Source organism: Eleutherodactylus coqui, chromosome 1 (assembly GCF_035609145.1).
Source record: "Eleutherodactylus coqui strain aEleCoq1 chromosome 1, aEleCoq1.hap1, whole genome shotgun sequence".
Classification (NCBI taxonomy): Eukaryota; Metazoa; Chordata; class Amphibia; order Anura; family Eleutherodactylidae; genus Eleutherodactylus; species Eleutherodactylus coqui.
Genome location: NC_089837.1, coordinates 104,374,950 through 104,447,038, shown reverse-complemented (window position 1 = coordinate 104,447,038; position 72,089 = coordinate 104,374,950). Strand labels below are relative to the sequence as shown.

General features: G+C 44.1%; 2 protein-coding genes across 2 annotated transcripts in view; one reads left to right on the top strand and one right to left on the bottom strand.

Annotated features, from left to right (window-relative positions):
* The window catches only part of IWS1 (interacts with SUPT6H, CTD assembly factor 1), a 29,812-nt gene extending 7,928 nt beyond the window's left edge, over nt 1-21,884 (top strand). Inside the window, exons 3-14 of the mRNA XM_066598659.1 lie at nt 1-332; nt 2,749-2,941; nt 3,185-3,242; nt 6,124-6,230; nt 8,282-8,432; nt 9,016-9,098; nt 9,285-9,414; nt 15,475-15,592; nt 17,151-17,262; nt 18,908-18,964; nt 19,207-19,318; nt 21,439-21,884. The exon at nt 1-332 is cut by the window's left edge and continues 1,484 nt beyond it. Coding sequence (XP_066454756.1) covers nt 1-332; nt 2,749-2,941; nt 3,185-3,242; nt 6,124-6,230; nt 8,282-8,432; nt 9,016-9,098; nt 9,285-9,414; nt 15,475-15,592; nt 17,151-17,262; nt 18,908-18,964; nt 19,207-19,318; nt 21,439-21,564 — 1,579 coding nt within the window. The 3' untranslated portion in view covers nt 21,565-21,884. The remainder of the gene's footprint in view (nt 333-2,748; nt 2,942-3,184; nt 3,243-6,123; nt 6,231-8,281; nt 8,433-9,015; nt 9,099-9,284; nt 9,415-15,474; nt 15,593-17,150; nt 17,263-18,907; nt 18,965-19,206; nt 19,319-21,438) is intronic.
* A 6,395-nt stretch (nt 21,885-28,279) lies between these two features.
* On the bottom strand, nt 28,280-65,752 carry LOC136610282 (coagulation factor X-like). The gene is made up of 9 exons (XM_066589517.1): nt 65,642-65,752; nt 55,845-55,920; nt 53,896-54,050; nt 52,764-52,788; nt 49,127-49,240; nt 45,448-45,582; nt 42,804-43,189; nt 36,613-36,730; nt 28,280-29,310 (listed from the first exon to the last, which is right to left on the bottom strand). Exons 2-9 carry the CDS (start codon nt 55,903-55,905, stop codon nt 28,733-28,735), a joined length of 1,572 nt encoding a protein of 523 aa, XP_066445614.1. The 5' UTR covers nt 55,906-55,920; nt 65,642-65,752; the 3' UTR covers nt 28,280-28,732.
* Nucleotides 65,753-72,089: the final 6,337 nt, after the last annotated feature.

Sequence of the window (72,089 nt, the reverse complement as noted above, 5' to 3'; positions counted from 1 at the left end):
CTCGGATGATGATCGTCCTCCTAAACCAGTGCATAGTGATTCTGAAGAGGAGACAACTGGAAAACTAGCTGCCGCTAATTCAGAGGATGAATTTCCCAGGATGAAAAGAAAAATCTTGTCATCTGATGATAGTGATGATGAAGTAGAAAGGAAAGTGAGTAAGAGAAAGAAAAAAAGGACAGCGCGCCGAAGTTCAGGGAGTGATGACAGTGCAAGTGAGAGTGCCAAACAGAAAGTCGCTTCAGACAGTGAAGAAGACAGCGACAGGAAAGTTTCAAAGAAGAAAACTATACTTTCTGACAGTGAACATGAAGAGGCAACTGATAAACCAGGTATTTAAGGCATTTTCTGGGCGAGAGGGAAGTTGCTGCTAGTAAGTTGTAGGACCTGCAAACTGGGGGCGGAGCTACAGTGTTGGCCGCTAAACAAGCTCTGCATGCTGGAAGTTGTAGGTAACAGTCTGTTGCTGTGTTTACTGTGGAGGTGCTGCATGTAAACACAGCGGTGGATGGGCAGCTGCACATGACGAGGGTCCAAAGCAGCAAATAAAACGTACCTAGATATCAGCATTTTCAGAATTTCCATTTTTGCTCGGAAAACCCCTTTAACTCTTTAAAAGGTTTGTCTGCCTTTTTTTTTTTCCTCTGATGACCTATCTTCTGGATAGGTCATCAGTAGTCGATGGACAGGAGTTTGCCACTCAAGACCCCCATCTGTTAGCTGATCGTCCGGTCTGCTGTCCAGTGGACAGGGGAGGAAGTGCTGGCTTTTTTTCCCATTGAGATCTGAGACTCGTGCTTCTACAGCACTTCCTGCTTCCCAGCTGGTCATGATGTCATATCCTAGGTCATCAGTGGGGGGAAAAATTTTTTGCTTTTTTTTCCTCCTCCTTTTTCTATTGATGTAGTTGTCTGAGGGCTTGTTTTTTGCAGGATGAGTTCTATTTTTCAATGTTACTATTTAATGCACCATATAATTTACTGAAAAGCTTAAAAATGTCAAAGTGGTGTGAAATAGAAACAGCATTCTACCATCCTTGGGGGTGGGTTTTGTTTTTATGGCATGCACATTGTGACAAAAGTGACATAACTTTATTCTGTTGGACAGTAAATTACGACTATACCAAATTTATATAGTTTTACCTTTGCTGTACTGTTATTATAAATATAAGAAGGGTCTTGTGGGGTTTTTTTTTGTTTGTTTTTTACTTTTTTTTAATTTCCTTTTTTATTTTTTCCAATAATTAAAAAAAAATTAACTTATTTTTTTCTTTGTGTGTGTCCCCACAGAGGACTTTCAACTTGCGATCGTTTGATCACACACAATACAATGTAATACCACAGTGTTATATTATACTGCATTTTAACAATCTGCCTTCGAAGGTGGACCACAGGCACACCTTGATGGGCATTTATGCATGGCAGCCCTGGGGGCCATGGAAACCGAATGGCACCCCACAATCTCATTGCGGGGGTTAGGGGTGCTATTCAGGACCCCCGAACAATCATTGAGCCATTGTCAGAATTGACTTGAGCATTTGTAGCTCCTGTTGCATGCAGGTGTCTGCCATCACAGGCAGCCAGCCCCCACTTAGTCTCTAAGACGTTAAGGACAGAACAATGATATTGGCCTACTGTTTAAATTTTTTTTTCTTGTATGTTATATAAACCCAATGGGATAAAGGTCCCTTTACACAAGACAACTGTCAGGCACATAAGGGGCTAACAACACTGTCTTTAGCTCAGTCTGTCTGCCGTAAGGCGTTCCGGAGAGTGTTTCGGCCTAACCACTTATCTGAACTCTGGAGCATCATGCATGCGTGATTAGTCCCTAAGCGCCAGACAGCCGTCCCAGTGTGCTTTTACACAGGAGTGATAGTCTGTCAAAGAATGGATGGGGAGTGCGCAGGGATTGAACAACTACTGTTTACGATGGCCGAAAGTCACTTTTCTTTTTTTTTTTTTTTAAGCTCAGTTAAAAACTAAGCAACTCCAACAAGTCAGTGACTTATCCTTCAATGTCCTGTTGGCAGCAGCTTGTTCACGTGGCGCCTGTCACCCATTATTCGTGTGATAATTGCCCCCGTGTAAAGGTAACTTTATACATACATACATACATACATGCATACATACATACATACATACGACGGTCATAATAAAAGTAATGCAAAAGTGGTCATAACTTCTTTATTAACTGATGTAGATTGTTCAGATTGCACATGTAGTTGGACTGACTCCTCTATACGGGCATTTCAGAATCTTCTTCTTCCTTGTGGGTGAATTATGGATTCCAAGGGTGGAAGTCTGCTCTAATCTGCTTGAAGCATTCAAAGCCAATCTGGTGACGGGATGAAACGTGAGCATATTTTTGTGATCCTCTTCTCCAAGGCCTAAGAAGTTCAAGAGCCAGCAATCAGCACAAAAACTCATGGTGACTGATTTTTTGGGATGACAAGGGGGTTATTCTCCTTGATTTTCTGCAACAAAGCCGTACCATCGACCCGTGAGTGGTACGTGCCACAAATGCATCGCTTTTAATGGAAACTATATTGCATAGCAAATTTGTATAGAGAGAGAGTCAGTCCAACTACATCTGCAATTTGAATGATCTACATCAGTTAATAAAGAAGTTATGAACACGTTTGCTTTACTTTCAGTATGACCCTCATGCATGCATACATTGTATTGGGATCATTGAGGTTGAAACCTTATTTGCTTAGTCCATAATTACTTTGTATTGTTAATGCAGCCAATAAAAAGAGTCGGATCCTCTCAGATGGAGATGACTCCGACAGTGATGATTCCTCCAAGAAAACGCCTCAAAAAAAGAAGGCAGTGTCATCTGATAGTGAAGCAGAGGATGAGGCAAAATCCAAAGATGAACCAAAGAATTCGGAGAAGAAACTCTTTGGCAGTGACAGTGAATCTGGAAATGATGAGGAGTAAGTAGTATCGAACTTAACGTTTTTGCTGGGGTATTTTGGACGTATTGCAAAATAGATAAATAAATACTACTTCCGAAAACTGCATGCTGTTCAAAGTTGTGTTTAAGCAACACAGTTGGGAGTTACATGTTATTATATCAAGGGCAAGCGTAATACTGATTATTAAAACTGTGCTGATTGGCATGTTTTAATGATATCTTAAGAAAGATCTAATGTTTTATCTAATTTTTTTTAATACAGAAATCTAATTGCAGACATTTTTGGAGAGTCTGGGGATGAAGAGGAGGAGGAGTTTACGGTAAGGAAAGGTTTATAGAATTCTGGAATTTAAAGGAATATTCAATTACCTTTTACTTGCTCTGTGGCTAAATTGTACATACATGGCATTGTCATAGCAGAGCTTTTTTATTTGTCTGCACCTCTCTAATGTACAATAGATTGTTAAATAACATTAAGTTTGGGGTGGCTTTACACACAGTGCTTTTAGGAGAAACTCCAAAGCTTTTGTGGCATTTGTACTCACAATTTTTCACAGCTTTTTCACAGCCAGTCCCCCCCCCCCCCCCCTTCCCCCAATGCTTTAGAAAATACATCTTAAAGATGGGACTTAAAAAGAGACAACCCCCTACCCCACCCCCCAAAAAAAAGAAAAAAGCATCACTCCCTTCCTTGAGCTCCTATAAATGGGAGTCGGAGCCAGAGGTGTGAAAGGAGGTTTCTCTCCTTCATTTAAGTGTGAGTTAAGCTGTCTATTACATTTGCAGCTCTGACCACTGATTCATGATATCCTGCCCTGCCGCACTGACGGCGGGCCGCAGGATCAGGTGATCGTCAGGGATCTCGAGCGGTGGACCCATCCCCTGCTCTCGCTCATAGCGGCATTGCATATGTACCATGTGGCAAATGTATTGTATATGGACAACATTGCATACGCTGCCGATATAAAAGTATAGGGCTGTCCCTGCGTTGTACACGGTGAAATAGAACATGCTTCAATTTTTTCTTGCGCCTATCTACAAGCAGTGTTTACACGCCAGTGTGACTTTATCAATGAAAATCCATGTACTTTTCATTGACTCGATTCACCGCGTATCATGCTGCCGTGCATCGGGTGCATAATACGCTGTGAAATCGCAGTTGTGTGAATAAGATAGGGTAACCTAAAAGTCTGGAATTGCCTTTTTTAAGCAGTAATTTCTTACTGTTTTGTTCTTGGACTTTCGTTTTTCTCCTTCCGACTTTAAAAAAAAAAAAAAATTATTTATCCATCCACGTAGCTGGCTGAAGGCTTGTGTGGTTTTTTTTTTTTTTTTTGTGGGATAAGTAGTAGTTTTCAATAGTACTAACTTCAGTGAAAAGGATGGGGAAAAGAGCACAATTCCGCCATCTTTTGAGGGTGATGGTGGTTCTTGTTTCTACGGTGTACACAGTACAACAAAAATGACGTAACTTTATTCTATGGGCTCGTTCACAGGGGTGTATTTTCACTGTGTTTTACAGGGTGAATGGAATCAAATCCATTCACACTTGTGTATAGTCATTGCATAGGTCACGTGCGTAAGAAAAATCGCAGCAGGCTCTATTTTATCACATATTACACGCATAAGAGCCCTATTCTCGTTGATACGCAGTGCCAACGCAAGTACTAGCGTAGCAGTTGCGTTTTTCACACTTTGCTAGGAAACACATTATTACGATCCCATATTTTATTTGTTTTTGCTGTACTACTCTTCAAATATAAAATATGTTTGGGAAAAAAATAAATTTTCTCACAGCCAGAACTTTTTGTTTTAAATTTTTTTTTTTTTAATCGATATACTTGTGTGAGGGCTCGTGTTTTTTTTTATTTTTCTTGGTTATCCTATAGTTTCTATTGGTACCACTCTGGAGTACATATGACCTTTCTGATAGCTTTTTATTACATTTCTTTCCTGGAGATGGGGTACCAAAAAAATTCTGATGTGTATTTTTTTTTTTTTTTCCCGGACTGTTCACTGTGCGGAGTAAATAATATGTTACTTTAATAGACCGGACTTTTAGGGATGCAGCGATATGAAATATGTGTGGGTTTTTTATTTAGTTTTTTTTTTAATTAATACATTTGCAAAAGGTTTAAAAAAAAAAAAAAGTTTTTAATAATTTGCTAAACGTTGTTTTTTTGTTTTTGTTTTTTTTTAATTCCCTTTTTTTAAGTCCCCACAGGGGACATAAAATTGCGATGGTTTGATCACTCCTGCAGTATGATGCAATACCATAGTATTACATTATACCACGATCTTATCATGCCAAAGACCTGGCTTGATAGGCAATTTGCAGTGAGAGCCCTGGGAGCTTTCAAAAGGCCCTGGCTGCCATGGCAACTGAACAGGACCCTGCAATCTGATCGCGGGGAACAGTTTGAGACCCCCAAACTTCGATCGGGGCATTTAAATGCTGCTGTCAGAATTGGCGACATTTAGGAGGGTCAACAGTCGCAATCAGTGGGAGTGCTGATCACAGTTGTTGCAGGCAGGTGTCAGCTGTAAGAAACTGCCGGCACCTGCATTGTATGGAGCAGGATCGGCTTCATGATGTAACTAAGTCATGGAGTGTTAGGCTGGGTTCACACGGGGCGTATTCCCGCCGGAAATCCCGCGGTTTGGCCGCAGCAAAAAACGCGAGATTTCCGCCGGGAGACCCGCGGCGGCTTTGAAGCGGCCCGGCCACTTGCTTTTCCGTTGCGGACGGCGCTCCCATAGAGGAGAGCGCGGCCGCGACGGAAAGAAAAGATAAACAGACATGCTGCATAATCTGAAACCGAGGCTGTCGCAGCCGCGGTTCCAGCCTGACTTACCGCAGCGGATTGGCCGTCCCGTGTGGACGAGATTTCTCAAAACCGCGGCAAATCCGCCCCGTGTTAACCCAGCCTTAAGGGGTTAAACACAGTATAGGGAGAAAGTTGTCAATTGTCAGGGATGTGGGTTAGCCCTCATGAATAATAACACTGTGTCTGACTGCAGAGCAGTCCTAAACTGAGTTTATGAAAACTATAGTACCTTCACAAGTGACCTAATACTGGAGCCTGAATGTCAGTTTATCCTGCCTTCAGATGGGACAATATGAGCCTGGTAACAGATTCCCTTTTAATGCCTAAAGTGACTTCCTCCTTAAAGAGTTTTTGTCTTGTCCTCTTCACACAGGGTTTTAACCAAGAGGATCTAGATGGTGAAAAGCCAGCAGCTCTCAAGCTCTCAGCAAATGAAGAGGAAGATTCAGACTCTGACATGGATATGAAATCCGGAAAAATGTAAGAATTTTTTTATTATTATTCGAAGATAACTTTGCAAGTTAGTCATTTATCTTCGATGAAGGGTACATATTCTTCAAAATGTTGGGCTGCCTTTAGTGAGCCTACACTTACAGCAGGTGAGTGCCCTATATGGCACAGCAGGTGCAACAAGTTTTTAAAGGGAACCTGTCATGTCCTGTGAGCCCCATATACTAAAGTTATGGGCTGCTAAGTCCGGGGGTATGTATGTTTTTTATATATACTACCTGCCTCGCTGTCTGTCCATAAAGCAGCAGCTTGATGCATTGAGTGGACTACTTCTCTGCACATGCAGTGAGCCAACTCCTTGCACCAAACAATGGTTTATAGACACAGCAAGTAAAGGGGAGCATAAAAATAGCACCCCAGGCTTTGCGGTGCCTCTCCCATGAATCCAAAACTTTAGTTTATGGGGCATGACAGGTTTCCTATAAGGATATTCTGTTTACTGGCTGCTCACAAGAAATATAGGCTTCCTTTCTACTCAATGTTGGCATACTTCCATTTATTAAATAAACTCTCTCATAACAATTTAGAAAGGTAAATGGAACTTATTGTCTGGAGATGTTAGTCAATAGACAAAGGATGGGGTTTGGGTAGGTATTTCTATTTGGCAAAATTTTCACGACAAACTTCCTTTTAAGGCTACTTGCCAACGTGTTTTTTTGTTTTGTTTGTTTTTTACAGCGATGCGAGGCTTTTTCATTCAGAAACTCCTTGCATCCCTTCTGTGGAATTGTGATCCACACGTGTCAAAGGATAACAAGTGTTTCCAATTTATTTTAATGGAAAACCTCACACGGCATATGAGTGCCATGCAATGTCTTTAAGGCCTCCTGCCCACGGTCATGGCGGACTCTGCCAGCGGAATATCGCAGCGGAGGCCGACGCAGTGCCCCACAAAGACCCCATACTCGCCTCTCCGGATCCGCCATGCAAGTCCCGTCTGGCGCAGCGCATGACGTGCCAGCGGTGGGCAGTGACGCATAATCACGTGATACTTTGCTGTGCTCACAGCGGAAGTATCGCATGACGGACGGCTTCCACCGACCACAATGGAAGCCGGACGTGCGTTTTTCTGCAGCAATTAGAACATGCCTCAATTTTTTTTTATTTTTTTTCACGCTGCAGAATTCCGCGGTAGAATTTTGCAGCGTGAACATTGAGCTATTAGGTACCTAATAGCTGCAGGACTACGCCGCATGAAACGCAGCAGAAATCCGCCTGTGGGAATTAAGCCTTAAGGTTCCATTGAAAACAATGGGCGAGGCAATAGGACATGCAGTGTTTTTTTTGTTTTTTTTTTTCAATCTTTAAGCATCACTGCGAGGGGGAAAAAAATCGCTCACGTGAAGAAGTCCATTCAAAAGAATGGAGTTCATATTTGTGCATCTTGCAACATACAAAACTTGCGAGATTCTCGCCTGTGTGAATAAGCCCTAAGAGAGTGGTTCAGATAAGTTTTACTAGGCAATTGCTCTTAACACAAAAGAGTTTGTGGAGCAGTTCCACTGGATTTGTGTTTGCCGCTTCATCATTTTCATCAGGGTTATATCCCCACAGTGTTAGATGTTGTTTCTATTTAACTAATTGTTGAATTGCACCATCATCTTGGATTGTTACCTGGTCTGGGACTTTGAAAACAAAGTTCAGAAAGTTTACTACTTCTAATATTTTATTTCCATTGGGCTATAGAGTGAATCATAAGTACTATTAAGTACTACACACACTTTTCTGACATTACCTCTAATAGTCTTATTCAGGTTTTTATGTTGGCAATACTAAATCATCTTTTCCAGGCATCTTATTTAGATATTACAACAGTGTGTTAAAAAAAAAATGCTTGGTTTGCTGTGATCTGTGCTTATACTGTACACTTTTGGCTTTCGCCAACATTTCTTTTTTGCTTGCCTAGTTTAGCATCCTAACCTATTCAGAGACCAATTACACATTTTTCTTAAAATTTGAAAATTACTAAACGAAATGTAGGTGTTCAAAGACTGCACATTTCTTCTATTTGTTTTTTCCAGGATGGATTTCAAGTCTGACTTTGAGATTATGTTAGAGAGGAAGAAGAGCTTGAGCGGTAAGAGGCGGAGGAATCGGGATGGTGGCACTTTCATAAGTGATGCGGATGATGTAGTGAATGCTATGATAATAAAAATGAATGAAGCGGCAGAGGTAAGTTTTGTTAATGTTTTCTTTATTCTACCTTTAGATTGGTGTGTTGTGCTGTTGCTTGAGTGAGGAGGCATCTGCATATAGTAGCATTGAAATTAAGCAACCATACATGAAAATGTGAAATAGTATGGCTCTGTATATTACCTGATATTCTGTTGCTTATATAGGGCTAATATATTTCACAATGTTGTATACAGATTTTTTTTCACCATTTAATTTCCCTATCACTCTTGCCTTGCAAACACTGGAAAACCTACAAACTCCATCTACTTGTTGCCACTGGGGAGATTTCAAACAACTACTGCAGGACAACAGTAATTGTCCCTGATCCTGCCAAATAATACAGCCTCTGAGCAGCTGGGTGTGAGTAGGAGTGATAGATGAACTGTAAACGTGGCTGCAGCCAAGCTCCTGATGTATTTAAAGTCTATGCACACTTTTGCACTTTTTTTTTTGTTTGGTTTTTTAATCCGTCTATTTTTGTAAATAAAGCTTTTTGTTTTTTTTTATTTTGTTTGGATCATCAGAAAGCCTAAAAGGTGTTACTAAAAAAAAATCTTTTTTTTTTTCTTCTGTTTTGTAGGAAGATAGAAATCTCAACTCTAACAAGAAGCCAGCACTGAAGAAGTTAACACTGCTCCCTACTGTAGTGATGCATCTAAAAAAGTAAGAGCTGTATACATCAAGCAGCCTGTTATACTGCTATAGGGAAAATATTAAATCTGTAATGATTCTGTCCCCTCAACAGCTGAAGCGCTTTTGCTTGTGAACACACAGATGATAAAGCTTTCAAATCTTTCCTGTATAATCCTAAAAGTATGAAAGTTATTAATGTGTACCTCTCTACAACAGACAGGATTTGAAAGAGACCTTTATTGACAGCGGAGTCATGTCTGCCATAAAAGAATGGCTTTCTCCTCTTCCTGACCGCAGCTTGCCTGCACTTAAGATCCGAGAGGAACTGCTTAAGATACTTCAAGAGGTAAGACTTCTCCAGCGTGCTGAACTCTTTCTACGAGGAAATGTCTCCTGCTCCATGTTTAAGTATAACAATTGTATTTTCTCATCTGTTATCATTGGGGGACACAGCAAAGACCTTGGGTATAGCTTCTGCCACTAGGAGGCGACACTAAGCATAAAAAGTGTTAACTCCTCCCACTAGCTATACCCCTCCTGCAGCATCGTGCTAGCTTAGTTTTTTGCTTAGTGTCCAGGAGGCAGGACCATCTCTCCTATTGAGACTATTTTTTTTCATCTTATTTTTCATCTTTTTCTCCGGAAGGCCAGGGCATAACGGGGAGGCAGGACTCTCCCCGTTAACCCACCGAGGGCGGCGAACAGAGGTGATATGCAGCCCTCTGTTGTCTGCCGGGCCCCCTCAGAAGAAAAGGAGGCACACTCAGCCACCAAACTGAGTGTGACCCGCCAGCCATAGAGCCCCCCTTACTTATGGTCCGGCATCCACTGCCCCATCAAAGGCAGGCGATGGTGGGGAGAAGCTCTGCTGGAGCCCGGGAGACCACCCTACCTCAGGAAGGAGGTAAGTATGTGGGATTATTTTGTTAGTCCGCCGCCGTGCGGACCAAAGTGCGCGTTCCAAGGGCTCTGGCGGCCTTTTTTTGCGCAGTCTGCGTCCGCTGAAACTTTGTTTTTTGCACGAACCGCGCCGCACTGGTAGTAGTGTTAGCCGCCCCCCCATAGCTTGTTTGTGCTCGCCCGCGGCTTGGTGTGCCGCCCGCGAATTATTTTGTGCGGCCGTAACCGCCCGTGAATTGTCTTGCGCGGAGGTAGCCTTCTGCGGCTTGTGTGAGCAGCGCTAGCCTGCCGCGGCCCGTGTGTGCCGCCCGGCCTTGGTGCAGCCGCCCGCGGCCTTTGTGTGCCGCCCGCCGCTTGTTTGTGCCGCCTGTGAATTGTCTTGCGTGGCGCCAACCTCCCGCGGCTTGTGTGCGGGGCGCTAGCCTCCTGTGGCCCGTGTGTGCCGCCCGGCCTTGGTGGCCGCCCGCGGCCTTCGGATGCCGCCCGCCGCTTGTTGTGCGGCTGTGGCCGCCCCGCCGCTTGTTTATGCGCGCGGCTACAGCCACTTGTGTTCTCGGCGGCAACCGACCGCGGCCCGTGTCTGCGTTGGCGGCCGGCCGCGCCCAGTGTGCGGTGGCATTGGCTTTTGTTCTCGGCGGTGACCGGCCGCGACCCGTGTGCGCCGCCCGGCCCTGGTGCAGCCGATCGTGGCTCGTGTGTACGTGGCATGGGGGCACAATGGGGCCGGATCATGCTGTGCCACTCGCTGGAGTAGCGCGCGGTCATTTTTACTGCCGCTGGTGACTGGGTTGTGCTCAGCCACCATGCGGCTCAGCCATTATGGCGGCAGCGCAAGGGTTGTTTTCCCGCCGCGCTGCCCCCTCCTCTTTCAGTATAGTGCGCGCTCGATCTTGCGCAGCTTGGGACGTCGCCCCAGCGCCGCTATAATAGCAGCGCCGCAACTTTCAAATCCCCCGCCGGCGGCTTGGACCGCACCACGTGTTGCGCGCGGTCACATGACCTTGAGCCCTCCTCTCCTTGCCAGCTGGTTTGGCGCCCTGCGGACATCGCAGTAGGGAACACGGGTACCAGACGCTGCGGCCGTGCGTCTTGTGACTTTTCTCTCCTGCTGCGCTGCCCTTGAGAGGAATGGCAGTCTTGACTTGCCATTCTGTTTTCTGCCCACCCCAAAAAAAAAAAAACAAAACAGCGCTATCGTATATTGCAATGTTGCATGCCCCCGGCATCAGCGCTTCCAGGTCCTCTAGCACAGCCTCCATATATTGCCGCCATACGGCATCTGCTGCTGAGCGATTTATAGGTGCCTTCGCGCGGTGCGGTCATGGTTTTTAGCGGCTGTGCGGGACTATATTTTGCTGAGCAGATGGCACGATAGGTCGGGAGGAACCGCGTGTTTGACGCCGGTAGGCTGATGCAGGGCCGCCAGCCGGTTCCTAGGTGTAATTCACCGCAATGCAGCTTGCATAGCTAGCCACATACAGCTGTCGTATGACCCCCCCCCCCCCCCCCCATGGGCTGGTGTATCTGGCTACGGGCGGCCTGCTTCGCCGGTAGGCCGCGGTTGCTCATGGCTATGCTGACCTCTCCACAGCTAATGGTCAGCATTACGGCGGGCCTGCCGACTTCCATAGAACTTTCCATTGAAAAGGAGTACCCACTCAGGGAGCCTCGGGATTCATCACTTCTAATGTTTACTCCGGACCGGGTTGAGCCTTGCCTGTTAGTAGCTCCCCTGCTGTTCCCCCGCAGCCAGTGTTCCGCAGTGTCTGTATCCAGGATGACACGCGGACGGGGCCGGCCAGAGTCACATACCAAGTGCGCTCTCGCTACATCATGAGATTCATCCACCCGAGATGATCTCCTTTTACGGACTAAGTGCGCGAACTCTTACCAGCACTACTCTGGCCTTACTGATTGCTCCCCATGTCTACCAAGCATCGGGTTGAATCCTGGCCTGTTGATGATACCCCGCAGTTCCTGCAGCCAGTCATACCACAAGGTCCGCATCTATGAGGAAACGCGGAGAGGTGCAGACCAGAGCCACATACCGAAGTGGGCTCTCGCTATATACGAGAATTCATCCAGCGGAGAATATCTCACCTTACTGACTACAGTAGGTGATCTCTTGTCAGTACTTGCAGGGAGTCCTCCGGACTCATCGCTCCCCATATGTGCCCCGCACCAGGTTGAGCCTTGTCTGTCGGTAGCTCCTCTGCTATCCCACCTGCATTTCCCTGCAGGCAGACGTACCGCAGTTTCCGTGTCCGGGACGACACAATGACAGGGGCGGCCGGAGCCACATACTATGTTCCAGCCGGAGTATAGCCCATATTTCGGATGACAGGCTTTAAGCTGCTTGTTGGCAGTTCTCCAGGCTTGCTGAGATCGGTGGCCCTTCCGTGCCTGAAGGGACAAATACACTGGTCAGGAGCTCCCCTTCGGTAGCTACCTGTTGCCCCCACTGCACCAGGCGGACAGGGGCCGGTCAATCCTGACACAGACCATACACGCTCATCGCTGCAGTACGAGACTACATCCAGCAGTGCATATCTTGTTTTGTTGGGCAATGTTACTCGAACTGATTGTCAGTTGCACTCCGGCCTTTATGGCATGCCGGACGGGGTTGAGCCTGGTCTAACGGCTAGCTACCCTGTTACCCCTCCTGCAGTTACCTGCAGGCTGCTTACTGCAGAGTCCGAGGTCAGTGGACGGGCCAGGTAGAACACGTATGGGGTGGCATCCCGCTATGACACGAGACTTGCACTCACTAGTAGAAGTCGCTCTACGAATGATATTGTCAGACTGCCTGTGGGTCTTTCTCTAGCCTTGCCGAGACCGGTGGTACCTTCCAGAAGGAATGAGTACTATCACAGGAGCTCCGCGAATATGTCGCGCATCAGCTTCACCGCGCAGCGGGTGAGATCATGCATGGACCCTACCCTAGCTCCCCTGGGATGACCACCTGCAGCTCCCGGCACGCAACTTTAGGGCCATCTACGATATTAGTACCATGTGCTCTCCCGCCACAGCAGAGAGTGACGTGCAGCCAGAGAGCATCTCGCTTTACACACATTCCGGACTTGGAGGTACCTAGTGGCTTTGCTGGGTACCAACTCCGACATTCAGCTAAGGCAGTGTTTCTCAACTCCAGTCCTCAGGGACCACCAACAGGTCATGTTTTCAGGATCTCCTATAGTAAGAACACCTGTGGCAATGTGTGAGGCACCGACAATAATTACATCAGCTGTGTAACACTGAGGAAATCCTGAAAACATGACCTGTTGGGGGGGTCCTGAGGACTGGAGTTGAGAAACACTGAGCTAAGGGGCTATGGATATGTCTATGTGCCAGGCTGAACCACCGTAAGCACGCTCCCTCTCGGGCGGTCTCAGAACTACACGAGATATTGCGCGTTCTAGGAATCTGGACTGCTAGTTCTATCAGCCGTGCCCACATGGACATGGGTAGCTCAGGTCGTCTGGATTACAGGCAGGATACCGTTTGTGATTGAGCCTCCGGTGGAACCTGATGGGGAAAAGGCAACGTTTTTCTGTAGATGGGGTAGAGAGAGTGTATCCGTAGAGGTACTCTGTAATTCAGAGCAGTCCCTAATTGCGGATCAGGTGTGGGGCGCTGATACTCAGAAAGAAAAAAAAAAAGTTCATCCGATTGCCTTGCGAGACTAATCGTATAGGGAAGTTAACGGGTGCAACGGAGTTAGGGCGGACGGAGTCAGACGTTCGCTGTGATCCTCCTGCATTGTTCTCTCTGCATAATGATTGCGGGAGACCGACTTATACTGTTGAAAAATTCTTAGGGTTGGTCACTCCCTACCGCTGATGTTTCCTCAAGGGACCAGCGAGAGTCCTGTAACGGCGTACCCTTGCAGCCCTGCTGTGCAGCTAGCCCTTTCGTGCGTAGGGCATTCGGTCGGTTGCAAGAAGTTCCAGTACAGGGCCAGCCCTAGTTGACTATCCAGTCAGTCGCCACTTCAGAGGATAGACTTCTTCGGAAGCCCATGGGGGCATGTAGAAGATGGACGCGGTGGGCATTGCCTCAGGATCGCGGGGCGGAAGGATCTCTTGAGGTCAAACAGCCAACGTCACGGACGGGGGTCGTCTGGATACACTGCATCAGAGTCATGCTGCTCTTCAGCTATGCGGCCGGGGGCCCAGAATGAGTCCGGTAGATCTAGATTCCACCCACATTCTGGGGGTGGTCAGCTGCATATGCGACTTCTCCAAAAGATCGACCGGGGAACTCCCAGCCGCAAGCCTCCCAGCCTTGGGCAACACGAGGAAGAGGTTGTGAATCGCAACAAGTGGTTTCCTCAGTGGTGTCCGAAATCCACCCGCTTCCTCCCTCACGACAGAACGATGAAGGTGATATTGACAAGCCTGAAGGTAAAGGGAAGCTCATGTCTCCACAGATGTCTCTTGGATGACTATTTTGTACTGAAGGTTGTCATCAGGAGACGGTCGTTATCGACCGGTTGTATATTCTCCCGCTGCGGGTATCAGGACCCACTTCAGTGAAGTACCCAATCAACACCATTCTCGGTAGTGCCTCATCCCGAGGAACGCTCCGGTGACAAGTGGGCCAGCTTTGACTACGCAAAAGTATCTCTCTCGGGTAACATTCTTCAGACGCTGGCTCGCTGCTAGTAATGCAGGCAGCTCCAAGTGGTTGCATGCCTTTCCAGGGTGGACTCCTTACACCGGCTTGTCATGTGCAGGATAACTATGCCAGGGAAGTTATATTCTCAGGTCATGTTATGGCTCATATTACTCGGCCGGCAGGTGCCTCTTCAGGAGCTCCTTGTCAGGAGCCCCCTTTTTTCTTCCAAGAGAATGGATGGGACCGTTACTCGGGCCCCTTTATGCTCGATCTCTGAGCACGCGGGATGCCTAGGCATCCATTAATGCTAGTCGCAGTTAAAGAGCTGATTACGCTGCTTCACACATGCGACTTCTTATATTTTCCCGCCCCCTTGGGTACTGCTCTAGAACGTCCCAAGGTCTTTGCTGTGTCCCCCAATGATAACAGATGAGAAAACTAGATTTTGTAAGAACTTACCGTAAAATCTCTTTCTCATCTTGTTCATTGGGGGACACAGCACCCACCCAGTCTGGTATTAGGACCGTCACGTATGCTCCTTGTTTGGAGAGTCTTCGGTGCTGTCGCACACTGTGTCGGAATGAGTTACAGTGCGTGAGTATTGTGGTTTATTATCTATATGTTGTATCCTACCGGCTGCTCCTACTGCTTGCATACAAACTGAGCTAGCACGATGCTGCAGGAGGGGTATAGCTAGTGGGAGGAGTTAACACTTTTTATGCTTAGTGTCGCCTCCTAGTGGCAGAAGCTATACCCAAGGTCTTTGGGTCCCCCAATGAACAAGATGAGAAAGAGATTTTACGGTAAGTTCTTACAAAATCTAGTTATTTTTTTTTCCTATTTGTAACAGTTGTGTTTTTTTTTTTGTTTTTTTTCCCCCTCTCTCTAGCTGCCCAGTGTCAGTCAGGAGACATTAAAGCATAGTGGCATTGGCAGAGCTGTTATGTACCTGTACAAACACCCTAAAGAGTCAAGACCGAACAAGGATATTGCTGGCAAACTTATAAGTATGTGTATTTGTCTCATGTCACTATTTCTTAGTGACTTTTTAAGTACTTGTGTGTCCAAAAAGACAGAAAAGTGTAATCGGAAGTATACAACCTCTTTCAGGTTAGCCAGTAGACGTCTATCTCCTATAAATTTCCTTTTTTCTTTTTTTTTCTTTTTTTTTTTTTTAACCTACATATTATAAAAACGATTTTTCTGGCTAACCTGGTACAACATAGATGTTGTTGGAAATGAAAACAAGCTGGGAGAAGTAGCCTAGGAAACTAAATGAGTTCAGTGTACCAAGAAAGGCAACAAGCTACAATAAAGACCCAGGCTTTCGCTCACAAATTGTAAAATGATAGTTGTTTTTTTGTTTTTTTGTTTTTTTTTTATCAGTTTTGTGAAATTAACTGGATTTTTCTTGACTCTGTATTTTAGTCCCTAAAGGGGACTTAAAGATGTGATCGATCGCTTGGGTAGTACACTGCATAACTTGTGTAGCATGTTGTACTAAGCCTATGACATTAGTCTATTAGACTCTGCCGGAGGTGGGGGTCTAATAGGCTGAGCTGAATGGCAGACATGGAGGCCTTTGTATTTTTGGACATACAAGTACCTTGTAATCACACTGCAGGGTGCCAATGGGTAAGAGCTCCCTCCTCCTGTCATCTGCTTACGTGCTGCAATGGCTATTAATTGTGGCATTTAAGGGGTTAAACTGCCAGGATCTAAGGTTTCTCTGCTGCGGGCAGTTAGAGCGGCAGCCTGGCTGTCAATAGTCAGCCAAGCCACCACCTTAAAAAGATGTATGTGCATGTTTAAAACCCCAAAAGTGAGGTCACTAAAAAGATGTATTTGTTGTCCCTTTGGGGTTAATAAGTATATCTAGGAATATGAAGAAGAAATAAGATTAAAGGCCTATTCCAAAACTTTTACTATTAATGACCTATTCTCATAATGTTATTCCCCGTGTACACACACAGCTGTTTATTCCGAAAAGTTAAAAAAAAAACGTCTTTACCGTCTACCTAACAACAAGCAGTTCTTGCTCTGTCAGACCCAGCCTGCCATTCATTTGCATCACCAGTATGTTACACCTTAAGGGCGCCCACCCACTGGCGTTTGCGATTTTCGTGCGTGAAAAACGCAGCGTTTTCCGCTCGTTTTTCGCGCCTTTTCCGTTAATTTCCATTGACATTCATGGGTGCATTAAGAGAAAAATAAGGACACCTATGCAACTGACAGTTCCTATGTTAAAAATTGCAACGGACCGAAAAAAAAAAAATGCCAGTGGACAGGAACACATTCAATACTAATTGCTCTTGAGAAAAAACGCAAAGGAAAAAAAATCGCCAGTGGGTGGGCGCCCTAAGGGAAATGTATGACCCTCTGGAGATTTCCAGACTATTACAGCTCATCCTGAGACATTTTGTAAACCAGACAAGCAGCAGATGTAACACCCCGTGTCTCACTTTACCATAATCTTTGCATTGTTTAGTAAAGAGTAACTTTTATGAAGTGTGTGTTTCAAATTTACATAGCCACAACTAAACTGCATGATTCTAATACTTGCAGATGAATGGTCACGGCCTATTTTTGGATTGACCTCCAACTACAAGGGAATGACAAGAGAAGAGCGAGAACAAAGGGATCTGGAACAGATGCCTCAGCGGAGAAGGCTGAGCAGGTATGTTCTATAGTTGCAAGAAAAAGGGAACACTATGAAACTATCTGGATTTCTCCATTTTCAGTAATAAAATGTCAGATTGATAAATTCTGATTTATAGACAAACGCAGTCTCTAACTAGACTATTAACCCTTTCCAATCCAATGTCGGGCCTGCCCCGACATCATAATTTTCCTCCACAGCTCCGATGTCGGGGCAGGCCCGACACTGCAGTGCAGGAGTGCTTCTGCACCCGATCGTCAGACACATCGGGTGCAGATACACTTCTGCACTGAACCTCATTGGGGACTCAATTAGCGCTATGTAATGCACGGAGAATCCGGCCGGCGATCATGTGACCGCCGGTGTCACCAGACCTCCAGTGGTCACATGCACGCCGAGCCGGGAGCCTGCACCGTGGGGGGGGGGGCCTGCTTACCTGTCCGACGGCTTCCGCATTCTCCCTTCTGTCTCCCGGATCATGTGACTGCTGGGTGCCACCTGACCTCAGCGGTCACATGATCGCAGAGTCAGGAGGCAGAAGGGGGAATGCGGAAGACGCCGGACAGGTAAGCAGGCCCCCCCTCCCCACGGTGCAGTGAACACCTGCACCCTCCTGAACTCTGTCAGTTCAGGAGGGTGCAGGGAAATGTATTTTTTTTCTCATTCATTCTCACCAGCTCCAATTTATTTGGAGCTAGGGAGAATGGCTGAGAAAAAATAATTGTATTGGAAAGTGTTAAAACGTACAGTGTGAAGAAGTATGTGAACCTCTATTAAGGACTTTAACGTGAAATTGACAAAGTAATTAAGAAGTTAAAATCGTAAGTGTGGGTTATACAGGTGCTTTATCTAATTAACCCCTTAGAGACCAGTTTATTTTGTGCTTTAAGAACCAATGATTTTCATAATCACATTGCCCTCAGAAGAAAAGGAGGAACGTCGCAGAAACGAAGGCCCTCTTTTTAACCCCTTCCCACTCCAGGGCGTAAGTCTACGTCCTGGCAGCGGGGTACTTCCCGCAACAGGGGGTAAACTTACGTTCTGGGGATAGCGCGAGATCACTCATGATCTCGCGCTATCCCGCAGCGGGAGTCGGCTGTCAGTCATAGCCGGCCTCCCGCTGCAACAGCGGGGGTGCATCGGAGATTAATTTATGGCTTTACTTTTTCTCCCTGCTATGTGGATGTATACTCGGTGTACCTAATAAAATCCATGAGCAGTCCAATGATTTGTGTGGTGTTTGTGTATTTATGATTGTAACATGAATAAAAATCAATCAGACCACATTTTCTCAGTAATCCATGCAGAAATCTAGTTAGTTGCAAAGGGGTCACTTAACTTTTCCTTCACCTGTATTTCAAGTGATCTGAATGTGCAGATCTGTAAAATGGAAGAATGGAAATCTATGTATTTACTTGAAACCTACACAATTGTGATCTAGCACTTCTATAAATATCTGCACTGTTTTAAAGGTAAACATTAATTACTTTTCTTGATTACTGTTCTTTATGAAATATGTGGGTTTATTTCTTTAAGCAAATTTATATAACACTGTCACATGCAGTTGAATTATTTTTTTTTCACTTAGCTGCAGTTGTGTACAGTGAAAATATATAATATATGCTTTCTTTATTTTACCCTTTTTTTTTTTTTTTTTTCTTAGCTCGGCAGGTCAGACACCACGCCGGGACCTAGAAAAAGTTTTGACTGGAGAAGAGAAGTAAGTGCTTTATTGGATCCCTATCTGTTTCAATATGAAATGCTAACATTAACCGTTCAGCAGACCAAAGCTTTTATACATTATCCCTTTGACTGTCAACAAATTTGCTGTTGCTCCACTGTTCATTAATTTGTTGTATATGTGTGCAAAGTATTTTTGTGTTGCACAAAGATAGAAAATATGTGATTTATTGAAGTATTTTGTAATCCTACTGGTAGTTACAATTATACTTTTTTGTTTAGGGCATTACGTCCAGGCGACCCTGGTTTTTGTGCTCGAGCTAGAGTTCCTCTGCCCTCTAACAAGGATTATGTTGTCCGTCCAAAATGGAATGTGGAGATGGAATCTTCCAGGGTAAGTTGTTCGATTAGTTACCAAGTATATTTGGTGACTTCTACAGTAGCCAAATTGTTATATTTACTTTGATCCCTGTTTGTGAATTTCTTCTCTTTTTAGCGGAATGCTTTTCTTATTTACCTTTTCTTTTCTACTCTTCTTTGCTCCTTGTTTGTTTTTCCTTCTTTCCTCCCCTTCAATACCATCACATGATTTGATTCAGGTTGGAGGTCCTCCTAAAAGCTTAACTCGTTTGGAAAAGCACAAAAGGCGATTTGCAGAACAGAGAAGGCTCACAAAAACAATTAGTGCCGTCAAATTCAGCATAGAGGGCAACCGAATGCCTTTGTGATATTTATTCATTTTTGTGAGGTATCCTCATTTACCACTACCCCAGTGTGAAGACAACAAGTGTGTTCTGCATGCACTGTTGTTTGCTCCTCTAACTTTTCTACGGCTAACAGTTGCACTAAGATGATGCTTGATTTGAGAATCCAAAATACGCAAAGAGATACTTTTACTGCATTGTCCATAAATTGCAGATTTTTTCACTAATTATATTTATCCCCTCTCTAGTAATCCCGAAATCTCTGCACCCAGACTGGAGCAGCGGTGGGCATGCAAGACCACTGTTCCACTCCCTTCTGTGTTACAGATCTAGGGATTGCTGGGGTCCCAGCAGTCGGACCCACGGCGATCTGACACTTATTCACTATCCGGTGGATAGGGAATAAACATCATGGTGGGAAAACACCTTTAAACAAAAAAAATACTAATGGCATCCATCCCCTTACACCATGACTGTTAGTATATGTAAAACAGCAACTGATATAAGCTGCTAGTCATCCGAAGATGAAACCATCTGTTACTTTGATTCCCTCTGCAAACATATGGCCCACTTATCATGGGTAAGAGAATCAGATGAGTGGAGCTGTTTTCTTGGATATGATGAGGAAAAAAGAAAATTAAATTTTGACCAGATTTAGGATAAACTACATCTGAATTCCCCGTCTTGTTCCTTTTTTCAATGCATATATTGAATAAATAAAATGAAAATAAATCTTATTTGTATAGTGCCAACTTTTTCCACAGTGCTTTCAAGTAATTTATTAACCCCGCTACCGCCAAGCTTAGTACTCATTTTACCGAGTTCGGAAGGATGGAAGGCTGAGTCGACCTTGAGCCGGCTACCTGAACCATGTGAGGTTTGAACTCGCAAACCTTCAGAATTAGGCTGAGCAAATCTTAGTGTGTCGATGATTAATGTACCTAGGAGGAGATTGGCACATATTTTCCCTGGCAAATTCAGAATGTATGCATTTCTTTCAGAGGTTTGCAGAAAGTTCTGCAGACTTGCAAATGACCCAGGATGATTTCACACGGGCGAGAAAATTGTACAAATATATTATTTTTTTTATTTTTTTGCAACATGCGTTCGTAAAAAAGCAATGATTTACAATGGTTTTTCTCCCATCAATGATATTTTCACTGATGCGATGTTGAGAGATTAAAAAAAATCGCAGCATGCCATTTTTTATTCTGCGATGTGTGATTTAAATTATTTTTTTATCTCCCATGTATCTCTATGGAGCCTGCGTTTTATCGCAGTGCTACAAACTTTTCTGTTGTGATTTTAACATGCGAAAATCAATAGAGCTTTCTAGTTAAAAAAAACTAGATTTTTAACGCAGACAGCAGCAATGCGATAGAAGATTCTTCTCTGTAAAAAAAAACGCTGATGCTCAAAAACCGCAGTAAACAAAGATGCAATTTTTACCGGGATTTTTCTCGCAGCAAAATCACAATCGCCCTTGTGAAACTAGCCTGAGTGTTTAATTGCAATCTCATAGCAGGGGTGATGTAGATACGTTGTATAATGTAAGTGGGAAACTGATATTTAAAGGTAGCCTTGTGTATTGTCTGCAGGACACTAATGGCAGTGGATATTGTAGCTTTGTCAAATATGTATACATAGCAGTTTGCTTCAGCAGCAATGATTTCTTGCATGTATGTGTTTGAGTTGTTTTTTTGTTTTGCTTTTTAGAGATGTTTTGTTTAAATTATGCGCTTCCTAACACCTTCTTGTTTATCCAGTTGTATTTGTTCATTTAAAAATGAATTTCCTTACTCTGCTTCAGGGAAGTGCAAAGAAAGGAGTGAGCCGATTGGACAAACAAATGAGGAAGTTCACAGATATCCGAAAGAAGAATCGCTTTGGCCATGCAGTTAAAATCAGCATAGAAGGAAATAAGATGCCTTTGTGACACGTTCCGCTCTTTTCTCCATGCCATTATTGGAACAGGGCTTTTAATGAACTTGTCCTGTTGGATTCACTGAATTGGACTCTAATGAGCCTTTTACAATAGTTTTAATGTGTTTTCTCCCTGGCCCTGTAAATGTGTTCTGTGCCCTGCAGGAGACAAGGTTTTCTTCTGGTTCCACTCTTCACACCTCTCTGGAAACCGACTCTGGTCCATATTTTTGGATCATATTTAATGCTGTTTGTACAGATGAATTAATTTCTCTTCGTACCTCAATGTCTGGATTTCGGACAATAAAATTCTATCTTGTTTTTTTTTTTTAATGCTGTTCTAAGCTTATGTTCTGATAGATTAAATTAGAAAATTTAGTACCGCTTTATAAGTAAATTATAGGTTGTGTGTAATACATACATAAATATATAGTTTATAGAATATATATATATATATATATATATATATATATATATATTTATTAGTGTTCTCCCACTTCTAGCTATCGCTTATCTATCCTTAGGATAGGTCATGCAATAGCAGATCACTGCTTGTGAAGTGAATGGGACTCAGCCTGCCATACTAGCTGGAGTCACTATACTATGTATGGAGCTGTCTGCTTCCACAGACAGACAGCTCTATATGTACAAATACCACCTCAAGGAAACTGCTGATGACTGAGCGTCATGAGCAGCAGGTTCCTGATGATTGGCCATTGATGACCTATCCTGAGCATAGGTAATCAATAGCTAGAAATGGGAGAATCCCTTTAATGAAATACTCCCAGAAATATTGCAGCTACCTTTCTTTTTGTAACTGTAATCGGGTAAATAGTAATGCAGTTAAAAAGAAAAAAATGCTGCTCACTTATTTCTGAGTTTTCTGCTTCCATTTACTACTTCTGATCCGTGCTCCTTGACTATCTGAATCCTACAGCGTATAAGAAATGCAAAGAGCCATTGATTTCTTGTACATCAGGCACTAGGATCTGCATAGTATGAGTGCCAGGTCAAAGGGGAGCGGAAGAAATAAATGGAGGCTAAAAATTTGCAGGCGCTTAGTGAGTTGTTGTTTGTTTTTTTTTAACCACATTACTGTTTCCATGAATACAATTGCAAGTGGTGGTCCTGGTGCTGGGAATGCTTCTAAGACAAAGACAGAAATCCATTATTTAATGAAGAGTGCCTTTTTATATATCCTCCAGTCTTTGGCAAGAAACTTGTGGACCTATGCAGATCATTAATATGCCTAAGGTCTAGCTATGTGGTATACTCCAGATTTTCAGCCCTCTTCATGGGACCATGTGTGGATTAAACAGTTTACTCTTTGAGATGTGTTCACGAAGCAGTATGGAGCTGTCTACCTAGGACAGAAGAAAGAATAAAAGAATCCAGGCAAAATTCTTTTATTCCAAAGTTTCTCCAGAGGAAAATATCGCTTCGAGCATTTGCTTCCAGACCCCATAGAAAGTAGAGTTGACTTATTTTTTTAAGAAGGACCTGGAGATCAGCAGTGGCAGCCTTTTAAGACTGGAGTTGGGAAAACTTGCCATGAAGAGTATTTGGTCCCCCTATTGGAGGAAAGGATCAGCCCAAAAGAAGAGAGGCTAACTCTTCGGAGTAGACATTTTGATTACTTTGATCCCTGCCATTAATCCTTATTCCCAGAGTAATAAGGTTAGGGACAGCAAGGCATCTATAATTCTAATTGCTCGGCTCTGGCGAAGAGGCTAAGGTTAACCTAGCTAAGGAAGCAGATAAAAGAATAAGAATTACAAAAAAAAAACCCTGAAAAGTGGCTGGCCTTTAAGGGGTTAAGCTGCCTTCTGCCATCTTCAAATATTTGGTGAATGTGCACAGGTTTTTAAAGAACTCCAGCAGAAGCACAACTTTCTATCACGCCACATGATTGTTTATCACACTCTGGCCCTCTGATAGATGGATATATCACACATTCCATTCCTGAAGTTAAGCCCGTTCCTGCTAATCAGATACCATCTTGATGATTTTTTTTTTTTAAGATTTCCCCGGCTTTTATCTTGGTCTACATTCACACGAGCTCTGTGCGTTGCAAGACGCATAAAACTCGCACAAATATGAACTCCATTCTTTTAAAAGGCATCATGCACATGAGTTATTCACAGAATAGAATCTAAAAATAATTCCTTTATTATATAATGATTAAAAACCAAGCACAACAAAGAGTGATTACTATGGCCACCGGTCCCTAGGTTCTAGAAAGATCCTCTGTATAAGACCACAGCCTAACTTACAAACGAGGCAACCCAAACAACATGGTAATGGCTTTATTACTCATGGTACTGAGATGCATGGTTGCCACACTTGTAATAAACAAAGTCACTTGTCAAATGCGAATGTGTTCACATATAGGATTATAATGGAACACTACTTGCACATGGACAATGTATTGATAATTCACAGTGAAGCAAAATCACTTTTCAAGAATGTGAACTTGGGCCTGCACCTAGATGTGGATAGGAGCACCAACCTCACATGGACAGTGTCCTACTAGTTAATAGCGGCACATTGCATACATACTGACCCTAGTCTAATGAAGATGCTGCATTACAAAGACCCTGGTATGATGGGAGAACTTCAAGTGGGTGCTTAGGTCTATTATTAGATTGATTTTGCGTTTTATATGTGCTTGTTTGTGTCCTATATAATGCCACAATTCTGGTCCAATTTGAGTGAAATTTTGCGTGTGTGTTCTGCAGCAGTAGGCAATGAATACTGGTGTAATTAGAAATTGAAAAGTCACCGACTTCCTCTAATTTTTATTGCCAATAGCAACCAATCACAGCTCAGCTTTTATTTCTTATACTGCTAAGTTAAAATAAAAGCTGCACTGTGATTGGTTGCTATGGGCAACACAGCTTTTTTTTTTTTTTTTTTTTTAAGACAGCTTTCATAACTGTGCGCTGCAGGGCTCATTTTTGTGCTCCCGTTTGTATATTCCAGGACCGCTAGTCATAAAATCGCCATGCAACACATGGGTATATTACCTATTGTCAGATAAATTACATAAGGAAGCAATCTGACACTCCTAAAGAAGCTCTAAAGGCCCATTTACACATAACGATTATCGCTCAAAATTTGTTCAAACGACCGAAAATGAGCCATAATCGTTATATGTAAACGCAGGCATTGTGCACTTTTCATCTGAACGATGATTTTAAGGTGAACTTAAAATCCATGATTCAGCCGCAGAGAACTTAAAGGGGTTGTCCCGCGAAAGCAAGTGGGTCTATACACTTCTGTATGGCCATATTAATGCACTTTGTAATGTACATTGTGCATTAATTATGAGCCATACAGAAGTTATAAGAAATTTTTCACTTACCTGTTCCGTTGCTAACGTCCTCGTTTCCATGGAGCCGTCTAATTTTCAGCGTCTAATCGCCAGATTAGACGCGCTTGCGCAGTCCGGGTCTTCTTCTTTTATGAATGGGGTCGCTCGTGCCGGAGAGCGGCTCCATGTAGCTCTGCCCCGTCACGTGCCGATTCCAGCCAATCAGGAGGCTGGAATCGGCAATGGACCGCACAGAAGCCCTGGGGTCCGCCGAGAGAGAAGATCCCGGCGGCCATCTTCAGCAGGTAAGTAAGAAGTCACCGGAGCGCGGGGATTCAGGTAAGCGCTGTCCGGTGTTCTTGTTTAACCCCTGCATCGGGGTTGTCTCGCGCCGAACGGGGGGGGGGGGCGGACATTAACACTTTATGCAAAAAGATCGCTAAAACTTTCTTTTTTTTTTCCAATCCTTTGAAAGATTCTTTGCATGTAAACGGGCTATAGCTATTTCTGGATAAGCTGGGTATTTCTAAGAACACCCAATCTGTTCTTAAATCAGCACTGTCAAGATCATAACGTTTTTAAGGTCAATTTAATAGACCTTAGAAAAGTCATAGAAATTATTATTTTGTTAATCAAACTGCCATGATAATGACAGAGAGGATTGTTAAATCGCCATGTTGTTTGGCAGAATGTCAGCGTGCAAATCTGTCTCAGGCTACACAGGTTTATATGCTCAAAAACCCGGCATCTGTTTGCATACGTGCGGCCTAAACCGACAATCTGGTTGAAAGTAACCTCCCCACTAGAGACGACCCAACAGCCCAGGTCACACCCCGCATATTCAGACCAGACACTGTGCACCTAGACTAACATGCCATGTTGGGAATGGGACCCGCCCATGTGATGCCCAGCGCATACAAGCAAAGAGATGCAATGCGCACATGGAAATTCCACCGCAGGGTAACCATATACACGGCGCTGATACTATGGCATTAATAGACTGCTATAAGATGCCCCTGCAGAGGATACGGTGCTGGAAGTGGGCATGAAAATACATGAATGCTGAGACCAAATAAGGGGATATGTCATAATCAGAGATTCCACCTAAATAAAGTTAAAATTGTACTTTCCAGTGACATTCATGATAAAACAGGAATGTCCTATGACCAGTATCTAATAGATAAAAGGGGCAAGAGAATGTGTCATTTAATCCTTGAGGGAGTGCTTTGGTTTTTTTCCCTCTCATAGCAATGCTAATGCAGCATGTCCTTTTTTTTTTTTTGCGGCCTTCAGAACGAATCTCCCATTGTTTTCAATGGGACAGTCAAACATATTGCAGGCCATGCGATGTGACGTTTCCCATTGAAATCAATGGGGAACAATAGCCGATCCTCTGACACGTGAAACAAGCTTCGGAGGATCGCAATTTCACTGAAGTGATGCAAGGCGTTTTTGCATAAAAACGCCTTGCATCCGAGGGTAAAGCGCACGTTGACAAGTGCGATTTCATGCTGGGTTTCTCGGCCTGATAACACGCTCACCTGTATGAATATAGCCTTACTCTATATTAAGTATCCCATGATAAACTCCCCATTCCCATGGACTCAAGAACAAAAACAAAAAAATTGTCGCCAAAGCCTGATTTATTCTGTTGCTCTGCAACAACCAGAAAGTATGTATATGGACGGGTTTTCACAGTCGGCCGATATACGCTTCCATCTAAGCAGTTCCCTCCCACTCACCGACTCTCTGCCTCTCTCCTCCAACCTGGCATTTGCAATGAGAGGGGGTGGGATGGGGGCGGAGCCAAGCTCTGCTCTGTGAGTCTGTGAGTGGGAGGGGAGGGCGAAACTGCTCAGATAGAAGCGTATATCGTGTGGCTGTGAAAAGGCCGGCCGATATACGCATGTGTAAATAAACTCTGAGCCTGACTTGTGTGCAATGGGGGTTGGGGATTAAGTCTAGCACAAGGAAAAAAATGGAGCACTTGCACTTCTATTTACATTTTCAAAAGATATGGGTGCTATGGGCAACTACTCAATGTTTTTTTTCCTGTCTTCTTTTGTACCAGTTTGAATAGATCCCCTTTGTGTGTTAATCCGTCTTTAGGCCCAATGACCACAGGTGGATTTGATTTGAGGAAACCACGTGGAAGATCTACAGTTCAAGCCGCCCATTGGATAGCATGGGTGTCTGCACTTCAATTTACACATGCGGATTTGTTTTCCGGATTCTGCATGCGGAAAACAAATCGCAGCATGCTCCATTTTAGTGCAGTTCCCACACAGACGGTTTCCATTGAAGTCAATGGAAGCAGTCCGATCAGCGGCCCGTCTGTAGTTGACACTGCAGACGGGCCGCGGATTCCGGGGGAAGAGCAAGAGATTTTAAAAATATATAAATCTGTACTACGAATGTGCGCTAGCTGGCACTTCCGCACACATCTGCAGTACAGAAGAACGAAGACACAGACATTTAAGCAAGGTCGCCGGCCGCAGCAGGGTCAGATTCCGCTGTGGGCATATGGAATCTGACCCGCCCGTGGACATGAGGCCTTAAGGCTGGTTTAAACAGGGAAGTGTCGGGCTAAGGATGACTGACACTCGTCCCAGCACATAATAACTCCCGTGCTCCTGCATGGGAGCTAGTATTGTTAGCTCACAGCAGGGAGGCTGCAGGAAGTTTCTCACCTCTTGCTCCCCTGCCTCTTTCCATTGCCATAACACAGCAGCCGTTCAGTACTGAACGGCCACTATTAATGCTGAACGAGGAGCGATTAGCTGATCGTCCATAGTTTATGCTGTATAAACAATGGACGATCAGCTGATCGTTCCTCGTTCAGTGTAAATAGCAGCCGTTCAGTACTAAACGGCCGATGTGTTATGCCAATGGAGAGGGACAGGGGAGCGAGAGAAATCTCCTGCAGCGTCGCCTCTGAGACCCAACGATACTAGTTCCTGTGCAGCAGCATGGGAGCTAGTATGTGCGAGGACAAGTGTCAGGCATCGTTTGCCGGACACTCGTCCCGTCTAAACCAGCCTTTAGGCTAACTTCACATATCCCCATATCGCTGCTCCCCACCATATGAAAAGCCCATAGGAGCGAGGAGTTTTCATGGCAAAACAGCCTCACCTGACCTCAGGGATGCAGGGATTCTACAGCACAGCTGTCACAGCCACAGCAGAGGATCGCAGAGTTTCTTCCACTGCCTTAATGGGCCACCGGCCCCATTAAGAATAATGGGCGCTTCAATGCGAGAGCTAGAACATGCCGTAATTTGTTTCCTGCATTGCAGTGCCATGCAGGAAAAAAAAAATTTAAAAAAATCGCACATATGTATGACCCCATTCAAAAGAATTTGGTTCATATTGCTGTGATATTTGTGTTTCTCATAATGCACAAATCTTGTGCAATTTTTTCGCCCACGTGAAAGCCGGCCTTAGGCTATTTTCACACATTATGATTTGTATTTGTAAGCCAATAACAAGAAGTAGGTCCAAAACACAGAAGCTGTGCAAATCTTACTGTTATACACCACCTCTGTTGTCCTGGGCCCAATAATACTCACCAAAATACTGTGAAAGTGGACTTACAAATTTATGTACATAAAAGACATGTAGTTGGCAATGAAACAAACTGCCTAGATAGTTCACTACATGTTGATTGCATGCATGGCTCAAGGACTCCATTTACATAGGATAAGCCACAATTCACAGCCCAAACAGTAGCTGATTCTTTAGCCCATGCTCCTGTGCATGTCATATACTGGTGGTATACAATTCCCAAATACACCTTTCTGAAGACATCTCTTTTTAGCCCAAACTTTTACCTAGCATTTATATTGTAGGGAAAAATCTGCATTGACCTTTTATAATGTTTGAACAACTGGCTCGTCCACTCCATCTGTTTCTATAATGGTGTCCTTTATCCATGAGATATAATTAGATATTCTGGTGTAGACACCATATTTTCCTTCTTGGGCACAGCCTTCTCCCCAGCTTACCACACCTAGCAGATACCAGGTGTTGCGATATAACACAGCAAATGGGCCACCACTGTCTCCTTTACAAGAGTCTCTTGCCTCAATATTATATCCAGCGCAGAACATGTTTCCTGTTAGCACCATGTCCGTAGAATTTATACAAGTGTCTTGGCTGACAATGGGTAATCGAACCTTTAGTAGGAAACGACTGGCACGTCCCTTATATCGCGTCGCTCCCCAACCACTTACTTGCCCTATTTCACCCTCTTGAGTTAGCAGACGTCCAAGTCCAGGACTAGGCAAGCAGATTGGTCGTGTGTATTCACTGAAGATAGCTGGGCTACGTAAGTACAAAAGGGCAATGTCATGGTCATAATATTCCCCCAAATAATATGGGTGGGAGAAAACTTTCAGTACTGCAATCTTCTGCTCATCCTGTTCCCGTTGGTATTTGTCATAATCCCCTAGGAAAAAATGGATATATACAGGCATCAAATATTTATAATAGGTCTATATTTGCAGCTCCGGATTAATGCCATTACTTTTATATACTTGATGGCCCACACAGCCAAATGTAATTTTGAATTATGTAAAGGTGGGAGTAGAGTAATTCTTGCCAAACAATACACATCAACAGGAAATATTCAATCTGTCCGAAGTATTTTTATCCTGCCAAACTATTTAAAGGGGTTTTCCAGGTAAATACTATTTATGATGTATCATCAGGATAGGTCATCAATAGTTGATTGGCTGGGATCCGTCTCTCGGGACCTCGACCGACCAGCTAAGCGGGCGCATGCCGTCAGCACCGCAAATACATAGAGGTTGAAGCGAAAGCAAGGGTAGACTCTGTGCCGACCTCTGTGTAGTGGCCGGCGCTTGAAACTGCAGGCATGGCTATCATTGACGTTGATGCTAAGCCTGTAGTTACAAGTGCCGGCCATTACATAGAGGTCAGCCAGAGACTTCCCCTGCTTCCACTCCAACCTCTATGTATTTGTGGTGCTGACAGCATGCGCCCACTCAGCTGATTCAGTCGGGGTCCCGGGAGACGGACCCCTGCCGATCAACTATTGATGACTTATCCTGAGGATAGGTCATCAGTAGAGATGAGCGAGCGTACTCTTTTCGGGCGTTTTTGCACTCGAGCACCGCTTTTTCCGGGTAACTGACTACTCGGGCGAAAAGATTCGGGGGGCGGCGTGGTGGAGCGGGGGGTAGCAGTGGGGAACAGGGGGGAGCTCTCTCCCCCCCCCCCCCCCCCCACTCCCCTCTGCAACCCCCCGCACACCCCTGGTGCCCCCCGAATCTTTTCATCCGAGTAGTCAGTTACTCGGAAAAAGCGGTGCTCGAGTGCAAAAACGCCTGAACCAAGTATGTTCACTCATCTCTAGTTATCAGTAGTATTTCACTGGAAAACCTCTTTAAGAATTAGACAATTTTTTTATAAGTGCCACAGCAAACAACCAGCCTGCTTGTTTTCACTCTTCTCACTGATGCTTTGTGACATTGAAACGGGATGATGTTTCCATTGCACTGCAGCCACACGTCATCTCTCAATCACATGTAATCATTTTCAAGATAACTGTAATACTTTTGGCACCACTTAACATCTCTACATCTACTTCCAAAATTGTTCAAAGCTTCAGGGTAGATTTGTTGCACATTTTGTCACATAATGACTACCTGATAAATGGAGGATAAACCTCTAACAGATACCACCAACAGTGCTTACCTTCCATACACAAAAGATAGAGCATGTTAAAATCAGGCAAGCCAGATTCTGGTTTGTCCCATTGTCAGCCTGCTATACAACACCAGTTGACTTTGGATCTGCCAACAATTTAAATGGCCTGCTTGAAGGAGCCAAGTATTTGTATCTTTTATCAATACAAAATGTATTTGAACAGTTTTTCCCCCATAATAGCAAAGTTGCCCCCTTATCACTTTTTACAACTTAATGTCTATGGTTATACATTCGTACAGATCACTGCTTCCCATTTACAACTGTATTGTCAAAAATGACTGCTATAATTTGGATACTGTGGGCACATGCTTAAAGGGATTGTACCAGGGTCACAAGTCATCTGCTATCCACACGATAGGGAATAACTTGCTGATTGGTGGGGATCTCACTGCCGAGACCCCCAACGATCTCGAGAATGGGAGTCTCGTGTCCCCTTCTACCGGTCACTGTGGGGTTACTACTCCCTCTGCAGTGACATCAGAATGAATGGAGTGCTGGTCAAGTATGTGCTTGCATACCGCTTTTAAAGTGTAACTTATTTTTCTCTCTAATGTAAAGACTATGTGGTTATATAAATTGTATAAAAGTGCTTTTAATCAGCCTATTATGTACACTGTTACTATGGTAGTAAGCCTCCTATGGAGCAAGCTGCATAGCTGAATATGGAGGTCCCTTCTTCAGTGTGCCTGCACTGTATTTTGTAGCTTACATAGAAGGCGTTATTGATAAATGACTTCCTTTTTTTCTTAGTTAATTTATATTCAAATCTCCCCCATAGTTGTATGATATCCCTGTCATTCATTTTGTCTAACATTCCAACCTCTCTCAAGTCTTTCCTAAGCATTGTGAAGAGGAGAAGCTGTCCTATTCTTCATTACAGCTTCTGTTCTTCACATCGCATCCACTCACTGCCGAACCTGATGTTCAGTGTATCCGGTGTAATACTCACAACCTGGTGCACTGAGCTAATGCCACGGTGCATCGAGGAGAGCAGACACTATTTCAAGAGGAGAAGTCAAATGCAGCATACGATGGCTTATTTTCACAGTGCCCAAGAGAAAAATGAGAGGAACGCTATACAAAACAAAAGGCAGGAGCTTCATAAAACTATGGGGTAGATTTTGTATATATATTGTGGTAATGTCCTCCAGGGGAGGGGCAGCAGCGACACACTGGACTCCAAAACAGTAGATGAAACTCACGGCAGTCTTTATTTTCACACACAGCAAACAAGAAAATGTCCTTTAACCCCTTAGTGACGAAGCCTGTTTGTGCCTTAGTGATGGAGCCAAATTTTGGAAATCTGACATGCGTCGTTCAACGTAGCATAACTTCGTAAAGGCTTTACATATCCAAGTGATTCTGACATTGGTTTTTCGCCACATGTTGTACTTCATTTTGGTTGTAAAAAGAGACCGATATAATTTGTGTATATTTATTAAAAGCGCCAAAATTGGGAAAATTTTGAAAAAAGTGTCATTTTTTCACATTTTCAACTGTAATATCTCAAATATGTCCAAACATACAGTACAAATTTTTGATAAGATATATATTTCCATCTGTTTACTTTATTCTGAATGCACATTTGAAAAACTTTTGTGTTTTTTTAACCATTTAGATGACGTACAAATTTAACATTACTTTTCAGCATTTTGAGGTACACTTTGTTTTCCTGCACCAAGCCAAGTTTGCAAAGGCTCATGAGTGTCAGAATAATAGATACCCCCCCCCCATGACCCAATTTTAAAAACTACACCCCTTAATGTATCCAATGAGGGCTGTCATGAGTATTTTGACCCCACCGTTTTTTTTCAGGAATTAATTAAATTTAGAGAAGAAAAATTAAAATTTCATATTTTTGCAAACATGTCATTTTAAAGATATATTTTTTTCCTTTAGTGCCCATGAAAATGAGGATTTACACCCCAAAATGGATACCCCCGTTTCTCCCGTGTTCTCCCGTGTTAAGAAACATACCCATTGTGGCCCTAATCTTATGTCTGGATGCACAACGGGGCCTAAAATGAAAGGAGTAGTCGGTGTCTTTCAGAACTGAAATTTAGCTTGAAGGCGTTTTAGGCCCCATAGCACTTTTGTAGAGCTCTTGAGCGGCCAAAACCATAGAGAACCCCCACAAATGACCCCATTTTGAAAACTAGACCCCTTAACGAATTTATCTAGGTGTGTACTGACCATTTTGACCCCACAGTTTATGAATGAATTCAAGCAAAGCAAAGGGGAAAAAATGTGATTTTCGTTTTTTTGCCAATTCAATCATTTTAAAAACTGCTTTTTTTGTACAGCACACACTTGAATGAAGACTTGCATCCCAAAAATGGATACCCCTGTTTCTCCCGTGTTCAGAGACATACCCATTGTGGCCCTAATCTTTTGTCTGGATGCACAACGGGGCCCAAAATGAAAGGAGTAAGCGGTGGCTTTCAGAACTGAAATTTAGCATGAAGCTGATTTAGGCCCCATTGCCCACTTGTAGAGCCCTTGAGCGGCCAAAACGACAGAGAACCCCAACAAATGATCCCATTTTGAAAACTAGACCCCTTAACGAATTCATCTAGGGGTGTACTGCATATTTTGACCCCACAGTATTTGAATGAATCTAAGCAAAGCAGAAGGAAAAAATAACAATTTTCATTTTTTTGGCAATTTTGTCAATTTAAAAACAGGTTTTTTTGTACAGTGTACATAGGAATGAAGACGTTCACCCCAAAATTGATACCCCTGTTTGTCCCGTGTTCAAAAACATTACCGTTGTGGCCCTAATCTACTTATAGGACACATGGTTAGGCCTATAATGGAGGGAACACCCGTTGGATTTCTGGGCACAATTGAATAAATTCCAGGACCCATTGCCCACTTGTACGGAATAAAAATTGACTCCCTAAAAATATCCCTCCCCCTCCTCCGTGCCCTTTTCGACGTTCCCCAAATCTTAGATAAAAGTAATAATGTGAACTGTGTGGTATTTCCGAAGACAGGGGTAACTACGGAGGCTGGTTGGGATGGGCCCATGGGGCAATAAAACCGGGTATCCCCCCTCCTCTCATGCTTTTTGGGGGTATTTCATGACCTCAGTAGCGGGTATGGGGTGTAAGAAGTGGCGCTCTGTGAGTCTCCGTAAGCTTGATGAGGTGTGGCGATCTCGCACAGAAGGCGCTCAACAAGCTGCTCCTGGAACTGCAGGAAGGCAAGCGTTCCCGGGGCTTCTTGTAAATTACGTATTACAGGTAGCGGTCTGAATAACGCCAGGCTCACACGGCCGTAGGTGGAATCTGCTTGCGGAGGCCCGCAGCGGATCCCAGCTGTAAGCCGGCCGTGACCCTGCGCACGGCCGCGTAATGTACTGCGCATAAATGCCTACTCACACAGGCGGTCATGCGCAGTATATATATTTTTTTGTTTGTATTTCCCGCACCGTTGCTTAGCAATGACATGGGTACCCGCAGCCCGTACACAATGAAGTTGCGTATGGGCTGCGGGTATATCCGCGACCACTGAGCACAATGGGCTCTGTGCAGCGGATAGCCACGGTAAAATAGAACATGCTGCGCTCTCTTTTCTGCGAGTGGATTACACAATTCCGACCCACTAATGTGAGCGGAATTGTGTAATCCAATGCGATTGATCTGCGTAATACCGCGGATCAGACGCATGCAGAATCCGTAATTCCTATCCGGTCATGTGAAACCGACCTAAGGTAGATCGCTACCTTTTTATCACGTGACCGGGGACCGCTCAACGAGGCCACCTGTCACTGCTCCAGGCTCTCGCTGGGAGCAAGGAGGTTTTAAATTTCCTGGGCTCCCCGACTCCTGCACATGTGTCCGGTATTTTGCAGGCGGTCGCATGCGCAGAATCCAGGAAAGTTCACGGATGAGGATCGCGTTGGGGTGCAAATACGGAGGCCTCCGTTAAAAAGTTTCATCTCCTCTCACCGATCGCATCGGTGAGGGGAGATGAACCTTCACCTTTTTTTTACTTTTACGTGATCGCCATTATCCATTGGATAACGGCGAACACGTGACCAGAAACCGCTCACCGCGGCCCCCCGTGAAATCTCCAGGCTCTCGGCTAAATTTTGTAGCCAGGAGCAGGGAGATTTTAAATTACGCTGGCAATCCACAGCTTTTGCGCATGCGTCCGCCACTTTGGCGACGGGCGCGTGCGCAGAAGCTGGGGTAAGATCCGTGGATAAATCCGCAGGCCTTAGGTACGTCATTTCATCCTCCCTCACGGATATGATCCGTGGGGGGTGATGAGACGTAAGTTTTTTTAACTTTTTTTTAACTTTTTTAAACTTTTTTTTTTTTTTTTACTCTTTACACTTTTTTAAAAAACTTTTTTACACTTTTTTTTACTTTACATGATCACTGTCATCCATTGGATGACAGTGATCATGTCCCTGATGACATCCCTCTGCTCCTGGCTACACATGGCAGCCAGGAGCAGAGGAATTTAAAATTTCCCGGGGCTCGAGCCTCTCTGTGCACGCGCCCGATGTCAATCATCGGGCGCGCATGCGCAGAGGGGGACTTCGGGTCCCGGAACATCGGGATACCGCTGAGGACCGGGGGTGAGTATTTTCACCTCCCCTCATGGATCCGATCCATGAGGGGAGGTGAAACGGACACCTTTTTAAAACTTTTTTAACTTTTTCGCGATCGCTGCTATCCAATGGATAGCGGCGATCGTGGGCCCCGGTAACACCTCCTGGCTCCCGGCTACCTTCAGGAGCCGGGAGCTAGGAGATTTTAAATTTGCTGGGGGCTCCCGGGCTTCTGCGCGTGCGCTTGACGTCATCGTCTGGCGCGCATGCGCAGAAGACCGCCGGCAGGTGCGGGAGGACCAGATTCATCGGGGGCAGCGCAGAGAAGGCAGGTGAGCATTTTCAGCTACCCTGATGTATCTGATCCATCAGGGCAGCTGAATCTTTACTTTTTTTCACTGTTTTATTTACTTTTTTGCGATCGGCGCTATCCATTGGATAGCGCCGATCACAATGCCGGGGGGGACTGCCCGCATCCTGGGATGACAGCTCCATGCTGTCGGCTACCTGCGGGCACCGACAGCATGGAGTTGTCATGTCCTTAGACAAGTGGGCATTAATCCAAAGAGGATGCATAAAACTACGTCCTCTAGGATTAAAGCCCACTTTCTGAGGACGTAGTTTCACGATGGGGCAGTCGTTAAGGGGTTAAAGTAGCAGAGGTACCGCGCAGGGTCCTCAAGTCCATACACCACACAAATGCAGTTTGCACTATCCAAGTGCTCAGAGGGTTTCTCCTCAGGCTGTCAGGCCCTGACTTCCTGGAGCTGCACTGTTTTATGTTCCAGTAATGAGGTCAGGGCCTACAGCTGCGCTTCCTGAGAACTAGGGTGAAGTTGTGGACTGGAGCGCCACCCTGTCCAGACTAGAAGCCTGGGAGGGATATATACTCCATCCATAACTTCACCCTTTAAATGCCTACAAAATGAATAAAAAAGGCAACCATTTATTGCATGTAAGCTGCTGGACCTGCGTTAGAAAAGACCGAACAGGTACAGTGCAGAAGGGACTTCCATATTCAGCTATGCAGCTAGCTGAAGATGGATTTCTCTAGCATTAGCTACCAGCTGAATAATAGGCTTACTAATAGAAATGTACAGAAGGAGGTGATTAAATATATTGCAAAAAGGCTCATAATCACCTATCCTGTACATGTAAAAAAAATTGCCCTTGTTTTTATACACTATTTCCCTCACTAGATCCACTAATCAGCTAACAGGCTATGCTGTCGTGAATAGGATGACCTTTTTTGTCTGTCTGCTCATATTGTAACCCTTTGCTTGAGCATCGAGGAATTTTGATTATACGTCAGAATTGGAATAATGCTGCATATACCGTTCTCTAATATATCTAAGTATGAGCTTACTAAAATGATTAGCAGTTTTTAATAACTACCTGACTGATGGTTACTTCAAATATGTCACAGCAATGTCAGTCTATTACAATACAACTTACCAAGAGTAACATGATGTGGGTCAATTCCTTCAAAGCAATGAGCGGCGGACACTACCCAGCGTTGACTAATCAGGCTCCCACTGCAGAAGTCTGTCCCTCTAGAAGTGCGAATCATAACCTAAACCAGACAGCATAAATGGAGACAGAGATAAAATACAAATTTGCAATTGGAGAGTTGGCAATGTAAGCATAGTCTGTCCTCCAGGATATTGTGTAGTGGGAGGTCTTAATTGCTGGGTTTCCACTAATGGGGTCCTTAAGAAGATTTTCTTGTTTTATGAAAATAAAGCTTAAAGGTATATTCCTACAATCACATCCATGGCCTATGTCACCAAAGACACCAAAACAGTAAAAAAAAACAACTAGCGTTTAACATCAGTAACCACCAAAAGTACCTCTACTTCTATGTTTTGTTTTTAACTCATTTTATTGAACAATAAATATACCATACAGTATATGAACTTTGCATACATCGTAAGTTTTTCAGATTAAGGGAGAATTGCACAGGTACATTCTTATAACTGACATATAAATATAGTGCATTAGCACATTAGGTTACAGTGTCAGTAGAATTTGACAGTAGGCACCCACATTACTGACCAGTCCTAGAGACCATTCTGTTCAATAAACCTTGGAGCAAATCTTGTGTGAAAGACGTGTCCGCCGAGCCACACCATCTCCACCAGACCTTGGGAAATTTCTCCAGGCATTTTCTATTTGTATAGACTATGTTCTCATACAATAAGGTGGAATTAACAATATTCTGCCACATCGAGACTGTTTGGGAACGTCTATCCATCCAGCATAAAGCTATCGTTTTGCGGGCTGGAACAACACCTTAGTAAGAAATATCCGATCATGAAATTGCCAGTGCACCTCATCCAAAACACCCAACAAGCATATGATCGGGTCAAGTGGAATTGGCATGCCAATTAGCTGGCTGACAAAATTCTGTAACCTCCTCCGAATATGCATAGATATCTGGGCTGCTCCATATTAAATGATTAAAATTTGCCCCTCCTGCTCAGCATCAATGACATTGGTTGGCAGACACCATGTTCATTTTATAAAGCCTAGTCGGTGTTAGATAGCACTGGTGAAGTGTATGTAATTGAGTTAATTTATTGTTTGCAGCTGGTAATACCATGGTATATGATGCCTTCGCAACATCCCATTGCTCGCCAGCAAGGAAGGGGATAAGTCACTTCCATCTATCTATCACCAACATTGGTGTATAGGAAGTTTTATAATGCAGCAGATGAACGTACAATGCCGATATCAGAGCCCTGGGGCCTTGAGTGCTTTTTATGCCTATCAGAGCATACAGAGACAGAGGTTGCCTTGGTTCTGGAAATTGTGTCATAAGAGCGTAAAGGAGATGCAAAAATCTATAGAATCCAGTCCTAGGGATTTGGTACAGCTGCTGGAGCTGTTCAAAGGAGGCTAGTATAGCATCAATATACAGATATTCCAATGGGGTAATTCCCAGGTTCACCCAGAACTGCTTATCTGGTAGATTCACAAGATGTGGGAGCTTTCTATTATCCCACAGAGGGGTTTTTAAAGGGGTACCTACATATTTAGTCAGTGATTTACAAGTCTGCCACACTCTAATCGCCAGTTTATGAATAGGTAGCATCTGCTTGGCCAACAGGTCTGGTTTCTCCAGAACAATCCAGAGGGAGATTTCAGACAGAAGAACCATTAGGTGGTGTTCAGAGTTTGGGAGGGGAGCGTTTGACAACCAGTGCCGAATATACCTAAGTTGTCCGGCCAAATAATACAGCTCAAAATCTGGTAGCGCCATTCCTGCCATGTCTTTAGGGTGCTGTAGGGTCTCCATGCGAAGCTTAGCTCTAGATTTCCCCCAAATGAAGGATACTACCGATGAGTTGGTCTTATTGAAAATTTTCTGGGGTATGATTGTGTCTGCGTGTTCTATATCTATATAGATATTTGGGGAGAACAATCATTTTAATAACAATTATTCTACCGGCCACAGATAATAGTAGGGTGCTCCATGATTTGAGTTTATGTTGCAAAGACGTTAATAGAGGGGCAATATTCAAAGCAAAGCTCAGCATGTGATCTCTAGAGATATAAATCCCAAGATATTTAAATTGGGAAGCGATCTGTAGGTTGTAGAATGCCTCTCCTATCTGGATATAAAAGCAGACTTCTGCCAGTTAACGCGCAAGCCTGAAAATCTCCCAAACCCATCTATTAGAGAGATAGCCAGTGGCAAAATGTGCCGAGGTTCAGATATATATAATATTAAATCATCAGCGTACAAGCCTATCCTATCCTCTGTAGTTCCGATCTCAATGCCCTTGTATGACCAATGTTGCCGAATTATTAGAGCCAATGGCTCTATTGCAATAGCAAACAGGAGGGGGTAAAGTAGGCAGCCCTGTCGGGTACCCCTATGTAGTGCAAGGGAGGTGGAGGTCAGGCCATTCACCATGACCATGGCTACCAGAGATCTATACAGAATAGAGATCCACTTAAAAAAAGGATTCTCCAAATCCGAATCTGTGAAGTACCTCTATCAAATATAGCCACTCAACAGAATAGAATGCCTTAGCAGCGTCTAATAAAGCCAAGGTCCAGTCCAACCCCCACCTCCAGCCCACCTGTGTAATTACCTGTGTCCTTCTATTATTGTCCGAGGTTGACATTCCCAGGATAAAACCTGCTTGGTCAGAATGTATGATTTCTTTTATTACCTAATTCAAGCCAATATCTTAGTGAGGATCTTATAATCTGTATTAATAGTGAAATGGGCCTATGTGACCCACAGTCCTCCGGGTCTTTATCGGGCTTTAAAATGAGCACTATGCTAGCTTCTGACATGGACTCTGGAAGACGCCCATCCTCAAATATATATTTATATAAAGAAAGCAAGTATGGCACAATTCCTTCTTTGTATTGTAAATAGACCTCCAGTGGTAGACCATCCGGTCCCGGGGTCTTGCCTTTAGTCATGACCTTCATTGCCTCTTCAATTTCTTGCATTGTAATAGGGGAGTCTAGTAGCGAGTTTCTTGTAATGTAGAAAATACTATGTCTGCCAAGTAGGTATTTAGTTCTGTAGGGGAATAATCAGCCTGTGATTGATACAGGCTATAGAATTGTTGAAATCTATTCAAATTATCCTTCGGATCCGAGAGTGTGACTCCCTCAGCTGACTTAATCCTCAGTATTGCGAGGGGGGCAGTCTCCTGATGGGCCATGAAGAAGGCCAACAACTTGCTTGACTGATTGCCCAATTCAAAGAAAGATTGACGACTAAAGAAGAGATTCCTCTGGGCTTTTTCCCTTATATATAGCAAATAGTCCCTTCCAATCTGCAGCCATCTATTCCTATTCGTGTCAAAAGGGTAATAAATTCCCTCTCCAATGACTGACACTGTTCCGCCAATAGTTCTCCCTCTCGTGCCCCAGCTTTCTTAATAAAAGAGATTGAGCTACTTCTAAGTTTATTACCTTGTTTACCCTAGCTATGTCCTTCAGTAGTTCTATGTAGCTAAGATCAGTATACACAGTTGTCATCCCTATCCTCCACACTGGTACTATGTCTCCAGCAGTGCAGGCATTCAGTGCATGTACATCAAACAGCACAGTGCTGTCTTAAAGGGGTATTCCAGAGCCTGGATATTTTTTCACCCATCCACTGAATAGGTTAAAACTGATAGATCAAGAGATAAATTTTCTGGCAATAATTATACATAAAGCTGTTGGTCTGGGGTGACTATGCCTTCTCCTAACAAGCCACGTCCATTTCAGGAGGCCCCCTTAAGGACCAGGCTGCTTTGATCCTAAAGGAGCAGACAGTTTTTAGGGATTTTACCCATGTGGTGGTTAAACTGCCCTACTTTTTTTCCTGCATTTTGCTATAATATTTTTTTTGTAATTGTTTAACTAAATATTCTGAAGCATGAACTGTAAGTGTTCATATCAATAGAGCAAGTTTTCTCTGGCCAGAACCATTTTTAATGCCATAATATAACAATCATAGTTAACAACTGCAAAACTGATTGATCAAAGACAAGCTGATGTAGGAGCCTGTTGTATCGTTTGTTGCCTGCCCAGACCTCGGCATGTCTTTGGATTATGTCGGTATTCACACCATTAGGTACCGCGTTTTTTTCCTGTCACATGTAAGGCTATTTTTTACATCTTTTCTCACAGTCTTTTTTCCCATTTTTTAGTTTTATTGAGAGTAAAAAAAGCTTAAGAAAATTATTTTTTAACATTTATAGTTGTTATTTTTTTAAATTAGTATATTTACTCTAAATTCTGAAGTATGGCAATGGGTTGCTCATTTTGATTTGGATGTTTAATATATAATATGTATAGTTTTGGATTACAGGGCGCATACAACAACAGTTTTGGTTGTTGGCGGCGGTGGGTCATTTTCTTTTTTATATACAGTATATATTATTATTTTCTGTAAATTTTTTAACCCATTTTTGTAACTTTTTAAAAAAAATCTATGTCCCCCATGACGTCATATAAGACCTCTGGGGGTCATTTACATTGTCTTTTTTATTTATTTTACACTGTAGCTGGGGCATCCATAGGAGCAGCATCCCATAGGAGCCCCAGTTACATGTGAAAACATCCCCTGTAGTGACAATAGTAACTGGAAGAGCTGATCGGAGTCTTCTAGGACCCTGCAGCTTTGCTCCTAAAGGGGGCACCCGATCATGTGATCGCTGGGTTGCTTAGTGCAAGAAACACTTCCACTTTCACTTTTTAGTACATAGCGCTCATTGAGAAGGCAAAAGCAGTTAAAAAGCACTTCTTATTAAAAGGACTAAAAGGGGCCTTTTGAGTTTCTTCATTCTAGCAACCAAAAGAATTGTTCCCAGACTTTGGAAGTCCACTACACCTCCATTGAAGGTGATGTGGGTGGAGGAGCTGAATGATCTAATGCACTTTGACGAAATGAGGACAGGAGAGACTGATGCCCATGACGAGTTCTGTAGAACGTGGCAGATCTGGATCTCTTTCCGGTCTTCAGAAGGTTTCAAGAAGTGGGAAGACACTGGTCAGATTTAAACAGCGACTCTGGTCACACAGGCACATTTCGGCCTGGGCATTACTCTCCAAAGGAGCTTATTATGATGTTCCAGTCACCCCGTTCTCTCTCTCCTCCTCCTTCCCCCACCAACCTGTTTTCTGCTGTCTCCCTGCCCTCTGTTTGTCTCTAGGCTCCGTGGTGTCACTAAGTGTACTGTCTATATGCAAGTTATTCATGAAAAGTTGCTGATAGTTCTGTTTCCTGTTTTGTTTTTTTTTTCTCTTTTTTTTTTATTTCCCTTTTCTTTAGCCTATATCATTGAAAGGGGTAATAGGTTATGGTAGAGCGTATAGAATCAAAGAGTAATTGCTTTGCATCCCAAGTGAGCTTGTCTACACATCTGTATGGCAAAATTTTGAATAAAAATCTTTTGAATGAAAAAGCACTTCTCACTTCTCCTCTGGGTTCTCAGCTGTGACTAACTGCTGAGGACCTGATCTGCTCCTGCTTGATTGCAGGGGCAGAGACTTTAATCCTGTGCCATATTTTTGCTATCAGCGGGGATTAAAGCCCAGGACCAAGCACCGTGTATTTACCGTGCTTGGTCCTTAAGGGGTTAAATGTTCACCAAAGTTTTTAAAAAATGTAAGAACTTGTAATTTATACAGTGTTAAAACTTGAATTACACGAATTTGAAAAAAACTCCTTTAAAATATTACTGCTTAATTTCACAAAAGTATTTTACTGGAAAACAATGAGTGACATTATAGAAATAATGAAGTCACAAATTAATTTTTCTTTCCCTACAATAAAAAACATTTGCACCGCCTCATGGTGTTTTTTGCCCACCTCTGAATCAGTATTGGACTGGACGTATGCATGTCTCTTATTCAGCTTTATACACTATGTTACTATATAAATGGGGCAAGACATCATTATTTCCAAATCCTTAGATTGCTCCTAGATAACAAGACACTATTTCTCATCCAGGCACTAACTTTGTTGCCAACTCTAAACTTTTTTTATAGAATAATGTAGAGTGTGAGAGCATGACTTAGAAGTAGTCAATGTTGTGTTATTTTGAGTCCATATTAAATCTGTGTAATTATGAGTGATTGATATAAAACATTATTGAAATGATAAAAGAATGAAAATGACCACATACCTGCCAGGGGCATTGTCCCAGCTCACAGCGCATCCCACCAACTATCCGATCTTTTTCTGATCTGCCTTCATTGCCCAGAATTCTCCCAATGAAGTCATCATACCAGGTTGTTCCATTCCCATCTTCACCTTCCATAGTAGCGTTCTTACTGTCTATTCCAGTAACATTATTAGAAGTGCCATTCTCTACATCTTTGTCTGATGTTTGCAACCACTCAGTATCAACTCCCTGCTGCTTTCCCACACTCTCATTTAAACTGCTTGCAGCTGTGGAATTGGAGACGCTATTCTCTGTTTCTGGAAAATCCAAATTGGAGCGACCAAGGGGTTCTTGTGGATCTAGTAGTGAGCGTGATGAACTGATTGTGAGTCCACATGGAAAACGAGCTGGAGGCAAATTGGAAACCTGGGTTATTGCCAATGAATTTGTAGTAATACTGACTGAAATTATGAGGCACCTTTACTGCTTACAGATGAAATCCTTCCTTTCTTTGGGTGAGCACCCACTTGCGTTTTTTTAAGGCTTCTTTCACATGAGTGCATATCGGCCGGCCGTTTTCACAGCCGGCCTATATACACTACGTTGGGAGTGAAAAATCAAACGTTTGTGTGCCCGTTCATATGGCCTGGTGAGGTCGGCGCACATGTGCCGAGCTCACCAGGCCATCGCCCATTTCCCCTCCCTCCCCATCGTAGGCTCACCTCTCGTTCCTCCCCGCTGATTCTGTGCAATGGGAGGGGGTATACGGGGGCGGGGCTAAGTGCTGGTCCGCCCCTGCCTCCTCCCATTGATGGCTATGGACAAGGGCCGGGGAGAGGGTGGGCACTTAGCTCCGCCCATGTCCCTCCCCCTGTCCATAGCCATTAATCGGAGGGGCGGACCGGAGCTTTGCTCCGCCCCCGCCCCCTTCCATTGCACAGAACGAGTGGGGAGGAACGAGAGGTGAGCCTGCATGGGGGGGAGGAGCCTGCATAGGAGTCCACGCAGCGGCCGACGTATTCTGGCCCAAAAAATAGTTCCAGGACTATCTTTTGGGCCAAACGCCCGGCGCTATATTAGCTTGGCCGGGCGTTTTTAAGTCGCAGAAATACGCCCATTTAATCTGATGCTAACACTGCAATATCGCAGCGTTTTTTTTACTGCAAATGTCAATGGGACTTTCTAATGTTAAAATCGCATCATACAAAATCACAAGTTTGCGCTTCTGCGATTTTTGTGCAATGCGATTTTAACATTAGAAAGTCCCATTGACATTTGTAGTAAAAAAAATGCAGGAACATCGCAGCATTAAAAAAACGCTAGTGAGTAAAAGCCCTAAGGGTGGTCTCGCTGACACCATTTGATTTGTGATATAGGGATTGCATGGATAGACTATGTACAATGAATGCATCTGACCGTTTCACGAAGGCTGTCTATTATTTAAAAACTTTTTCAAATTAAGGCATATACTGGAAGGGCTAAAGGTAACAAGACTGGGTGCTCTGTCAGTTAGCCAAGAGTGACTTTGTTCCTTACATATAGGGGCACATTTATGAAATCTTATATTACACTTTGTGACATAAAAAAAAGTCATAAACTTTTGCACAAATGGGTATTTACAAAAACATTTGCGACTTTTACGTTTTCTGCACTGCCCTAACACTTTAAATTTGGGAAGGGCTTGTTGGGAGGGGGGTATGACCACCCTGGATCGATGGATTTATGTATACTTTATGACATGAACTGGCGTAAATTATATCAGAAATTTACGCCAGGTTGGACCTGGTGTACATTTCTGAAAAGGTGCACAGAGCTGCCGGGATGCGCTGAATATATTAACAGGACTGTTCAGTGCACTGTGCTCCGGGGCAAATTATACTAAGCCTGGCATTGCAAATGCTGCGCTAAGTAAATTTTCCCCATGATGCTAATTTATTCCGCTGCGTTCAGGTGATCATTTGTTGCTGACTACTATTATAGAAGTTAGTGGTTGCCATCATTTAACCCTTTCCAATCCACTGTCTGACATCTGAAGACATTCTGATTGAAGCCTTTGCAGCTCTGATGTCGGAAGACGTCCGGCAGGGTATTCTTACTGTATATTGCCAGCTGCTCTGTTGTCAGGGGCCTCTCCAGCATGTCACATACCGCAGTACTGGCTCTAACCAGAAGATGGTGCCATTGTATAATGGCAGAAAGAGAGAGCCCCCTAGGAAACCCTGAATCCAAAATTGGATTGCAAAGCGTTAAAGTCTGACATTATAACAGTCTCACTGCATATAGTCTTTTAAGAACATAGCAGATTGCGTCATTTTCACTTATTAGTGATGCAAAGAACTGAAATTATATCTATTTTAGGTGTGATGAGTTTAGTAACCAGTTTATGTACATTTTTTATATACTATATTAATTGAACAAGTTATGTGATTTACTGGAAAGTCATTTAGGCTACCATCATTATTAGTAGTGCTCTGGGAGTTGTAGTTTAGCAACTGCTAGATAGCCGCAGGTTGGAGACTGCTTCTTTATGTAATCATATTCTCATAGAAGTAGTATGATATAGAAATAATAATGTACAATTACAACTAAGTTTTGAATGTACTTTATATTGCCGTACTCTTTATTGTACTCTGATTTTACAAATGAAAGGAAAGATGCAACCTACCAGATTTAGCACATTTCTTCCCATCCTCCTCTAGGGTATACCCTTGTGCACAGGAGCAGGTTACACTAAGAGACCGGGCTGTATCTGTACAGTACTGCCAGCATCCTCCATTGTTATACCAGCACTCATACCGCACTGCAGTTAAAGCAATTCATAGTTATTATCATTGATATTTTTGGTAGGTCTTATTCACATCATGTTTAGAGCACACAGATAAGGTTTTTCTTGACTAGATAGAGATAAAAATTTTCTCAAAGTCTCTGTCACACGAGCACATATCAGCCGCGTTTTCACGGCCAGACGATATACGCTACCCCAGTTCGGATGGGCGTATTCCCGATGCGTAAAAACGCCCGACTGGCAAAGATAGCGCATACGATGCATATCTTGGCCAGCCGTTTTTACGCCATCCAAAAAGGTAGTTCAGGAACTATCTTCCTGGCTGAAATACGTTGGCTGCTGCATAGACTCCTATGAGAGCCTATGACAGCTTCTGGAGAAGGGAGGTGGGAGGGAGTTTAGCAGCATGTCTGCTAAACACCCACCCCCTTTCCTCCTCCTATCTGTGCCTTTCCGGCTGTCTGCAATGGGAGATGGTGAAATGGGGTGGGAGCTAGTGTGCTAAGCTCCAGCTCAATCCTGCCCTCTTCCATTGCTGACAGCCGACAAGTGGCAGAAAGGTGGCGAAAGTTTAGCACACTAGTTACTGCCCCTTCCCGCCTCTTCCCCTTGCTGACAGCCGGCGAGGAAGTGAAGAGGGGAAGGCAGTTTAGCAAAGCTAAACTGTCTCCACTTGCCCAATGATATTCCAGATGCAATGTATAATTGCCGCACCAGGCCATCTGAACGGGCGTTAAAATGGAAGTCATGGCTGCCTCTCGTTCACGCAATTTTCGGACACGCTGTAGCCGTGACACGGCCAGCCGAAAAGCTTCATGCCCTTGTGAATGAAGCCTCACATAAACTTTTTTGCAGTGTTGAAAAGTGGGGTAGATTACGCTTTTCAATACTGTCAAATAAACATGTTTTAATATATAACTGCCATATTTACTGAGTGTCTTAGGTCCAATGCACACAAGTGTATTAGCATTACGGAATCTGGAGCGGAGGGAAAAATCGCAGCATGTTCTATTTTGGCTCGGATTCCGTCTGGCACATCTGCAAGACAGATCCGGAAGGGGACACAGGGGTAACCAGCAGGGCACCGGGTCGGATTCCGATGCGGGATCCGACCCGGCTGTGTGCATTCGGCCTTAAAGTACAGTCTTCAGACGTACGTTTGACCCACGGAAACACTGGATACATCACTGACTACATTTTTATCCTAACCAAATATATCCTTCTGACATAGTCTATAAATGTGGTGTCCAAAGACCCTTAGCATGGTTTCATCTGGCAAAAGCAACAAAAAAATCTGACCTGCTCCTAGGTAATGTTCTCTCAGGAACTACAATACTTGTTAATTAGGGCTAATGCTCACAAAAGTATTTTCACTGCAGTTCCCGCGGTGGAATTCCACTGCTATTAAGTTCTATTAAACCTAATAGCTTTTCTGCCAGCCAATGCCAACACGCGGAATTTACGCTGCGGGAGGTCTCTATTAATATCGCCAGCAGGTACGTTCTGTTTACCACTGCGGTGTATCCCGCGACAGCCGTGGGCATGAGGCCTAAGGCCCAATGTCCACGTGCGGATTTTAACTATAAAATCCACACGTGTCTCCTGCGCGGGAGATCCGCAGCTCCAGAAGCCCCTAGGGATGCATTAGCAACCACAGCGCAAATAACTGCATGCAGATGTGATTTTTATCATGTGGATGTGAAGAAATCGCAGCATGCTCCATTTTCCAGCAGATCTCCACACGGACAGCTCCCGCGGTTTCCACTGATTTCAATGAACACCATCCGGTCCCGCCGCACACCCGCCGCTGTTTTTGTGCTGTGCCACGGATCCATGGGAGAGCAGGAGATTAAAAAAAAGAGTGTGCACAGAGCATGCTGCTAGGCAACAAAAAAGAAGATTTGGCCGTGACAGAGGAGAGACCCGCAGCATCTGGACAGGTGAGTATGCTGTCATTTTTGGCCTCATGGCTGCGGACACTGGTGGAAATCGCTGCGGGATTCCACCATGCATGCCCGTGGACATGAGACCTAAGGATGCTTTGACATTCCAAGCTTAGGCAAAAAGTTGAACTACTGTGTGGGTACGGCCTCAGGGTGCATATTTTCCAAAGCTTATTTTGCTGCGATTCAATGGCAAAATGTGCAGTTTATGTGTTCCATGCAGATTTCACCCCTGCTCATTGAAAGTTAAAATCTGCACTGCAGGTCAATTTTTTCAACAGTGTGAAGATGAGATATGTCAAAATCTCAACCACTTTGTTGCAACTGTAATATCCTGTAGATTTTCGCTAAACGAATTTGCAATCTATCTGCTCCATGTGAACATATTCTGTGTTCGCTATTTAAGTGCATCCATATACACTGCAGTGCCTTAACCCTCCATAGCATGCAATGCAAGAAAGATTCTTCATACCTGCAGTCTGTCCATAATTGATATTGCAGATGGCCTGCGGATTCCGCGAGAAAAGCAGGAGCTTAAAAAAAATCTATACTGCGCATGTCCGACGGCAAGTCATGTGGACCTTCCACAGTACAGAGACCCCGGAAGAAGAGAGGTCCGCGCTGACATCACTGCCTGCACACACAGGTACTCAGGGTCACCCACCACGGTCAGTGGAATCCGGACCTGCCGTGTGCATTAGGCCTTATTAGTCATAAAATATACTGACTAAGGGTGACTACCCACTAGTGTTTGCAAATTTGCTGCGTTTTTTTCCCCAGCTATCTATAGGGGTTTTCTAATGTTAAAAACGCATTGCAGCAAAAATAGCAATTTACCGCGAAATCGCGATTTTGCGCGATGCGATTTTAACATTAACAAGTCCCATAGACCCCTGGAGAAAAAAAACACTGCGAATTTCGCAGTGAAAAAGAACTGTAGTGGGTAGTCTGAGGATGCTCCATCCGAAACGCGACAACTAATTCTGCTTCTATGTGAACTGTTTACTTTTTTTTTACCTGATGAAATAAACGCCTGGTCTTAATGAATTTTCCTGCTGCTACATTACTTCTATTTTTTAAATCTGCCGCCATCTCCCTGCTCCCTCATCAATGCTCTCTCACTCATCGCTGCCAGTCCGCTCCGGCCACCGCTTCAGTCGTATCTCTCAGCAGCCGCCTGGCAGGTCCGTGCCAGCCGAAACCACAGCCACCACCAATGTCTCTGTGCTCCCTCAGCGGCGCTCCCCCACTCACCACTGCCAGTGCACTCCCCCGCTCACTGCTGCCAGTCCATTCCCCGCCCAACGCTGCCAGCTGGGATTCCGTAGTGGCCTTGTAGGACCTACAGGGCTAACAGCCAATCAGGTACAGGGGGCATCACCCCCTGTCAACTTTGACTCCACCAGGAGTTCCTGGTGGCGTCAAGATACACTAATACCATGGATAGGGCTTAAATTCTCACGTGGATCTGCAGCAGAAACCGTGTCAATAAAGCACAAATTTTGCAGTGGTTTCTGGAGGTGGAATTCACATTCTGACATGTGAACATAACCTTAAACTGAATACAGTTAATGTGTGTTTCCAGCAATGCAGGACAACATAGCTAATTGGCTCACCGTTTTCGCAGTGCCTTCCAGTATAAAGTGGCGGACACAAGCATGTGTAAGTATAGTGATACTGCTGGCAGATTCCCCCATTGTGGCATGGATTCTCTTTACATGGACTAAGATCTATAAAGAGATATTAAGTCAATAAGAATGAATAATACACAAGTAGTATCAAAGTGAGGACACACGGAGCGGCAGCCCTGAACCACAGCCAGCACTCATAATTGCAGGTGCAGCTCATTGAAATCAAAGCACTATGTATCTAGGTCTAAAATGAAATATGAAAAAAAAGGTTTGGTACTGTGTTAGCCAATAAAGTGTGATTGTTTTCAGTGAGAGAAACCAAGTAATCTTGTAGATATGATACCTTTTAATGGCTAACAAAAATATATGATGTTGCAGCGAGCTTTCGGGTTCTTATCGACCCTTCATCAGGCTAATGAATGACACTGGTGTGGATGGCACACAATTATAACATACAAATGCAGAGGAGAGGGGTGACACCCCTCTTGATCTAAATAAATGTTCACACACAGAAATTTGAGACTTTAAAAAACACCAATCTGAGCAAAGATATTTTTAAATCAGGGCTACCATCCCACCTCAATTGATGACCAAATCACCAGAGCCACCAGGATACCCAGAAACCAACTACTCCAATACGAGGAGAAAGAAAAAAACAGACGTGTGCCTCTAGTAGTGACCTACAATTCACAGCTAGAGGTACTAAGGAAAACTGCTAAGAAAATCCAGAAAAAGGAGAAGAACCAGGCAGCATTCATTAAAAATCCTCTTCTTTATTGGAATAACATGAGGAAGGAAGCAGCCACGTGTCGACCCTGTGCTCGGGTCTTTATCAAGCTGCTAAGAAAATCCATCATACCCTACGCAAGGATGACCATCTTAAAATGTATTCCTGAACCCTCTCCTCCTATGTTACAGGCAACCTCCTAATTTGAGGAACTTTATAATCAGGAGTGCATTGCCCTCAGACACACAAAAAGAAACTTATCCCTGTAAGTTAAGGAGCTGCAAGACCTGCTCACATGTACTGACTGAGGACAGGATATGGATTCCCAACACACAGCAGGACTATAAGATCCCTGGGACATTCACCGGTTCCACGTCCAATGTTGTGTACCTGTTCCAGTGCAATAAGTGTCCTGTTGGGGGGCTTTATATCAGGGTAAAAGGACAAAAACTGAGAGCCAGGATGAGATCTCATTGCCAGTCAACTGAAGAGGTAGAGGCACAATTACCTGGGGCAAAACATTTTTGTGGTCATGGACATGGACATAGCATAGAGCAGAGGAGAGTTATCATACTGAAGGGCAACTTCAAATCACAGCGTCAAAAGAATTTGAGAGTATAAGTTTGTGGCCATGTTTGATACCCTTAAGAATGGAATGAACCTCAGCCTGGGATTCTTGCATAAGTGGAGAATATGAAAGGTCTGAAGGAGGTCAAGACGGGTGTCCTCTTCCAAATCATTGTTTGTTTTTTGATTTTCTCATAAAAATTCAGAAATTAATTGTAAGAATGTTGCCATCCAATAGGTGAGTGTTTCCATCTCCTTCCATGTGCAGTTCAAGTAGAGAAAACAGATATCATAAAACTGTCACATTCCTCAGCTCAATGGACTGATTAAGCATCTATCTCTTTGCTCAGATTGGTGTTATTTTAAGTCTCACATTTCTGTGTGAACATTTATTTAGATCAAGAGGGGTGTCCTCCCTGCCCTCTGCATTTATGTTATAATTGTGTGCCATCCAAAGCAGTTTCATTCATAGGCTGATGAAGGGTCGATAAGAAAGAACCCAAAAGCTTGCGTAACATCATGTATTTTTGTTAGCCATTAAAAGGTATCATATCTACAAGATTACCTGGTCTAAAATTTGCTACATCTGTGTTTTCCAGGAGCTCTGGCATATCATCCAGCGAATAGGTGATAAATGTTTTTGGTGAGATAACCTCTTTTGGATGTATTCACACGTTGCGAAAATGCTGCAGATTTGCTGCAGAATTTCTGCAGCAGGTCCGCAGGTTAGAGTTATAGTACAGTAGAAAATTTGTAGCGTTTTTTTATTCTATATGTGAATTGGATTTCATCCCATTCACTTTGGTTGTAAATAGGGATGAGCGAGTATACTCGCTAAGGCACTACTCGCTCGAGTAATGTGCCTTAGCCGAGTATCTCCCCGCTTGTCCCTAAAAATTCGGGGGCCGGCGCGGGGCGGGGAGCTGCAGGGCAGAGCAGGGAGGAACAGAGGGGAGATCTCTCTCTCCCTCTCTCCCGCCCGCTCTCCCCGCCGCAACTCACCTGTCAGCTGCGGCGGCCCCTGAATCTTTCGGGACGAGCGGGGAGATACTCAGCTAAGGCACATTACTCGAGCGAGTAGTGCCTTAGCAAGTATACTCGCTCATCTCAAGTTGTAAACTTTTTTTGCTGCGGAAAATTGCAGAGCGTTGTATACGTGTGAACGCACTCTTTATGGATATTTTCAACTAATCATTTCTGACTATTTGCAGTGGGCTGGAGTTTACACACTGCCTGTAAAATGAATGCTGCTGCGCAAGGCACAGTCTGTAGCCTCTCCTGAGCCATATTCAGACCTCTGTGGCTTTCCAGCATCCTGCTCACAATTCTAAATGATTTGTATTACTAGATGTGATCTGGCCACGCCTGCCTAAGACTGCCTGCAGACGGACAGATTTGCATTGCAGAATCTGCAGCAGGCATCAGCCTCCAGATTCCACAGCAAATGTGGCCCATAGCATACAATGGCAAAACGAGATTTCCTGCCCACGAGCAGAAAACGATTGCGATTTTCTGCTTGCGGAATAGAAATCGCTGCATGCTGCGATTCTGTGTGGCTTCCGTGCAGACGGCTTACATTGAGGCCAATGGAAGCTGTCCGCCCTGCGACCCTTCCGCAATCATCATTGCTAAAAGGCTACATGATCAGTGTAATCACTAGTCGACGGCGTGGCATTGCCTTTACTGTGCATGTGCACTTGGAGCAGGGGCTGGTACATCCGCAGCACAGATATGAAGACGGCGGACAGGTACGCTTGGGTCACCAGCCGGGTACAAGGTTGGATTGTGCTGCAGGAACCCGCATGTGGAATCCGACCCAGCCGTGTGCAGGCGGCCTAAAGGTGTTTTTACATGGAACAATAATCCTTTAAAAAAATGGCTGGATCGCTTGAATTTGAACAATATCCGTTCAGTGTAAACATGGCCAACGATTGAATGATAATTGTTTGCTTATTGTTCATCATTCATTTTATGCAAGCATAAAAATCATCATTGCCTTGGTCGCTAATTGTTCGACTTAAACATAATTCGTTTAGTTATGCTTATTCACTGGTACAGAGAACTGAGTGACTAAATGATCCTGTTAAAAAAAGAAAAACTATCTTTGTGTTTAAACTGACCAAGCGAACTATATCGTTATATTCTCATTCGCTTAGGCAAACAATTTCTGACTATGTGTAAAAGTACCTTAAGGGATGTCTGGACAAGGGGATATGGACATGCAGTTACTAGAGCTACTATCTGTAGACAGTGATTATGCAATCAAGAGAAGGTGGACCACTCTCTTCTAGGATATTTGGACAGTGACATAGAGATTATTTTACTCACCTTCGTAGTGATACCAAAACTCTGTCTACAAAGAAGCAGAGAAGAAAAATGTCAGTATAACAACCATAGCACATACTGAAACATACAATCATCTGGTTTTGTTAGTCTATTCTCAGTTGCTGAGTTGCCCTCCATGCCCACACATCAGTTGTACCTTTAATTTTTGAGTCAGCCAACCCATTTCTTCTTCACCAAACAGACTAGCAGGTTGATAAAGACTGTCTCTTAAGCTGTCCATACACATAAGACTTTGATCGTTCAAAATTAATGATTTTGGCTCACCTCTGTTTGAACAAAAAAACTCAACTATTGTTCGTGATGGCCTTTAACACACTTGGTCTGCCAAAAATTTGATGTCAAGCTGGAAAATTTTGGCCATGGTCAGCTGAAATATAATTGTATAGGATGATCAACTAAATTTGACCAATCATCGGTCACTTTGTGCAAGCCCAGCGTGTTTTTTCTTGCACTTTATTCTTCATTGGCAGTTAAGTCTGGCATGTTGCTCATGGGATTGTTCGTACTATTGTTACATGTGAACAGAAGCTTACTGTTTCTTTATTAGAGAATTTTTTTACTTGGATAACTGACCTCTAGACTATCTAGATTTCTTTTGACTTAAAAAAGGCTTGTCCCGTTTCTGGCTATTTTTTCTGAAAAAAAGCAGATAGCTCTGTACATTGTGCAGTGGTCCAGGCTGCTGCTGGCTGACTTCCTTTTACCTCTATAGGACTCCGCTTGCAGAACCAACCTGGGCCACTGCGCAATGTACAGAGCTGTCTGCTTTTTTTCAGAAATAATAGAAAATAGAAAAATAATAGAAAATAGAAAGACGCGATATCCATTAAGAATACAGAAGCATTAATTTCTCATCTTCCACCGTCTGAGTGAACTGCGTAAATTGATTGGGAGAGCATATACAAAAACATATTAAAATATATAACATACAGCATCTCACTGGTGGTTAAGTTGTTTAGTTTATAACCATTCTGTGCTTGCACTAGTGAAAGTCAACCCTACATGCAATTCATTCCTAATTTATAATCACATGATACTTAATTGAACATTCACACAAAAATGCCTTTCCAGAATTTGACTGGTTACCGAAGAGCAATATCCTGAGAGCACTTACCGTCTTTTCTGGAGACTTGAAGATTTCTCTAGCTTCCTCTCTTGAACACTTCTCCTCATAGCATTCTCGTTCTAGATTTCCTGGAAGGATTTCCTCTAGAAAATAATTAGCTCTTTTCCGTAGGACATGATGAGCCTTTTCTCTTCCAATAAACACTAATGAAAACATTGTAAGAATACACGTTGGTGTGCTTGTGTTTACATCAGCAAAGTGTCCAGATATTCAATAGGCTCATGAATACCCAAAGTTGAAGATTATTATTGATCTATATTTCCAGATCATAAAGGCATAATGTGATCAAATTAACGCAATCTAGTCACTCATTATATGGACATATTTTTGTCGCCGTGATACCTTGATGGCCTCTTTATGGCCTAGGTCATTAAAATTTTAATGTAAGATTATAATTAATATAATGTTGGGGAATATTACAAAATGATAGGGGCTTATTATGTACAGATATATTTTTTGAAAGCAATGGAGTCAGAAGGAGCTTGCCACAACATCCACTGCTTATCACAGACAATCACAAAATGTTGAAAAGTATTTAGCATAAAATCAGAGGCATACAGAGGAACAGTAGAGGCTCTGTTCACATCTATAACAGCTATGTACAAAGTAGAGACTTAAAATAATCATGTGCATGAGCCCTAAAGGTAACAAAGGGAGGAACCTATGCTATGAACATTGTCCTTATATTGAAATACCACCTCCTAGCTCCTAACGAAAGAAGACAAAACCACACAATTCACATATTGTTGCTCGTGCCGTGCTTACTTACAAGGAATACATTAGGAGCCCTGGCACTATTCATAGCACTGTAGCCTTTCTGGGAAGCGGGTTGGGCCTTGTTACTCGACTACCATGTGCACAGCCACAACACGAGCTTGACCACTGCCTCAACCGCAGGCTACTGCGACCCCCGCCTGCATCTCAGCATGACCTTAACAGCAGTCATGCATCTCAGCATGACCTTAACAGCAGTCATGTAAGCCATTGAGCTTGCTAACCGCCGTCTCACACTATCAGCTTTATTGCTGCCTCACCAGCTTGGTTACTGGCTTAACATCAGCTTTGCTGTACTGCTGTGCCTTTCGGGACCATTAGTTGCCTCGTCTTGGGGAGGTGTCCTAGTCCAAGACAGTCTGACTTAATTTCCTTCCCATTTTTCCTTTTATGCACCTGCATTGTTCCCCCCTTTTGGCTTCTCCTTGCTAGTTCTTTCCCCTTTGCCCTTTGTTTGCACTTTATTTTTGGTCCGTATTAGTATCTTTTCTATCCATCCTTCTGGAAGGAATATTCTTATTCACACTTCAAGACATGTCCATGCATATAGGAAACTTGTAAGCGGGATGTTTGCTTAGCTTTCTCCCATAACATCACCATAAATATGATCATTTCGCTTAACCATACCTCTGTGTATAAGATTTAGTAGCTATAAGAAAAATCAATACCAGGCACTTCTGCTGGTGGCTCCCCTCTGCTCTGGGGAGAACAGAGAACTTCTAGCAGAACAAAGGATATAAAACATGCACAATCTTGTTACTTGTCACATTTGCCATTGGGAGACAGTTAGGAGGCTGCCATGAACATTATATTGGGGGTAGATTCCAATGACAATTATCTAATGTGTATGGTCAACTAAAGTCAAAATGATTGTAATGCATAGTAGCCATGACATGAGGCAGTAGAGATAGCGGAAGGACGCAATGCAGTTTGTAACTCCACATAGAAGTCAAAAATTGGTAGTCCCAAGTGGGTAGAAGAGATTGGTTAGTTTTATTACATCCAGGACTGTAGGTTGTAAACCCTCGACATTTGTTTAAAACATTTGCGTTTAAATATTAAAGTAAAACAAGAGTACAAGAGTTACTGCTCATTTGCCTTCAATGAGGAACAAAAGTATATACTTAGGGAAAATTGTTTATTTATGTAATATTTCAATGTACCTGATTGACAGGATGAGGTAGATAGAAGAAACAGTGTAATACACAGGAAATGACTCATCATGTTGACGTGTTGAGGCTGTAGAAAACAATATACTATATCAGCACTGTACTAATTTACAGTTTGTTTTTTTTTCAAAAAACAATATCATGTCAAAAAAAATTTCAGTGTTTAGATAAACACACAAAACTTTATAAATGTCAGTTACATATTGTTAGCGTCAGTGGTGCAGATATAAGGGGGGAAGAGGTGGTAGTTGAACCAGGGTCTGTAATGCAATAAAACATTTGTATTGTAAATGTGATGGGCGGAGTACATTACCGCCATTGGGTTCTATAAACTGTAAATTATGTTCCGCTAAATTCAGTAATTATATAATAATATGGGACTGCTTTTAGCCATGAGAAACAGGCAACCAGGACTAATGTCATAAAAACCAGGGTGGAAAAATCTATAATAGATGTAAAATCTGACTCTGTAAAGAAGATGGTGAAACTGTATATCCTCTGATCGATCTATTTAAAACTAAATTCAAAACCAGGGGATCCTTGCCGATTTCGGTGGTTGGGCATGTCAATTTGCTAAAAAATCTTGCCGAAATGTCTATATATCCTACAACACACCCCAATAGTAATCTCTTCACGATTTTTCAGGTCAGTGGACTCACTCATGACATCTTTTATATGGGGAAGTTCCCGTCCGAAACTTAAAATCTCCACTCGAATAAATCCGGGCTGCTCTCCCGGATTTATTCCTATATTACATAGCTAGCCAATTGGTCCACCTACAATGCTGGCTGGGAGATGACCAGCTCCCCAATTCAGAGTCATACTTGGCTCACCACCTAAAAATCCCCAATTTGTCGCCTGTATTGCAATCATTTTGCTCATTAACTTGTGGACTGCTCACAATACATAAACTAGTCTCTAATATAAGGAGACAATCTAAATCAGTTAATAAATTTTCAGATATAATGGCTGATACCCCCTTATGGCATAACCCTGGTTTGACAGAGCTGGTTCCCTTACAGGATGTCTCTGGGTGGGAGAATTATGAAATACGAACTCTGGGTGATCTGTACACATCCAATATTTTCTCCTCCTTTGAACAACTACAAGCTAAATATGAACTACCACATACTCATTTTTTTAGATTCCTATAAATCAGACATGCACTGCAGACACAATTCCCAACTCCTGGACCCTCTATATCACACTACCCCCTGATAGGTATACTACGCTCCCAAGGAAAACAGGGCCTCATATCCACACTGTACTCCTCACTAAACGCTGCACAGACCTCTCACAATACTCCCCCGGCCCTGCTGAAATGGAAAACACTGATACCAACTCTTACAGAAGAATCCTATCAAGATCTGCTAGCCTCCTCTCTATTAGTTTCTCCTGTGGCTAATAACAAGCTGATACAGTTGTATATTGTACATCAGTGCTACCTTACTCTAGTGAGGCTGCAGAGAATGGGCAGAACTTCAGCATCTAAATGCATTAGGTGCTCATACGACACTGCTGATTTTTTGCACATGATCTGGGAGTGCCCAGTTATTCAAAACTTCTGGAGAGAGGTCATGGACCTCCTCTCTGGGATTTTGGAAACCACCATCCCAACAACCCCGGAGATGTGCTTCTTCAGGATACTCGAGGAGGAGATTTGGCAGCATCAGAATAGAATATTTTTAAGAGAGGTATTTTTCTTGGCTAGGAAATAGCACTACGCTGGATGGATCGAAGGAATCCCTCAGTGTCAATGTGGCAAAAATTGATCAATTCTACTATTCCATACAATTACATAGTTTATAAAGGGCGTAGATGTCCAGGAAAATTCGATAAGGCATAGGGTAAGTGATGCGATTCCTTACTTACGTCTTACCCTCCACGCTTAATCTCATCCTCCATCTCAATAATTCAGAGACGGCCCCCACTAGCGAATATTTTCTGTGGATAAAACCTGAGGCCTACTAACAACATGTCTAAGCTCCTTCTTTCTCCCTCTAGGTAGAGTCTTCCACTATGGGGTGAATTACCTCCTTCATCAAATGTTATCAGCTGTACACTAATTTGTCATGCTTTTTGTTGTACTATAATGTTATAAAAAATGTTGTAATTTACTTACTTTTCAATAAAACGAGTTTAAAAAAAAAGAAATTGGTGAAACAATTAACCATGTATACTGTTGCAAACAAAATTGCAGATTAAGTATAAACAAAGACACAATTCATTGGCAAAGATGATTAATTTAAACGTTTGTAAAAACTAACATCTGCCCACATCAGAGAACTGGTGGGACCATAAGCCTCAAAAAGTGGTTAAAGATGAAGCAGTAAAAATACTGTGGGATTTCAGTATACAAACAGACAAAGTCTTGGCCCATTACAACCCCGAATTAAACATCATTAAAAAGAAAAGGGTTCAGCTCATTGGCATTGCTAGACCCCTTGAGTCAGTTAGAAACAACAATAGAAAATGGCCAAATTTGAAGATTTGAAGGTTGAAATATAGTGTCTCTGGCACAAGCCGGCAGTGGTGGTCCCAGTGGTTATTGGCACTTGCAACTGCCTAAAGACCTTAACTGACTCTTGAAACAACTCAATATCGACAAGATCAACATCTGTCAGTAGCAAAGAGACTCACTGCAGGTCTCCATACACATTTTACACCAATACACAATGTCATCTTAGGTTCCTGGGTGGTTCTAGATGTAGACAAACTACCAAGCTATGATCTTGTGCTGTACTGCTTTTTTGTGTAATAATAATAAATTAAAACATTTTATTCACAATTCTGTGTTGAATTCTGTGACAGAAGAATAGCTGCGTCACCTCTGGTGTTTTCATTATGCCAACCAATCACATTAGCTTTCCATAAGGACTCACTTATACTTTGGGGTTATGCGCTCATGCCCACGGCCGTGACGGACTCCGCCAGCGGAATATCGCAGCGGAGTCCATCACGGCGCCCCCTAAAGACCCCATACTCACCTCTCCAGGTCTGCTGGCAAGCTGGCGCGCATGCGCAGTATAGCGCATGACGCCCCGGCAGTGCGGGATGACGCGTCCGGCGGTGGGCGGGGATACATAATCACGCGATACTTCCGCTGTGCTACAGCAGAAGTATAGCCTGACGGCCGGCTTCCATTGACTACAATGGAAGCCAGCGGCGCGTTTTTTCGCTGCAATTAGAGCATGCCGCGGTTTCTTTCATGACGAGGAATTCCATGGTAGAATTGCACAGTGTGAACATTGAGCTATTAGGTTCAATAGAACCTAATAGCTACGGCATAAAACCACAGATTTCCGCCGCATAAAAACTCAGCAGAAATTCGGCTGTGGGCATTAGCCCTTATTCTTCCTAATAGACAGTCAGAGTCTGGGGTAGTATTATCTAAATAAAGTAATTATTTTTTCATACTAGGAACCAAATGTTGGCCATAGGAAGGAAGTAGAGATGAGCGAACGTACTCGTCCGAGCTTGATACTCGTTCGAGTATTAGCGTGTTCGAGATGCTCGTTACTCGTGACGAGTACCACGCGATGTTCAAGTTACTTTCACTTTCATCTCTGAGACATTAGCGCGCTTTTCTGCCCAATACAAAGACAGGGAAGGCATTACAACTTCCCCCTGCGACGTTCAAGCCCTATACCACCCCCCTGCAGTGAGTGGCTGGTGAGATCAGGTGTCACCTGAGTATATAAATCGGCCCCTCCCGCGGCTCGCCACAGATGCATTCTGACAGAGATCAGGGACAGTGCTGCTGGTGCCGGAGCTGCTATAGGGAGAGCGTTAGGAGTATTTTAGGCTTCAAGAACCCCAACGGTCCTTCTTAGGGCCACATCTAACCGTGTGCAGTAGTGTGGAGGCTGCTTTTTGCAGTGTTGCACTTTTTTTTTTTGTATATCAGCCGTGCAGAGCATTGCGCCCTGCAGTAATTATACATACTCCAGGGCCAGTAGTGGTGGTGAGGCAGGGACAGAAGACATATATTTATTGAATATAGGCAGTGGGCCTTTCCAAAAACATTTGGGGAAAAAAATCTATTTGTGCTGCCTGTGACTGTCCTCAGTGTACTGGGTCTGTGCTGGGTGTAGTTGTCCTCCTAATTCATACGCAGCCAGCTAAGTGTTACAGCAGGCTTGCGCAAAATTATTTCCTGGCTCTGTGTTGGCTGTTAAATCACAGCTGTATTCAAGGTGGGACGGAGGCCGTTCACCACCTCCGGTTTGCACCACTGCCTCTCCCCCTGTGCCCCAACCTGCCACTGAGATCCAACCCCCCTCTGAGGACACAGGCACTACCGTCTCCTGGCCTGCACCCACACCCTCACCTCCGCTGTCCTCGGCCCCATCCAGCAATGTCTCTCAGCGCAGTGTCCAGACGTCGCTAGCGCCACTGTTTAAGCGCAAGCGCAAGTACGCCGCCACGCACGCACACGTTCAAGCGTTAAACGTGCACATTGCCAAATTGATCAGCCTGGAGATGCTGCCGTATAGGCTTGTGGAAACGGAGGCTTTCAAAAGCATGATGGCGGCGGCGGCCCCACGCTACTCGGTTCCCAGTTCCCACTACTTTTCCCGATGTGCCGTACCAGCCCTGCACGACCACGTCTCCCGCAACATTGTACGCGCCCTCACCAACGCGGTTACTGCCAAGGTCCACTTAACAACGGACACGTGGACAAGCACAGGCGGGCAGGGTCACTATATCTCCCTGACGGCACATTGGGTAAATTTAGTGGAGGCTGGGACAGAGTCAGTGCCTGGGACCGCTCACGTTCTGCCCACTCCCAGAATTGCGGGCCCCAGCTCGGTGCTGGTATCTGCGGCGGTGTATGCTTCCTCCACTAAACCACCCTCCTCCTCCTCCTCCAACGCAACCTCTGTCTTGCAATCAAGATGTGTCAGCAGCAGCACGTCACCAGCAGTCGGTGTCGCACGGCGTGGCAGCACAGCGGTGGGCAAGCGTCATCAGGCCGTGCTGAAACTACTCAGCTTAGGAGAGAAGAGGCACACGGCCCACGAACTGCTGCAGTGTCTGACAGAGCAGACCGACTGCTGGCTTGCACCGCTGAGCTTCCAACCGGGCATGGTCGTGTGTGACAACGGCCGTAACCTGGTGGAGGCTCTGCAGCTCGGCAGCCTCACGCATGCCTCACGCAAGACATCTGCCAGGTCCTTGGAAACTTTGAGGAGTCTACCCAGATGGTGAGCGGCGATGCTGCAATCATTAGCGTCACCATTCCTCTGCTGTGCCTCTTGAGATGTTCCCTGCAAAGCATAAAGGCAGACGCTTTGCGCTCGGAAACGGAGTCGGGGGAAGACAGTATGTCGCTGGATAGTCAGAGCACCCTCATGTCTATATCTCAGCACGTTGAGGAGGAGGAGGGGGAGCATGAGGAGGAGGGGGAAGAGACAGCTTGGGCCACTGCTGAGGGTACACATGCTGCTTGCCTGTCATCCTTTCAGCGAGTATGGCCGGAGGAGGAGGAGGAGTAGGAGGATCCTGGAAGTGATCTTCCTATTGAGGACAGCCATGTGTTGCGTACAGGTACCCTGGCACACATGGCTGACTTCATGTTAGGATGCCTTTCTCGTGACCCTCGCGTTACACGCATTCTGGCCACTACGGATTACTGGGTGTACACACTGCTCGACCCACGGTATAAGGAGAACCTTTCCACTCTCATTCCCGAAGAGGAAAGGGGTTCGAGAGTGATGCTATACCACAGGACCCTGGCGGACAAGCTGATGGTAAAATTCCCATCCGACAGCGCTAGTGGCCGAAGGCGCAGTTCCAAGGGCCAGGTAGCAGGGGAGGCGCGGAGATCAGGCAGCATGTACAGCACAGGCAGGGGAACACTCTCTAAGGCCTTTGACAGCTTTCTGGCTCCCCAGCAAGACTGTGTCACCGCTCCCCAGTCAATACTGAGTCGGCGGGAGCACTGTAAAAGGATGGTGAGGGAGTACGTAGCCGATCGCACGACCGTCCTCGGTGACGCCTCTGCCCCCTACAACTACTGGGTGTCGAAGCTGGACACGTGGCCTGAACTCGCGCTGTATGCCCTGGAGGTGCTTGCTAGTCCTGCGGCTAGCGTCTTGTCAGAGAGGGTGTTTAGTGCGGCTGGGGGAATCATCACAGATAAGCGTACCCGCCTGTCAACCGACAGTGCCGACAGGCTTACACTCATCAAGATGAACAAAGCCTGGATTTCCCCAGACTTTTCTTCTTCACCAGCGGACAGCAGCGATACCTAAGCAATACGTAGGCTGCACCCGCGGATGGAAGCATCGTTCTCTATCACCATCAAAACCGGGGACATTTTTGCTTCATCAATCTGTGTATAATATTCCTCCTCCTCCTCCTGCTCCTCCTCCTCCTGAAACCTCACATAATCACGCCGAACGGGCAATTTTTCTTAGGCCCACAAGGCTCAGTCATATAATTTTTCTAAACAATTTTTATACGTTTCAATGCTCATTAAAGCGTTGAAACTTGCACCTGAACCAATTTTTATTTTAACTGGGCTGCCTCCAGGCCTAGTTACCAATTAAGCCACATTAACCAAAGCGATTAATGGGTTTCACCTGCCCTCTTGGTTGGGCATGGGCAATTTTTCTGAGGTACATTAGTACTGTTGGTACACCAATTTTTGGGGGCCCTCGCCTACAGTGTAATCCAATTAATTTTTAGCCCACCTGCATTAAAGCTGACGTTACATCAGCTGTGTTGGGCACTGCAATGGGATATATTTATGTACCGCCGGTGGGTTCCAGGGAGCCACCCATGCTGTCAGTCCACACGGAGTTGTAACTGCATGTGTCCACTTCTAAAGAACCCCAGTCTGACTGGGGCATGCAGTGTGGGCCGAAGCCCACCTGCATTTAATCGGACGTTACCTCAGCTGTGATGGGCACTGCAATGGGATACATTAATGTACAGTCGGTGGGTTCCAGGGAGCCACCCATGCTGTGGGTGCACACGGAATTCCCATTGCGGAGTTGTACCTGCCTGTGACTATTTATAAAAAACCGCGGTCTAACTGGGGCATGCAGACACCTTGACAGAATGAATAGTGTGTGGCACATAGGTTCCCCATTGCTATGCCCACGTGTGCAGCTCCTGATGGCGGTGGCACAGGATTATATTTCTCATTGCTTCTGTACAGCATTGTGGGCTATCACCCCGCACCTTTTAAAGAGGGTCGCTGCCTAGCCGTGCCAACCCTCTGCAGTGTGTGCCTGCGGTTCCTCCTCATGGCAGACGCACTTATAAATAGACATGAGTGTGACGTGGCATGAGGGCAGCTGAAGGCTGCGCAGGGACAATTTGGTGTGCGCTGTGGACACTGGGTCGTGCAGGGGGGGGGGGTTGGGCAGCATGTAACCCAGGAGAAGTGGCAGCGGAGTGTCATGCAGGCAGTGATTGTGCTTTGTTGGAGGTAGTGTGGTGCTTAGCTAAGGTATGCATTGCTAATGAGGGCTTTTCAGAAGTAAAAGTTGTTGGGGGGTGGGGGGGGCACTCTTGCCGCTATTGTGGCTTAATAGTGGGACCTGGGAACTTGAGATGCAGCCCAACATGTAGCCCCTCGCCTGCCCTATCCGTTGCTGTGTCCTTCCCATCACTTTCTTGAATTGCCCCGATTTTCACAAATGGAAACCTTAGCGAGCATCGGCGATATACAAAAATGCTCGAGTCGCCCATTGACTTCAATGGGGTTCGTTACTCGAAACGAACCCTCGAGCATCGCGATAATTTCGTCCCGAGTAACGAGCACCCGAGCATTTTGGTGCTCGCCCATCTCTAGAAGGAAGCCAAACATTCAAATACCAACTACTGTGCTTTAATGGTGCAATGAAAGAATTGTGACGGGTGTAAATCAAGCCATGAAAAACTATCAGAAAGCTTATCCATATAAAGGCAAGCCAATCCTATATGATCTTTAAGGGGACTTTAAAGGGATCTTTAAAGAGAATTTACAGATATACTTTACGGCAGTCTCATGGGCCATTCACAAAATGGACAGGAGGAGACCAATTGAATTTGTATGAGAGTTAAGGCCCATTTAGACACAATGATTATCGCTCAATGCACTGTGAAGCCATCTTTTGAGCGATAACCGTTGTGTCTAAAGGCGCTGCCATTGTGCACTTTTTGTGCACTATTCGTTCATCGCTGATTTTAAGCTTGCAATGAGCCTTATTAGCACCATGTGCTGAGTTCTCCGCGAGATACCAGCCGATAACATTCTTTCAGCTGGTATCCTGCTCAGACGTCTCAGAGGGATACCAGCTTGAAAGCTGGAAGAACAAAGCAGCTGTTTGCATATACAAAGCAACTGCTGTTGTCAGAGCTGTCAGCAGTGTCCCACTCCGCCTACATTTAACTCTTAAGTAGCTAATTAGCTACTTAAGAGTTATGCAAAGATGATCGCTCAAAGCTGTCACTCAAACTGTCATTTAAGTGATTTTGAGCGATCATCTTTCAGTGTAAATGGGGCTATAATTTTAAAGGGTGGAGTTACATCTGACCACCTATTGTGAATGGAGCATCCCGTGTTATCTGCATTTAGATTTTACCTTCCATTGTAATCCTACCTGTGATGTTAAGGCCCTTTTACATGGGACGATTATGGGTCAGATTTGTTCAAATACCGCGTGTAGATGGGCCTTTAGTGAGATGACTGCTGCAAAGCTTCCTCTATAGATCAGGAAGTGCTAAACTAGTAATATGCCCTATTTACACAGGATGACTGTCGACTATATGAGTGCACCAGAAGGTGACATCACCGCTAGTTGTTCGTACTCATGCAGAATGTTTATACAGGCAGCTCATCGCTGAGAACCACTAACTTCTCGCTTAGCGCTTCACATTCTATGAGTGGGGAGCGTTTAAAAGCAGTGAGAAGTGAGAAAACTAGTGATGATTTTTATGCAGGTTGAAAATGAACGACAAATGAAAAGTAAGCAAATAGTGCAAGATGGCTTTGTGTTTAGATGTAATGATTATCGCGCATATTTGTTTGAACGAATTTTGCGCAACAGTCGTTATGTGTAAATGGGCTATTAGACTGTGAAAAATACGGAATTTTAGGATTTAAAAAAAAATACGAAATGAAAAAGAAAATCACCAAAAATTCTTAAAAATATGTTTAACACAAAAAAGGGATTTATGTAACAGGTCATTTTCTGATGACACCTTCCCTTTAAGTGAATGTTTCCCATATACTCGAATTCCCCTCATCAGTAAACGTTTGCTTTATCTCAAGTACATTTGGAAACATTTATTATTCTTATCATTATCTGTTGACGATTCCTTGACTAAGATAGTAGTACAGAAGAAAAATAATAAAATTGAAAGCTTAACGACTAATATTTCAGCCATAAGTTTGTTTGGAAATCACTTAATGTATCACCTAATGAGAGCTCATTGTGTAATGTTCTCTGTTTTATATTACACAATACAAAAAGTACATTGTGAAATGTTTCCCACTTCTGGATTTAGACACACATTCTTTGATTTGGTTGACATAAAATGCCCTAAATGTGACCTACGTCTTATAAAATGTCCTTTACTATGAAATCCGCACAACATATTATATGGGCTCAAAATGACTTAAGAAAGCAATGGTCTACATCTTATATCATCATAAATTGTCTTCTGTATGTCAACTCAGCTCAGGGGAATGGTCTACAAGATGAAGCTCTTACACTGCCTTCAATATGACTCTAACCATTTTATTATGTTTAACCTAACATGTATCTCTATATTTGCTCTATGTTGGCACGTACCTTGGTGGGAGTGTGAATACTCTACAGATGGTCTTGAGTTACGCTCTGCAGATGTGTAGATGTATCTGTATGACGGGAATAATTGTGAGGTCGGCAGATCACATGTAGTTAATCATCATCCCAAACAAATATTGGCAGGAAACACATCAAACAAACAACAACTTTGTCAGTGAGGGGGAGGAAGCAGTGAAGCCAGAAATGTGATGAAAAAAGAACAGACTGTGCACAACATGAATAATAAGACATTGCCTGAAGTTACTGGTCCTGAGATTGTCCTGCTGAGACATTCCCTTGTAAACAGGTGTAAAATAATTATTGAGGCATTGTCTGCATCAAAGTCTCCAAGTCTGACATCTACTTCATACAAGACTTGAACTGTAGCAAATATATTCATGTGAGTACGTTGATTAGCGATCTGAAGCTTCATGCTTTGGACCTGTAACTTCAGGCTATCATATCTCAGCACAACAAATGTAATAGAATTTAAAGGGAACCCATCACCTCCATACAGCGCCATAAACTAAGTTATGATGCTGTTAGTGGAGGTGACAGAGCCACTTTTCAGTGTCCTCTCCCATACAAGTCTGTGGCCTGATGGAGTAGAAACATTCTTGGGGAACTAGCTGAGCTAGTTGAGTGGAAAATAAACAGTGCCCATTATAGTCAATGGGGTCCGTTCAGCGCTGTTCGGTTTTGTCCTAAGATGGAGACATTCAGCCGCAGGGATTCCCCTTTGGAACCCCAGGTGCATGTGTGAAACCACCCTAAGTCAGTTGTATAAACAAAGTTGGTTACTGGCCAAGGGTTACCCTCAATGCATCTAGGATTGGACTTCTTTATACCATCATGTTTTTCTATTAAAGGGAACCTGTCATTTCCTTTAAGCACCATAAGCTAAGTTATGGTGCTTATAGAACAGGGAGCGAAGAGTCTAGGGATGTGCTTTTTATTCATATCTTGCTTTTCCGTTCCCGCACTGTCATTGGTGGAAGTCAGCATTAAGTCAGTCAGTTTGACTCTTTTTCTGTTCTGTATGGAAGTGCGCACTGACTGAAGAGAAGAGTCAAGCTGACCATATTTTACCTCGTACATATATGTAATATGGTAATATGGTATTAGGCCCCATTCTGATCAATATATTTAAAAATGACTGCACAGTAAAATAGCAATATTTGCAGATGATATAAAATTATACAAGATAATTAATACAACAGAGGACAATATGCAGCTGCAAAGATAAGCTGGGGGCTTGGGTTGAGAAATGGCAAATGAAGTTCAACATTGATAAATGTAAGGTTATGCACATTGGCAGGAGAAACTGACATGACCAATATACACTAAATGGGAAAAGTCATATGGAAAAAGACCTGGGGGTACTAGTGGACTGCAGACTAACTGGAGCAATTAATGCCAGTCAGCTGCTGCAAAGGCAATTAAAGCCTTGGGGTGCATTAATAGAGGTATAGGGGCTAGGGATGAGAACATTATCCTCCCATTATATAAGGCACTTGTCAGGCCTCACATGGAATACTGCGCACAGTTCTGGACACCGGTGCTCAGGAAAGATGTTACAGTGCTTGAGGGGGTTCAAAGAAGGGCCAGTAAATTAATAAATGGAATGACTGGAATACCCAGAGAGGCTATCAAAATTGGGATTATTTACCCCGGAAAAAAACGGTTAAAGGACGACCAAATAACTATGTATAAATGCATTAGGACTCCCCGCGGGGAATATTGATGCGCAACACGGACTTATGTGCACGCATGTGCTATCTTTTGCATAAGCACGCATTTGCACGCCTGTAAAACACGGACATGTGAACACACCATAGGAAACTAATGGTTCTAATAGACGCGTGGTTATGTGCGCACTGTACGCACATAAACACGCTCGTCTGAATGAGCCCTTACTGGTATGTCATAAAAAACTTTAACCCTTCCACTTTTCAGTATTGTGCGGATTGTGTCTTTTGTAGTTTGTTTGTAATTAAATCCCCAAATCTACTCTGGGTCTAAGTCCTACATCTGGGCAAGAAAAATTTAAAAAGCACATACAGAATGGGAGGAATTAGGCTAAGCAGCAGCACATGTGAAAAAGTCATGTCCTATGAGGAACGGTTAAAGGATCTGGGGATGTTTAGTTTGCAAAAAAGAAGGCTGAGAGGAGACTTAATAGCTGTCTACAAATATCTGAAGGGTTGTCACACTGCAGAGGGATCAGCCCTATTCTCATTTGCACAAGGAAAGACTAGAAGCAATGGCATGAAACTGAAAGGGAGGAAACACAAACTAGATATTAGAAAAAACTTTTTGACAGTGAGGGTGATCAATGAGTGAAACAGGTTACCACGGGAGGTGGCGAGTTCTCCTTTAATGGAAGTGTTCAAACAAAGGCTGGACAAATATCTGTCTGGGATAATTTAGTGAATCCTGCACTGAGCAGGGGGTTTGGACCCGATGACCCTGGAGGTCCCTTCCAACTCTACCATTCTATGATTCTCTATGATTCTATGATAATACAGTGAGTACGATAAAAGGACCCAGCATAAAATAATATATAGATCCAACTAAAAACCAATAGTATCAGGCCATGGTAAAAAATTAAATAACCAGATTAATTACAGAAAATGATAGTAAGTAATTATACGGACAACAACATGCAGGTGGGAAAGGAAGGGAGGGTAAAAAAATCAAGGGCTAAAAAAAAACTGCAGAGGAATCGGGAAAAAATGGAGAATATAGAACCCTGATTCAATACACTCTTTTAGGCCATTAGGGATGAAAACTACATATTGGGTCTATTCAGGATGAGATACAGTCATGGCTCCTGTTGAATAGAGGATCCGAAACCATAGAATCAAAATAATGATCAGAGTATAAGAGACTGTATTTAGCTACTGTGACACTGGTCTATAGCTTAGGTCCCTGGTGACACAAAGTACTTGTTTGGTGAAACTCGTAGGGTGTTTTTGATAATTGGACTACATGTGAGTGTCATAGATTATCATATGAAGTGTATTATAGTCACATGTGAATATTGTTCCTGCCTTATAACAAGGCCATCTTCTTTTTTTTTCCAATTAACTTTTTATGTGTTATAAATCAGATAAACACCTGTTATACATATCTTGGATAAAGTACAATATGGAATAAGTATTGATGATGTAAATACCATATAAACATATACTGTTCGATTCATAAATCTTGAATAGGGCGGATTACAGAATTGAAAGAAATCATAAAAGTAATCTTGTATAAACATAGGAATAATTGTTATACTAGAAAAAAACATATTCATAGTGCATATCAAATAACAAAAATCTTGAAGGAGGAAACAGTGTAAACATATTAGAAATCAACAGATGGTCAGAGGAGGGGATGGAGAGGGGGGGTCAGAAGACATTGTCTAGAGGGAAGCTATTGATCCAGGTTTTCCACATTTTTTATATTTCTGGATTGAATTATTACATAGGGCTAAAAAAATTTCAAAAATACTATGTTTTGAGATTAAACAGATTAGCTCGATTTGAGTGGGCTTGTTTTGTGTACTCCAACATCTTGTTATGAGGAGCTTGGCTCCCAGCAGAATGTGGGCAACCAACGTCTCACAGACTCATAGACTGTCCTGACTGACGGGTGGACAATGTCCATACTAACCAGAAGCAATGCAAACTTTGGGTCTTTTGAGATTGTCACAGCTGTAACTTCCCTAATGAGTGAGAGAACCTTATCCCAAAACGTCGACAGCAATTGGCATCAAGGGCCAATCCACATCTCACTAGTTGTGACATGGTAAAATATCATCTAGTTATCAATTTTGTATGGACCTTTATCAAGGAACCCCCCTTTGACGCCCACTTTGCCAACCTCAGGGCTTTTATCCGGTCCATTAGGGTGACTGTCTCCCCCAGTTCTTTTTCCCAACTAAGTAAGTGACATTTCTGGGACCTCAGAAAACCTCTTTAACATATTTTAACATTTTTATTAATCATTTATATAGTGCATATATACTCCAAGGTTCTCTACAGAGATTGTCATTTATGGACTTGCGGAGCCACAAGCTACACTGTGGCTCCACATGAAAAATTGCCCATGCCCAACCAAGAGGGCAGGTGAAACCCATTAATCGCTTTGGTTAATGTGGCTTAATTTGTAACTAGGCCTGTAGGCAGCCCAGTTAAAATAAAAATTGGTTCAGGTGCAAGTTTCAGAGCTTTATTGAATTGAGAATTGAAACGTATAAACATTGTTTACAAAAGTTATATGATTGAGCCTTGTCGGGCTAAAAAAAATTGCCCGTTCGGCGTGATTACGTGAGGTTTCAGGAGGAGGAGGATGAATATAATACACAGATTGATGAAGCTAAAAGGTCCCCGTTTTTTATGGTGATAGAGAACGATGCTTCCATCCGCGGGTGCAGCCTACGTATTGTTTAGGTATCGCTGCTGTCCACTGGTGGAGAAGAGAACTCTGGGGAAAACCTGGCTTTGTTCATCTTTATGATTGTAAGCCTGTAGGCACTGTCGGTTGACAGGCGGGTACGCTTATCCGTGATGATTCCCCCAGCCGCACTAAACACCCTCTCTGATAAGACGCTAGCCGCAGGACAAGCAAGCACCTCCAGGGCATACAGCGCGAGTTCAGGCCACGTGTCCAGCTTCGACACCCAGTAGTTGTAGGGGGCAGAGGCGTCACGGAGGACGGTCGTGCGATCGGCTACGTACTCCCTCACCATCCTTTTACAGTGCTCCCGCCGACTCAGCCTTGACTGGGGAGCGGTGACACAGTCTTGCTGGGGAGCCAGAAAGCTGTCAAAGGCCTTAGAGAGTGTTCCCCTGCCTGTGCTGTACATGCTGCCTGATCTCCGTGCCTCCCCTGCTACCTGGCCCTCGGAACTGCGCCTTCTGCCACTAGCGCTGTCGGATGGGAATATTACCATCAGTTTGTCCGCCAGGGTCCTGTGGTTTAGCATCACTCTCGAACCCCTTTCCTCTTCGGGTATGAGAGTGGAAAGGTTCTCCTTATACCGTGGGTCGAGCAGTGTGTACACCCAGTAATCCGTGGTGGCCAGAATGAGTATAACGCGAGGGTCACGAGAAAGGCATCCTAACATGAAGTCAGCCATGTGTGCCAGGGTACCTGTACGCCACACATGGCTGTCCTCACTAGGAAGATCACTTTCAGGATCCTCCTCCTCCTCCTCCTCTGGCCATACACGCTGAAAGGATAACAGGCAAGCAGCATGGGTACCCTCAGCAGTGGGCCAAGCTGTCTCTTCCCCCTCCTCCTCATGCTCCCCCTCCTCCTCCTCAACGTGCTGAGATATAGACATGAGGGTGCTCTGACTATCCAGCGACATACTGTCTTCCCCCGACTCCGTTTCCGAGCGCAAAGCGTCTGCCTTTATGCTTTGCAGGGAACATCTCAAGAGGCACAGCAGAGGAATGGTGACGCTAATGATTGCAGCATCGCCGCTCACCATCTGGGTAGACTCCTCAAAGTTTCCAAGGACCTGGCAGATGTCTGCCAACCAGGCCCACTCTTCTGTAAAGAATTGAGGAGGCTGACTTCCACTACGCCGCCCATGTTGGAGTTGGTATTCCACTATAGCTCTACGCTGCTCATAGAGCCTGGCCAAAATGTGGAGCGTAGAGTTCCACCGTGTGGGCACGTCGCACAGCAGTCGGTGCACTGGCAGATTAAACCGATGTTGCAGGGTGCGCTGGGTGGCAGCGTCCGTGTGGGACTTGCGGAAATGTGCGCAGAGCCGGCGCACCTTTCCGAGCAGGTCTGACAAGCGTGGGTAGCTTTTCAGAAAGCGCTGAACCACCAAATTAAAGATGTGGGCCAGGCATGGCACGTGCATGAGGCTGCCGAGCTGCAGAGCTGCCACCAGGTTACGGCCGTTGTCACACACGACCATGCCCGGTTGGAGGACCAGCAGCGAAAGCTAGCGGTCGGTCTGCTCTGTCAGACCCTGCAGCAGTTCGTGGGCCGTGTGCCTCTTCTCTCCTAAGCTGAGTAGTTTCAGCACGGCCTGCTGACGCTTGGCCACCGCTGTGCTGCCACGCCGCGCGACACCGACTGCTGGCGACATGCTGCTGCTGACACATCTTGATTGCGAGACAGAGGTTGCGTAGGAGGAGGAGGGTGGTTTAGTGGAGGAAGCATACACCGCCGCAGATACCAGCACCGAGCTGGGGCCCGCAATTCTGGGGGTGGGTAGGACGTGAGCGGTCCCAGGCTCTGACTCGGTCCCAGCCTCCACTAAATTCACCCAATGTGCCGTCAGGGAGATATAGTGGCCCTGCCCGCCTGTGCTTGTCCACGTGTCCGTTAAGTGGACCTTGGCAGTAACCGCGTTGGTGAGGGCATGTACAATGTTGCGGGAGACATGGTCGTGCAGGGCTGGGACGGCACATCGGGAAAAGTAGTGGCGACTGGGAAC

Bases quoted from the DNA above. Each gene is read 5' to 3' on its own strand.
- LOC136610282 (XM_066589517.1), bottom strand. From the start codon at position 55,905: ATGATGAGTCATTTCCTGTGTATTACACTGTTTCTTCTATCTACCTCA. The intron at 43,190-45,447 runs GTAGGTTGCATC...ATTTGCCTCCAG, and splicing joins GAAGAAATGTGCTAAATCTG to CTCGTTTTCCATGTGGACTC. The intron at 29,311-36,612 runs GTAAGTTGTATT...ATTTTTTCCTAG, and splicing joins CCCACATCATGTTACTCTTG to GGGATTATGACAAATACCAA.